We start from the raw sequence: 72,089 nt of genomic DNA on the forward strand, positions 1-72,089 counted from the left end.
AGTATTATTAAGGATATATGGAAGCAGCATTGTTAAGATGAATAAATAACCAATGAAATATGTAATGATTTTGTTAATCAAAGTGATCATCTACTTCTAAAAACAATTTTCAAATCCTAGTTGAATAGATTGTAGTAAGCAGAATGGTTAACTAACATAACACATATATGGAAATTCAAACAGCTAGATATAATTAAAATATTCAATCAAGATATTATGACTTACTAAATAGTATAAATGAATATAAAAGCCATAGATCAACTGAAAGTCTTTTACTTTTGTCTATCATATCAAGTAGTTCTTTCTTTGAAAATAAATTTCAGGAGAATTGTCAAACTTTCTCTTCATTTGTTTCTCATGTGACATACAAAATATCTGGAAAATGAATATTTGATTTATTAACTAGAGAGTATACATAAGAAAATAATGATTTATCATATAGTTTTGTATTTTAAAATACAACTATTCAACTTTGAAATAAGCATTGTATGGAATAAAGCATTCATCTATATTACTGAATGATAATCGGTTAGATGAATAGACTATGACAAGACTATTGTATTCTCATTGAAACAGTTAAGATATGAGGATATGTTTTAGATCATATACCTAAATATTAGAATTGATCAGTTTTTAAGTTTAGTTTTATTTGTCAATGGAATCATTCTGATAAAAAAAATATGTAAAGAAAACAATACTTGACTGTAACGGCAATTCTAAAAGGTATTCCACAAACTTGACTGCAACTCGAATTTTCTTATCATGGCAACATAAATAACAAATTGAAGCAGGGTCATAGTCTAGTTTATCATTGTTCTGCAATTAATATACTGTAATTGTTACAATATTTTGGATGAGATTAAAAACACTAGATTTATTCATAAAATCATCACTGATAAACAGTTATCACTGTCTGATGAAGTTTAGTGTATATTTTACTTTTGGTGCACAAATATACGTCCAGCGTAAAGATTGTAATTTACAAAATGTTTTTTTTTTCAAGTTGACAAGAAAGAATGCCTAATACACTTTGAGTTACCGATAAAAACTCGATGAAATTTTGGTTGTTATGATGGTTACCTTTTAGTTATTAAAAAAAAACACATTTCATGACTATAATACTTGGAAGTACACAGAATAGATTAGATGAGCAACTAAAGGCCTAGTTAATAATTGTTAAAACCTATTTTTTTATATTAAGTTTATTCGTGATGAATTTAAATGAAGCTTGATCAAATATGTCCAGAAATCAGCTGATGCTTGTTAGTCTACAATTTTGCTCTAAAAATCCAAAATCTGATTGTACAGTTGGTATTAATATCATATTTGTTAAGAGAAAATGTACTTTGACTGTAGATTTAATAACCGAAGAAACTGAAATAATTCATTTACTTCGTGATCTTGAATAAAGAAAGAATAATTAATTTGATGGGGTTATTTAAATTCATTTATTTCAAGGATTTATATATATATATATATATATATATATATATATATATATATATGCATCAGTTTAAACCCTGAACTGATCTTAGTTCGATCTTTATCGAAGGCCTGGAAGGATTGAACGGTCATTTTATCCTCGTATGAAACTCCTAACGAACTCTCACCTAGGAATCAAACCCAATGCTTACAGGTTCTTAATTGTGGCCTAGCTAAAATCAGTTCATGATTCAAATTATAAAACTCTACGATCTTCGCAAATGTCTCTAATATTAATATGTATATACTAATATTCTAAGCTTTCAATGAAAAGATGAAAAGGGAATTATCATTGATTAATTTCTGGTTTTTGTTTTTATTCTTGAATAATCACTTGTCAGCTTATGAGTAATCTGTAAATGACACCATTTTGGCTAAATGCTTTGTAATTGGATATCCACTTTAATCTGTCAATATCTATTCAATTATTTTTGCCAGTAGTTTTATCTGTTACAGTCAAATCGTTCAGGATTCGTTTTGGAGAAAATTATTAGTTTAACCATCACACTTATTCAGTTATCTCACTTTAACATTAAGTAATTGCTGATAGGATTTCATTGTACTTTCATCATTTATTAGGTCTTTTCATAATTAAGATGAGGACAAAGAGTGTATTGAATGTTACGATTACTTCTTGAAATAACTTTCCACTTTTGTCCATTAGTGTACTACAAGTTTCAAATAACACTTTTTTTCAACCAAATATTGTACTTCAAACCGAAAGATGATTGATATCATACTTCTTTTTTAAAAAAATGATAGTGTAGTGGCTGGTACTATGTTAAACCTGCATAAGTCATTCTAACATCTGGACAGATCAATCTATTCATTCTACTCAAGCTACATTTATATCTTGTCACTTATTCACTCGTCAACCGTAAATGCTTTTATGTAAGAGTATGTGTGTGCATTTCTTATCCTACTCATTACATGTCTGTACCTTATTTTTGTCTGAATACAAATGTCGGTTCACACTTGACTTAATCTAGTTGACTTGCATGACTTCTTCGATCTGCTTGATTTGTTCGATCGTTTGTTTGGATCAACGATTGTATGAAATATACGTATTCGTAATACATTTTCGATTTGACTAATTTAATTCCGTTATTCATCAACGCGATTTAAGTGGATGATTATATACGAGGATTGGCAATATGTATATTTCTATAACAAGCAGATATCGGCCATTAAAGTAGTTTTGAGGTGGGAATAGATCAATGATTGAAATTATTGACTGGATCACATAAAACGTTTAGAGGTATGAAAAACTCTACAGTCGTATGATAAAAAAATGTTTTTTTTCTAGAACAGTCTTTAGGCATTGTTTGAATATGGATACTTTCTCGAGTTTGGAGATTTATTCTGTTCTCTAACAAAATCAAGACAAATAACTTATATATCTCGCTATTTAGATAACAAATTAAAGATAGAAATTTTGTTTCAAACATTGGGATCCATTAAAATATTGTATTATTGAAGTATGTCAAACCATAGCCTTTGTTATAAATATGAAATGTACAGTGTTAAGATTCAAATCAGAAACCAATTACAAAGTTATAACGAGAATCATGACATTGATTAAGAAAAAAAGTTATGCAATATAATCATTCAACTATATTTGAGTGTTTCAACGAAGACCTCTAATCAATATAATATGTGAACAGTTTAAATATTCTTGAATGAAAAAGATCATTTATTAAATGGTTTAAAGTTTTCAACAGTTTTCAAAATGTATAAGAACTTTTGTTTGAATTTGATCGAATAGTTTCACAGTATTCAAGCGCCAAGTCGATACGAGACATTAAATAGGAAGAATGTATTTATAAAATCTCAATAAATAAATTTGAAGTAAATCTAATGTTTCAGCTGACAATCTTTGAAAAAGCTTGAAGCAGATTGCCAAGCAAAACGTTGAATTTACTTCAAATTCATTTGCTAATATTTTACAGAGATATTTTTCTTCCTTTAGTTTTTAAATTATTTCTGATTAGTTTCATACTAGTGAAATAAAATTTTTGTAGAATAATTTATAAGCTGTTTCAATATTATTTTGACAGTGGTTGTAACCAATGACTGGATGTCTCATTGGGTAAATTACAGTGTTGGTAATGAATCCACCTTTACTTTCTCATTTATTTCGATCATATAATTACTGAGTGTTTATTTTATTTCTGTCTAATGTTGCTTCCTGATTTTTCGTCGTATCTTTACAACATGGAGTAACTTTGATCGATACATTCTTGTGATAGACTCTATAGACTTATTAGCTTTTTCACAAGCGGATTATGTATCTCAGTAAACGTACTTAAGTCAGTTATTTAGCTATACAAATTAATTGCATTGTGTTTTTACTTCTTTATTTTGTAACCTAGTCCCAGTTATGCTCTTTCTCATTATGTCAATCAACTGTTATCACTCGATCTGATTTATTTAGACGTGATATACGTCGCGTACTTGTTACAGACTTTTTGGTAGCGTGCGTCATATAATCCCTGGACCAGTTATAGAAATTAACAATTCCACTTTGTATGAAAACAATACATTGTAAGTTCACTGCACATGCACACAATTATTTTTGATTGAGAACAAAGTGTATTTGAGAATGGACAGTTTGAAAATGTAAATCCACTCTTCCTAGTCTAGTTCAATTCATTTTGTATAAGGATAAGAAAACTTGTTTTATGTAGTGTAATTATATTTGCACAGCTCGACTACTTAATAATCTTTTAAACACAGTTATTTAAATACAACCTGGTTAACAGCTTGATTTCATCTATCTATATAAAGCAGGCCTAATAACTTTGAAAGAACTTGTTCGAATTCTGTAATGATTCTGTTTATTTTAACAGAAGTAATCTCTTAGTAATTGAATTATTCATCATCCTATCAGTATACGTCACATGTTCAACCTCCATTCTACCTACTTTAGTTAAAGCAGCTGCGTTGGTATTACTATATCGGTGGTTGAAATTCATGACCTTTTGACGGAAAATTAAAAGTATGGTTATAAATCTTTAAAAATAAGCTACTGGTTAGCCTGAATTTCTAAGTGTATCGTTATGTGATTAGGAGTGCATTTTGTATCTCCTGTATGAATTATTTAAATCGACTGTTAATAATACACTATTGTAATACGACTAGTTATAATTCATATAAACTAGTAATCACTTTGCAATAAAAACTCATTAACCGTTCAGCACTAATTAAATGTACAGTGTACATTCTTGGTCTTGGTATCCGGAACCTTGCGGTATAATAGTGGTGTAAACATGATCAATATGCGTATTGAGTTGATTCTACGTGTGATGCATCTTGATAACAGGAATATCGTTCAAATACTCGTCTCTCTTTATGAATAATATAGTCTAACAATCTGCAAAAGTCTCTCCAATTCTTTTTGCCTATGTTCTTCATTACTTCACTTTTTCGATGGAAGTGTAGTAAAAATGAGTTTGTTCACCTAACATCCAAATAGTGGTTCAAATGTGCTGGTCGACACCAACGGATTATTGAGTTTATGTTACGCAGCCTGAAAGTAATAACTCATCTTGTTCATTTTCAAAAGTGGTTGTACTATAAACAGAATAAAGATTTAGGTAAAATGTCATTGGATGTTGTAATTCAGTCGGTTATTAATGTAGTTGGTTCCATAAGGTCTAAAACCAAAATTTTCGTGTTGTGATTTCAATATACCTGAGATACCCGACAAATAGGGCTTCTTGTGTGACGGAGATAATTCGTTCTCATGTTTGTGTTAATATCAACGTTAAGTGATTTTCTAATGTAGGAAAACTATATTCAGTGAAATGAGTGTATTTCTACAATCGTGGGCTGATGAAGCGCAATAGGTATCTGTGAAACTAGTAACATTTCCACGCTAGTTATTAAAGATGTACATGTTTAAATTTGTAAAGCCTTAAAAAGGGTGTTTTAAACGGTCATTTTCTCGAAGATTCCTTGTTTTAGTTTTTGTGTACTTTGTCTACGTATCCAATTGTCTTTTCATTGCTACAATGTCCTTCTATTTTTCTATATTTTATGATTATAGAATTAAACACTGAATCGAAGCATTTTCGTACGTTACACCTCTCAACGTGTATCTGTGATACTAGTTTTTTAATTAATATATTATTGTACAATCCGTTAGACCGTTTACATACATTTTTTCTGTAATAATTGTTTTAAAATTTATTGAATTTCGTTAATATGCCATCATAACTTTTGTAATACCACAGGGAAGAGCTATGTTTGTCAATCGCTATAAATTTTCAGCCTATTCATGCTATCAGTAGAACTTTATGGTTTGACGTTATCGAAGTAGTTTTTAATTTCCTAAGTGATAGTGTAATTCCGTTCGGTGCGGAAATACATGACTGACACCTGTTTCAAAGATTAGTTGAAGATATGAAGTTCTTTGTGACAATATTTTCAGATTGAGGTATATCACCGTGTTATTCCAGTTATTGTTTACGGTAAAATGGCGTGGATGCTAACTGTTTTATGAACTTGTTTATCTACAGAGTATGATTAAACGGTTATTTGAGTCCCACTTAACCATGTGCAGCATCATGCTTGTCACTGTTATCATTTTCTATGAGAGAGCATTATTTTAACGTTAAACAGCATCCAACTTCAGGAATGATGTCGTTATACATTACCCTTGTAATGTATGACAACCCAAACACATCGAAACCACTCGTCGCCATGCATTATAAGACCAGAAGTCGACTACAAATAACTTGCGGTTAAGTATTTTCCACACAACCGGTGACACTAGGCATAAACGGCAGCAGAAGATTTGTGTATGTGCGTTTTAAATGATGAGCCAAACTGAACGAACATTACTCATTATTCCGAATAATCGTTGTGAGAGATAGGTTTAATAATATGATACGAAGTCCTGTTTACCGTTGGTCTGACTGCTAATTACAATCGTTAATATAGCTCAAAAACGAATAATATAGTATGAAAAAGATACAGGAGTTAGGTAGAGAAATAGTAATCGATAAGTGCATAATCGTAGAGATACAAGGGCATCAAAATGAGACATACATTTATGCTAAGGATCAGGATCTTAATGAAGACGGCTGTTCCGAAGGTGAAAATAACTCAACAGTCACATGCTGTCTGAGTTAGGTTGAATATGTGAGTGCTTATTAGTAGTAAACACCACAGCGGTCTGTCTTCGTCCAATTCTCCCGTTTATTAGCTTTGTTCGTGAGCACGGTTTAACTCATGAGAACTGTCTATGTCTTGGAGAGATCTTCGGGACTGCCATTCTTTTCAAGCAGTTTTACTTTCAAAATAATTTCATCCATCCTGTCTGATACACAGAACAATTATAGGACAGTATTTTCACTTGACACTTCCCGTCGCAAAAGACTGAAAAGTCCCGTATCAGAGAGGAATGCAAACTGAAAGAGGCAAAACGATTTATATTTATTGCAAAGGCTAGTACCACAAAGTTTGCACGAATTTGACACCTGCGTCTTTCAACCGGTTTAGTAAAGTCGGAATCTTACAATGTGTTTGACGTAACTGTAGTTGCTACTCCAACGAAATTTGTCGAATAGGCACAGGTCGTAAGCAAGAACCTACATAACGACATAAGAAAATCTTACCATCCTTAAATGTGGTCGAGATACTGAAGACTGATCATAGTGACAAGTCAGTTATTTTTCATAGGGTCTAAGAGAGTGAAAGCTCTGAATCGAAAACTCGTTTCGAGCATGATATTGGGTTGATAAAAGAACTACTAAGTCAACCTATGCTTCAAAATATATCCGGAGTCACCTAGCTAAAGGTGTATAGATTAGGTAGTCAAGTAAACTTAAAAACAACTCATACCAGGCTGCTTAAAGTAATCAAATCTCCTAATGAACGGAAATTATTTTAGAGAATGGACATAAATTAAAGGGTTCAGGAGTTTTCGTCTGTAAGGTCTTGCCTCTGGCGACTGTGTAAAAAGACAGGAAGCCGAAAAAAACTACAACTTAGGTTAGACGCTGGCCAAAAGGACAAAAGCTGTTGTTGATCACCAACGTAGATGATCTATGTCGAAATGATTGGAGGCCTACTCGAGTTAGACATGAATGGTGTGACAAACTAGCTAATGTCGAAGTCACACTTGTGGTCAGCATCTTACGTGGACTACCCCATTGACGTATCACGGTACCATAGATGCTTTGAAGACTGTACAACACAGAGGACGTTATCACAGAAATATATTAGTTAAGGTAGATACAAGCGAAAGTAAGACCACTGCCGCATGGGCCAGTCCATGGCGTATGATTAACTAATGCGCGTTGGTTGTACATGACCTTGGCAGGGCGACGATCTGTTCGACATTCAGTGATCCAACTGTCGGATGATTTGGCTAGGGCTCAGTGACATTTCACTGGCCCTACAATACTCCCCACCAGATTCAGCGGCCGTTTGAATCGGTACCAAACATGTTGGGAGCAGTCGCGCGCCGGAGAGTGCCAGACGAATATTATAAATCCTCCAGGTATGCTTATCTGTAAAACAAATGGAAAGGAGGCGGCAGAAACTGGTCGCGAAACAGCGAGTCATAATATGTTATTAGGACGTTGGTTAAACGTAAAGCGATTAACCATAGAAATAATGAAAAGAACAAAACGTTTTATTGTTCTATCAAGTCGCTTGAAATATATAGCCTTGACAAGTAATTCAGTTCCTCCGATGACAAACGTTAAGTCTGCCGCAAGAGTAATGATGCTATAGCGATAGTAGGATAAGTGTATTATCAATCGATATCCATATTTGTACTGTCATTAGTTTAAAGTTGTAAGTCGGACAGTGTCGTTGACAGCTATTAATTAGTGTCAAATTCTAGTTATATCTATATCTAACAGACTAACCGTAAGTACAGAAGTATAACAGTGAAGAGTGGTCGTGATTTCGTTGTGCGAAGCTATTGACCAACTTGTAGTCACAGTTTGAAAAGTCGATGACTGCTGTTACAGTCAGTAAGGGTTGAAGGCTACAAATCCACAGCAAAGGTGGCACGATGAAGTCTCTAAAAGATGATAAACGGTGAATGCTGCGTGTTTGTTCGGTTAGTGAACAGAAAATATCGAAAAGAACATAAGAAACCAAGAGTGTCACTCTGGACTCATGTCAATGATACCCGTGAAAAACGCTGTCAGTGTTGGGATAGAGGCGACAATATCGTTTTCAGTTTGCAGGAGATTCGCTCGACTGCATAAACTGATGATTCGCGCGAATGATATTGTCGTCAGACCACCAATTGAACTGGACAGGTTGTAAATCGTCGAGTAGTTGAACAGCCGATTGATGTACCGGAATCATCTGTTAAATAACAGCCACGAGGAAACAATACTTCATAAAATGAAGTACGACATCGAAATAGAACAACTACAATAGTTCAGATGTGTTACAATGTCAAGTCTAAATAACATCGTTCTTACGTATACTGACAGTTGCACTGAACGTTCGTTTAGGTATGATTAGCGTAACAGTTGGATGTGTGAATAAAAACATATACGAAAACTATGGTTGGGTTCGTGGAGAATTTTCGAGGACGTTTAGATATTTTCCGAACCCGTATCGCATGTAAATAAACCGAAAATAGAATTAAAATGACTGTCGTGTAATAAGGAAATGGAGCCATGATTACCCGTGTGAATTAATAGCAAATACAAAGGGTATAATAAACATTAATTAAAATGGTAACCACCAATGTAACTAAGGTTTAGAGGTCCATGTAACGTGGCCATTTCGTGGATGATACAAAGAGCTTATTACCTAGCATTAAGTGACATATTAAGTACGACAACATGTACTTGGGACATGGACTAAGCGTGCTCGTGTACATGCAATATGTTTTACCACAGTATGTCGACTAACGAGTCATAAATGTACATGATTTCGACTAAAACTTGACGGCAGTGACAGAATATATGACTAGTTTACGTGAAAGCAACTACGAAATGTTATCACGCATCATAAATATAGTACGAAATAATCTAATGAAATTATGAAACTCGCCTGGGTTACTCTTGCCTCTCAGTAATGAAGATATGAAGTAGGCAGTAGTTTGAATCTGGATTATGTACGAGGTACTGTTGATTAAATTTTTCGATTAACACAGCATTGTAGACTGACGAACAGTCTAAACGAGATCTAAGATCGCAGGAAATTTATAGTTCAAACTCACCGTAAATTTATAGCATTCGTATCCTCTGTGGCCATGGAACTCAGCAATTGGAAATTAGGCAGGCAGTGGTAAAAAAGCAGAACATTCTAGTGGATAGTGGTTAAGCAGAAAGATGAATTTATAGTCGATAGTTTATCTTGTCTTATTTATACCAGTGGATAAGGTACAAAGAGATATGCGTTCGTGTTGCCTTGTGGCTATACTCACGAGTGGTTGATATTTTAACAGACATATTACACAGGAGCATTTACATGCTGCTAATGCTTGTTAAAGAACCACGATAGCCGATTATAATCGTAGTTGATTGGTTAGTTCTGTCGATTGAACGAATTATCTAGGTTTAAATGCTAATCAACATTGACATGAAGCAACGAAAGTTCACAGTAACAGATTAACATAGGCGATGATAAAAATGAAGAAGAATAAGTATAGAATACAATAATAAAGATTATAGTGATAGGTTGCGTTATTCGAAGTCTTGCTCACCAGTGTAGATCACCAGCGTAGATGATCTATGTCGAAATGATTGGAGGCCTACTCGAGTTAGACATGAATGGTGTGACAAACTAGCTAATGTCGAAGTCACACCTTGTGGTCAGCATCTTACGTGGACTACCCCATTGACGTATCACGGTACCATAGATGCTTTGAAGACTGTACAACACAGAGGACGTTATCACAGAAATATATTAGTTAAGGTAGATACAAGCGAAAGTAAGACCACTGCCGCATGGGCCAGTCCATGGCGTATGATTAACTAATGCGCGTTGGTTGTACATACCTTGGCAGGAGCGACGATCTGTTCGACATTCAGTGATCCAACTGTCGGATGATTTGGCTAGGGCTCAGTGACATTTCACTGGCCCTACACTGTAAACTTTCGGGTTGCAAGTCTTCGACAGAGAATGATGCCGAAGCCACTCTGAGTGAAACACGAAGCCAATTAAATAGGCTTCGGGTCTGTTACCCATACCAGAAGCTTGCTCAATAAGCGATCGGAACTGGGTGTACAGACTGACTCTACAAGGCCAGACATAATCGCAGCAACAGGAACTTGGCAGACGCGTCCTATAGATAGAATGGAACCTGATTTTGAGGGTTTGCGTTAGTAGAAATAGACAGAATCCGGAAGCGTATAGGAGGGGCAGTAGTTCTATTAATTGGAATGATTTCCCATTTGCTATTATCGACAGTGCAGCCTGTAACAGCTTAGGTTGATTGGTTCAGAGGTGACCTCATACAACTAAGCATATGTCAAAACAGTATAGTTTAAGTATTCATTCCATTCCTTATTTTGTATAGACGTTATATTTCCTATTATCTTATGCTGAATGTTGAGAGTCTCTGTTTGTCTGAACAGGTAATCTCGCGATTCAGTGTGACTTCACGATAATCTAAACAAAAACCTATTCACTACTAGTCTGTTTTCTTCTATCAATAGCACGAGGGTTACTTACAGGCACGAAACTGGTGAGCCTGACGTGAAAGAGTAGTGTAATGGCATTAAGCTCTAATGACACAATCCACAAAGCTGAACACGAGACAATCGGGAAAATAGATATTCAACGTCTAACACAGAGAAAAACCCAACGATGAGGAGGGCGGGGACAAGGAGTTGAATTAATTCGGGTTGATCGGATGGCATGGCTCGGCCTTGCAAGTGTGGTCCCTGTTGAATGTTACCTTATGTCCTTTGTTCATATGAAATATATTGCTCTATTTCTAGCCTTCGCTTGTTCTCCATCATGTACTGGTGATTGTTACGATGCAGTGAGTTGGTGTAGACGATAATGTGACCTCCACATAAGAACTTATAGATTAGGCAGTTATATCATGACAAATCTACAATTTTAGGATTAAGTCCATCACTAGCGCAGTACTAATATCATAGTAAACCATCGTTCTACAAGCCCATGGGAGTCGAATCTGTGAATTAGCTAGTTGTCGTTTGAAATGCAAGGGACAAGAGCTGCTGAGTACTCTGGTCTATCGCAGTCCAGGCTGTGAGGTATATGGTTCTTGCTAAACAGTCTCAATACTTGGTTACAAAGTGATCGATGTCTAATCCTATGGTACTTTAATGCACCCACGGTAGACTGGGAAAATCTGCGAACTGAATTGTTAGATAATTCATTTGAGCAAGAATAAGTTGATGTGGTTATCACATGTGCCCTGGTGCAACATGTAAAAGAATCGACTAGGTACGACCCGGACACTGAATCATCCTTACTAGATCTTATATTGATTCATTATGGGGGTGAGGTTACGAACCTCGATTATATGCCACCCCTAGGTAAAAGTGATCATGCAGTTCCAATTCTTAACTTCCATATGATCGTCAAAAACGAACACGCGTCAGATGAATTCAGACCTAACATCTGGAAAGTAAAAACATACAAGATATAATACATTTATCATCGTCAGTAGATTGGACAATAGAGCCAGAATCCTCCATTGAAATGGTTTGGGATGTCTTTTGAAATTTGTACGGAAAAGTTATTTCACCCCACATCGCTTGGACCTTAACAAGGGCCGAGAATCTCCCCACATGGTTCAGTAGGGAGGTTCACATCCTTCTCCGTAAAAGAAGAAAAATGTGGGACAGATTTAGATTACTGGGGACTGATGAGACAAAATCCCAGTATCGAAAAGCTCGGGATACCTATGCCTCGACTCTCCGTATGTCTAGAAAGTTGTACGAAGAGGAAATCGTTAAGGAATCCATAGAATGTCTTAAACGCTTGTATTCCTATATAAACCAAAGGACAAAAAGAGGAAATATTCCTGCACCACGGGGAGGCAATACTGCCGCATCATTATTGGACGACGACTTTGGGAAGGGTCAGGTTTTCTCAAACTACTTTAGCAATGTATATACCATAGGACCCAGGGGCGTTCACCAAAAGTCTGGGAGAACGCCACAGTAAGTCTTGTCTTAAAAACAGTTACGAAACAAAAATCTGGGGATTACCGACTTACTTACTTACTTACTTACACCTGTTACTCCTCGTGAAGGAGCATAGGTCGCTCACCAGCATTCTCCATCCAACCCTGTCCTGGGCAATCCTTTCCAGCTCCTTCCAGTTGTAATTCATCCTTTTCATATCTGCTTCTATTATCCGACGTAATGTGTTCTTTGGCCTTCCTCTTTCGCTTCCCTTCAGGATTCCAAGTTAGAGCTTGCCTCGTGATGCAGTTTGACAATTTGCGTAATGTATGTCCTATCCATTTCCATCGTCTTTTCCTAATTTCCTCTTCAGCTGGAAGTTGGTTTGTTCTCTCCCACAGAAGGCTATTGCTGATGGTATCCGGCCAGTGGATGTTGAGTATCTTGCGTAGACAGCTATTTATAAATACTTGTACTTTTTTGATTGTAGTTGTTGTAGTTCTCCAAGTTTCAGCTCCATACAGTAGAATTGCCTTGACGTTCGTATTGAAGATTCTCACTTTGATATTGGTTGAAAGTTGTTTTGAGTTCCATATGTTCTTCAATTGTAGGAATGCGGCCCTTGCTTTGCCAATCCTCACCTTTACGTCTGCATCTGAACCTCCATGTCTATCGACGATGCTTCCCAGATATGTGAAGGATTCTACATCTTCCAGAGTTTCGCCACCAAGGGTGATTGGATTGCTGTTCTCCGCTTTGAATTTGAGGACCTTGGTTTTCCCTTTGTGTATGCTGAGGCCTACTGATGCAGAGACTGCTGCTACATTGGCTGTCTTTATCTGAATCTGTTCACGTGTACGTGATAGGAGGGCTAGGTCATCTGCGAAGTCCAGATCGTCTAATTGGTTCTGAGCTGTCCATTGTATTCCGTGTTTTCCTTCAGATGTCGAGGTCTTCATAATCCAGTCGACCACCAGAAGAAAGAGGAAGGGAGAGAGTAAACAGCCTTGTCTGACTCCGGTCCTTACTTGGAATGCATCTGTCAGCTGTCCTCCATGCACTACTTTGCACTGTAGTCCGTCGTATGAGTTCCGGATAATATTGACAATCTTCTCAGGAACTCCGTAGTGTCGAAGAAGTTTCCATAATGTCCTCCTATCTACACTGTCGAATGCCTTTTCATAATCAATGAAGTTGATGTATAGTGACAAGTTCCACTCAACTGAAGCACCATCATAAGGAATGGATCTCTATAGAAATACTGGACAGGATCAAAGAAAGGAAGAACAAGAAGACAGAAATTAACAACGGCCGAACACGAGCAGAGAAAGTCCAAGCACAAGCTGAATACACAGAAGCAAACAAGCAAGTGAAGAAAAGCATTAGAGCCGACAAGCAGAAATACGTGGAAGAACTAGCAACGACTGCAGAAAATGCTGCAAGGGAAGGAAATATGAAACAACTTTACGAAACAACGAAGAAACTAACAGGGAAATACAGTAAACCAGAGAGACCAGTCAAAGAAAAAGAAGGCAAGCCAATCACTGAAATTCAACAACAGCGAAACAGATGGGTAGAATACTTCGAGGAACTCCTGAATAGGCTGGCTCCAATGAATCCACCGGATATCGAAGCAGCGCACACAGACCTTTCTATAGATGTCAATCCACCAACGACGGAAGAAATCAGAATGGCCATCAGACAAATCAAGAGCAGGAAAGCAGCAGGACCCGACAATATACCAGCTGAAGCACTGAAGTCAGACATCGAAGTAACTACAAATATAATTCACCTTCTATTTAAAAAATATTTGGGAGGAGGAACAAGTGCCGATGGACTGGAAAGAAGGACACCTCATCAAGATTCCAAAGAAAGGAGACCTGAGCAAATGTGAAAACTACAGAGGCATCACACTACTGTCAGTACCAGGAAAAGTCTTTAACAGAGTTTTGCTGAATCGGATGAAAGACGCAGTAGACACCCAACTTCGAGATCAACAAGCTGGATTCCGTAAGGATCGGTCGTGTACAGACCAAATTGCGACACTACGGATCATCGTTGAACAATCAGTTAAGTGGAACTCGTCACTGTACGTCAACTTCATTGATTATGAAAAGGCATTCGACAGTGTAGATAGGAGAACGTTATGGAAACTTCTTCGACACTTTTTATTTATTTGGACACATGAATATTGGTACAAGAGAGCGCCAACATATATACGCCACACAAAACAATGAAAATTCGAGAGGAATACAAAGAATGAAAAAAAAGCTAAGGAGCGCAACAAAAAAAGAGAGAACAATAACAAAGAGATTGGTGTAAGGTAATGTGCTAGTAATCAGGGAACGCAAAGGTACAATCGGAAGAAATCTTTCAGGTAAGGGAGACAGAACCACTTTTTATGAAGAAAGTAAAAGAAGGTTACAGCAGGATCGCCACTGGCTTCTATTCTGAGCCATATCTGATAACGTCTCTAGCCACTGTGTAGCACCATCTCTCGGACCCCAACCAGGGAGTCGTGAAGGACCAACACAAGCCAGTCCTTTGCAGCTTTCTTTCATGCCACGACACCATGTCATGCACTGACCACCTCTCCGCTTCTTCCAACCAGTCTCAGCGTCGGCAAATAATGCACGACGTGCAATTCTCTGGGACGACATTCGGAGAACATGTCCAAGCCACCAAAGTCGGTGTTTCAAGATGGTGACACCAATTGAATTATCATCTCTGTGCCCGAATACACGATGCCGAACCTCTGCATTACTGACATGATGTTGCCACTGAATGTCAGCAATCCTTCGGAGACAGCGATGATCGAACACAGAGAGTCGTCTAACGTCCTCAACTCGGAGAGGCCAGGTTTCACAAGCATAGAGCAAAACTGCTCTCACCGACGCGTTGTAGATCCGATCTTTTACAGCCAGACTAACATCACGAAGGCGTCAAAGATGGCCCAGATTGGCATAAGCCGCTCTGGCTTTCACTATACGTGCATTGATATCATCACTCACACCCCCACCAGCACTTATGCAGCTACCCAGATACACGAACTTCTCAACTACGTCTATCTGCTCACCATCCAGGGTGAGTACAGGATTGGAATCCTGCCAGTCTTGTAGGAGTACTTTGCACTTCGAAGGTGCAAAGCACATACCATACCTACGGACACTGATTGCCAACTGATTAAGTGCGGATTGCATGCCTTGGGCATTATCGCACAGTAAGACAATATCGTCCGCATACTCAAGGTCAAGAAGTCTTTCTCCAGGCAACAGATCCACACCACCATTACTTACATTCATCAGAGCTGTTTCCAGAATGTCATCGATGGCAAAGTTGAAGAGGAATGGTGAGATTGGGCAACCCTGCCTAACCCCACTACTCGAATGGAACAATGGAGAGAGGTGGTTGTATGCCCTCACTCTGTTTAAAGTGTTTGTATATAGGGCTTTTAGGATGTTAATAAACTTCTCAGGCACACCCTTCTTCAATAGACCATCCCAGAGAATAGTCCTGTCCAACGAATTGAAGGCAGCCCTGATGTCAAGATACACTACGATTGTTGGCCTTTGATAAGTATGACAGTGTTCTAACGTTTGGTGGAGGGTGAAGATATGATCAATACATCCTCGACCAGAACGAAACCCAGCCTGCTCCTCGCGAGTCAATCTTTCTCGGGTTTTGAACAACCTACGAAGTATGACGGAAGCCAATAGCTTGGACGCAATCGGAAGTAGACTTATCCCCCGATAGTTGTTACAGGAACGACGTGAACCCTTTTTAAAGATAGGGACAACTATCGACTCATTCCATGACGTTGGCACACTCTCTAGTTCCCAAACCTTTGTAAACAGCGTCGTCAATTCCTTAGTCAAAAAGTCACCACCATCTTTAAAAAGAGCTGGAGGTAAGTCATCTGGGCCAGGTGATTTGTAACGCTTCAAGAGTTGGAGTTCCTTGCGGACTTCCTCCTCGTTTGGTGGATCAGTCGTCACCGGCCATGGAGGGCAGGACAGTCTGACCGATGTTGCCGGAGCAGCAGGCCAGTTGAACTGCCCTTCGAAAATTCTGCCCACCTTCCAAGACGTCGATGGATGTTAGTGATTGGCATCCCATCATCCTCGCAGATTGTTTCACTCACACCAGACTTCTTGCTGCCAGTGGCTCGGATGAGCTGGAAGAGCTTCCGGTAGTTACCAGATGCAGCTGCTGCTTCCAGCTCATTAGCACGCTTCGACCACCAGGCTTCTCGGTCCTTACGCAAGCTTTGCCCAATTTCCTTACATAACATCCTTCGTTTATGGTCAAACTCACGGTCACCCGGAGTAGGCCGACGGGCTTCAATGAGTTGTAAGGAACCAGAAGAAACCCAGTGCTTAAAAGCGGGACGTTTCGCAAACCCACAACTGACTGTTCCCGCCATTTTCATGGCGTCATGCAATTGCAACCAATGCTCATCTATACTTTTCGGTGGGATGGTAGCTAGCCTAGAGGCTAGCTCGGTTCGATACTTATTTGCAACAGAAGTTGCAATTAGCTTGCTAACATCAATCTTTTGGTGGTGGTCACTTCGTTGGTCACTGAAAAGTAAGGCAAGATTGGCGCAGACCAAGGCATGGTCAGAGTCCAGATAGGTACTCCAAAAGGAGCGGCAGTCTTTTACACAACCACGCCAGCGGTAGCTGATCGCGATGTGATCAATCTGAGTCCAGGCTTGAGATGCAGAGGGAGGACGCCAGGTGGCACATCAGCGATGACTGTGCCGAAAGTTAGTGCTAGCCAGAAACAGGTTGTGGTCTGTGCACAGTTGCAGTAGACGGTCCCCGTTATCTGACCTGCGACCAACAAGTCCCCATCGGCCACCTAAACGACTCTCTTCTGTGCCTAGACGCCCGACCTGAGCATTCAAGTCTCCGGCTAGTACCACAATATCTGTCGAACGCACTTTCTGGAGAAGAACAGATAACTGGTGGTAAAACTCATCCTTGATTGCATCCGGGCTGCAATCTGTCGGGGCATAGGCGGAGATGACGAAAAGACATCGTTTCTCACGCCGATTTCTTCTCACTTTGATGGAACTTTCTAATCTAACAGCACATAACCGACTGTTAATGGGGATCCAATCGACTAGTGCTGCCTCAGCTCTAGCGCTTAGTGCGACACCAACGCCTGCAAGACCAGACGAAGATGCCACAGGGTCCTCGGATAAGCGCATGTAAAACAAGCTTTTGAAGTGACAGATGTAGAGCGAATTTGTAGTACTTCGCTAGAGTCTTGAATACGGGTCTCGGATAGACAACAAACATCAATATTAAGACTTTCCAAAGACATAGCCAGCCCTATCTGTTGCCCGACCTGCATAAGTGTGCGAACGTTGAAGGCAGCCAGTTTGAATGGCGCACGTGGTTTCAGAAAAACTGCTTCAGTACTCATATTCGATGGTAACATACAACTTTCAACCGGACAGTGACTCGAGAACGTTTAGATACAGTCGGATTTCCACCAAAGACGAGCCGCTGTATAAGTATAAAAGAGGGTGAATAATGTGGGAAATAATAATAATAATAATAATAATAATAATAATAACGACAATAATAGTAATAATAATAGTATTAATAATGACAATAATAGTAATGATAATTATTTGAATCGACTGATTGTTTTTCGGAGCGATAAAAGTAGTTGCCAAAGACATAGAGTTCATCGTTTGTGTGTGGGCTGTGATACTGCCCGGGTGCCCAAACCGAAGCAGGTGGTTTTCTTAGGGGGCCACTCCCCGAGCCTTTGACCTAAAGGTCTAACCCACAAGGCAGTGGAGCATCGTAGGGAGATGCAATCCCATGGTAGCCAGTGACCAAAGATTGGTTCATACGCCATTTGTTCCCGCAGGATACTGGAGCCCATGTGCACCATTGGTTTGGGATCCGGTTAAAGCGCCGGACATTCGCTTTTCGTCCTCTCATTTTCGTAAACAACACCCCCGTCACGAGAAGGCAATGAGAAGGACTTCCCTGGCAGAGGCTGTATACGCGCGGCCGTGTGAGAGTATTTCGAGAGGGAGAGCGGACTCACCCCACTCTCGGCCGTACCAGGGCATTCGGGGACCGTACCAGGGCATTCGACACTACGGAGTTCCTGAGGAGATTGTCAATATTATCCGGAACTCATATGACGGACTACAGTGCAAGGTCGTGCATGGAGGACAGCTGACAGATGCATTCCAAGTAAGGACCGGAGTCAGGCAAAGCTGCCTACTCTCCTCCTTTTCTCTTTCTTCTGGAGGTTGACTGGATTATGAAGATCTCCACATTTGAGGGAGGGCACGGAATACAATAAGAAGCTTGTACGCAACTAGGCGATTTAAACCCCATAGATAACCTGGCTCTTCTATCCCACACAAACCAGTAAGTGCAGGTCAACATAATCACTGTAGCAGCAGCCTTCGCATCAGTAGGCCTCAGCATACACAAGGGGAAAACCAAGGTCCTCAAATTCAAGGCGGAAAACAGCAATCCAATCACTCTTGATGGCGAAACTCTGGAAGATGTAGAATCCTTCACATACCTGGGAAGCATAATCGATGAACAAGGAGGATCTGATGCAGACGTAAAGGCGAGGATTGATAAAACAAGGACAGCATTCCTACAGTTGAATAACATATAAAACTCAAAATAAAAAGCCAACGTTAAAGTCATAATCTTTAATACGAACGTCAAAAACAGTTCTACCGTACGGAGCTGAAACTTGGAGAACTACTACAACCATCATCGAAAAAGTACAAATATTTGCAAACAATTGTCTACGCAAGATAATCAATGTCTGTTGACCGGATGCCATCAACAACAGTCAACTGTTGGAGAGAAAAGACCAGCTTTGAACTGAAGAGAGAATTAGTAAAAGACGTTGGAAGTGGATAGGACATACATTGGGGAAATCATCAGACTGCATCAAGAGGCAAGCGACAACTTGGAATCCTGAAGGAAGGCGGAAAAGAGGAAGGCCAAAGAACACATTACGTCGGGAAATAAAAGCAGATATGGAAAGGATGAATAACAACTGGAAGGAGCTGGAAAGGATTGTCCAGGACACGGTTGGATGGCGAATGCTGGTGAATGGCCTATGTTCCTTCATGAGGAGTAACAGGAGTAATTAAGTTAATCAGAATACATAACGAACATACGCCTTCCCAGTAATGATCATAATTTGTACAGAAAATGCAAGTAACAAACTCATATTATCAAGTGAACGTATTCATGAGTTTGCTAACCATTGCTACTTACAATGTAGAATTTTAAGAGTTTCACCACAGAAATGAGACAATAATAAATTGCATTCTTATTTAAAAACTAAGATATTAGAAAATTTTAAACCCAACCACTTAAAGTCAGAAATTAAGTAAACACAACGCGACTTGACCGGTAGAGTTCGGCTGATGCCAAGGACTAGATAAATAGGATATTGGTAACTGCTCACTACCAAATTTCAGAATAATAGTAAATTACTTAGCAAGTATTTTGCCAGTGAAATTAAGTTTAAACATTAATTAAAATCAAATTAGATTTATCATTTCACGTTTTGGGATACCATATACTACATATAAGAAAGTAATGGTGGTAATCTTAACGTCTTCTGGACTCACCATTTCAGTGAACAAAAACGTTATTTATTCTGTAAATTATGTTTAACCGCAAACTTTGATTATTATTATTATTATTAAAAGAATACAACGCAGAGAACAAGAAGTACGAAAGGCAGCTGAATTAGCTTTACGACAGAAAGATGAACACATACGTCGACTAATTGAAGAAAAAGAAGCTAGGATTCAGCAAGTGAGTATTGTTTTCATTATAATAAATGTAGCCTTTAATTCTACACATTTACCTAACTCCTGGAAGGTATATTAGTACTTCACAATTGATTCGTTAGTTTACACTGGGATAACATTAAACTCTACCTGGTTAGGAGACTTACGAGTTCCTGGACAGTACGGGGATTAGCTAGTTAAATACATGTTTAAAATCTTCACACGATTCCGGATAGATCACATCAAATGATTCTTGCAAGTTGTCTATAACAGACATATCAACCTCGCTATTTTTTTACAGTTTGGTTAGACATACCGGCCATGTTACCTTTTTTCAACCCTTGAATTTCCAAGAATAAGTTTCCCAACAGTAACCCCAATAATAATAACCACCAAAAATAAACTAAGATGAAGGGTTGTTTAAAGAATTTTTGATAAAACCCGTTAGTTCTGATCATGCGTTTCACGTCCACCATACTTATACTCATTCGGAAATACTTTAGGAAAGTTAAACAGAACTAATTTTGTTAGACTGGCTCTTAAAATAGTTCAGCATAATGTACTCTGATTATATGCTTTTAATAAGCTATAAACTAGTGACCTAATATTCGTACATAAATTAACTGAGATGTTATACAAAGAACAATGGTCTGATACAACATACTTGTATAAGGAAATAAACACATGGTGCCTGTGCACTAATGATTGACTTTTCTCAAAATGTGTATCTGGGTTAGAAACGCGATTGTATTCCGCAGTCCATAGTTAGATAACATTATAAACCTGTTACCTATGTTTTCAGTTACTGAACCTCAGCAATATCTTAATAAGCAATCACCAATTTAAAATCAACTCTATTTGGTATTCCTTCTATATCAGCGTAAATTAGAATTCTTTTCCATCCGAAAATAGCATCTAAATTAGACAGCTCATTATCAATACCATTAAATACACTATATAATGATCTTGTTTTAAATTATAACGATGTGTTAAAAACACAACTGACAATCATAAAATTTGTATCACTTGCCACACTAATGATTGGTAAGAGTTCTCTTTATTTATTTTTTAGCACAAAATAATCAACAATAATAATATCACTAAATTACAAGTTACCATATAAATTGTTACAGTGAATAATAGTTGTTCATTGTTTATTTTTCGTAGTCAAGAAATTTGGCGTTAGCAGCTGAATGTCTACGTGAAGAAATGTTACGTGTTTATAATCTGGATAGTTTTGATAAAAAAGTTCAAAAAGTCACATTGATCAATGAAATGGGATTAAATGGAAAACAATAATGATATCATTGTTTTTTTCTGATTGATAACACACAAACATATTACGTATTTCAATTTTACAATAGGATTAATGTACAACAATTTTACTTTTATTTAATATACCTACCTATGTGTATACAACTGTCTATACGTAAACTTATACAGTGTGTTCAAATGTTCTGTGGTGTTTTTTTTCTTCAATGTATTTACACTGTTTTCATTTTCAGTTTGTCACAATCCTGGTGATATCAGCAAATATTCGTTAATGTTGATTGCAACAATAATTCTGAGAAACACTACTAACCTAATAATAATTTTATCTATTTCAATAAACTTAATACTTCTGTTTTATCAATACAATAGTTTTTTATTATTTCTAGGATGTTTTGAAAACTATTTACCGTATGATTATTGTGATGAAATTCCCATTTACCTTGTTGAAGAGTGAATTAGCTTTTTTTCACGTACTGATACTAGCTGAAGAACCTTCAAATAATCAGATAGCAGTTTCTTTGTAGTTTTCGGGAGGGGAGCCTCGTCAGTGCTAATTGTTATCTTCTTAAGATTTACCTTTGTATTTAAAAATATATTCATAAAGTAGTCTTAATGTGTTTTTCCGTACACTTTATTTCACAGAGATACGATTAAAAAGCTGTATCTATAGAGGATTTAAATAGTTAGGAACATTTTCCCTATCGTATAGCAACTGATAAATTGTCTAATTAAGTTAAATGAGTTGGATTAAATAAGGTATGAAAATTAACATAACTGATAAAATTATGAAGATTTAAACTAGACTGCTGATAGTTATAGATAATAAATGAGATTTACGGTAAATTTCTATAGGCAATCTCTGTCAAAACTATCGATAGCGTTAAACCTGATTTAAAAACAACTAGGAATCATTCTGTACATCCAAGGAAATATGTTTTATAGAATTTTAATTCATAATGACTACATCGCCTAGTGAAACTAACCAATGATCCTGATTTAGACGAGTAAGTTATCTGGAACTTGGCACTACATAAAAACACACTTTCTGTCCATCGATTGTGAGTCCTTTTTCCTGAACATCGTCTATGCAATCGGAAACATTTTTACCGACCACCTGTTTTGTTTTTTAGTAAAAATTAATTTGAAGATTTGTTATTGTACAATTTCGGAATTGCATTCACACAATTACCTTAGTCATTTTGGAAGCAATGGCATCCACCAAACGTTTAAATATGTCTTTACCAAACGTTGAGAATGAGTTTAGGCTTATAGTTTCTCGATGTTTATTAGATTCGAAAGTCCTTTCCATCATCGGTCAATAATAAAGGAATACTCACTGAAGATTAGTCCTCAAGAAATTTTCTTACTGATAAACTTATTTGACTTGAAAAGTCTTTTATTTACTAAAAAACCAACGGCAGGCACACAATCACGCCGCAAATGTACGATCAATATGATGCCGTGTAATCACTCAAAATGAAATTGAGATATGGTGAGAAGACTGTGATACACATGTGTTGTTTGTATCATTTGGATATATATTCACCTAATTACGAGTATCAAGAAACTAAATGTCAATAAGAGCATGGTGGATACTTCCATGAATCATCTTTACATTATTTAATATGGCGAGGAATCAACTTACGTGTATGGCTTGTGCTTAAACTACTGTTGAGGAACTAGCTGTTCATACGAGACGTGTTAAGAAAACAACTTATCCAAAATCAGCAATTAAGTACCTCTATACGATGACTGTACAACATCGATATCTGTATTCAGTTTGTCTGTATCAATTGAACATACAATCGGTATGACGGTCAAAGGAATCACAAATGACTAATCCATTTGGAATTCAACTCTATGTTAACATAATTCTGTAGCGAATATGCATTGAATGTTTAAGCAGTTGACCGGAAGTGTCTCCACCTAGCGAAAATTGTGAAACCCAAACTCGTCCCCCACGAGATCCGAACCCACTGCTGAGGAGTCCCATACTAGGACGAAACGGTTTCCCAGTGCTTCCAGGTTTTCCATGGTGGTCTAACTTCAATTGGCTCATGATTTCAGCTATTGAAACTTCTGAAATCTCCAAAAAACCTCTTCTCATTATATTATTTGGCTAACGACTGACGAAACTAACAAGTGCTTTAGGCCGAAATATGTGCGTATAAATAACATATTTTTTTACTAAATACTATCTTGTTCACATTGTCATTTAATTAGTCGTCAATCAATTTACAAAACATGATCTATTTATGTAAGAAAGTTTCCAAATTGAATGACAAATGTTTTTTACACTATAAATTTACATTAAAAGATGTCAGCTTAATTAAAGCCTAAATGTGTTCTTTTTAAAGTTGTACAATTAAAAAACATGAATTTTTTGCTCAATTGAAAAACATGATAAGTATTGCAAACTTTGTCTATAGGTTAAGATTTCTTAAAGAAAAGCATATATTATATTTGCACGAAATCTAAATTGTTACAAACTTGTGACATTTATTCCACTGATTCCTTCATGAACAATGCATATATTGGAAGATAGAAGCGATAATTTAAACAAAATGGCATAATAAAAGACAACTTTATACACAGAAGTTACATGAAAAAAAAAGAAATCAATAAGAAAGGAAAATAAATTAATTCGTTCTTACGTATAAGACAGAAAGATATACTGTGAAAGTAGTTTTAAAGCTTTTTAATTTCTTGGAATTTTTAACTGAGTGTTGCGGTATGGATTTTATATATATATATATATAGTTGACCGGAGAGTAAAATTATGCATTTAAGTTTTTCAAATTACATACCAGGAAACATGATAAGTGGTTCACCTTTTGATGATACACATTGGATAAATCCACCTTCCGCATTAGTGGCGGTGCATTCATTTATCTGATTTGAAGGATAATTACTGACAGGGCAACGTGTGTCAACTAATACGGACAAATTAGAAGTTTGACTTAATGCATGAATTATAGAGGCAGATGTGACCATCGAATTACTAGATACATGATTTAGATTATTTGTTTCAATATTTTCATTGGAAACGAAAGTCGGGACAGATGTGGCTAGTGATGAAACTGGAGTTATGTAGGTGAGAGAGGTTTGAAAGGAATCAGAATGATTTCCAAATACATCAATGCTAGAGTCTGGATTAGACTGGGGAGTAACTTCGGGTGTAGAAGATGAAGAAACTAAGGAAGTTAAATCATTTCCACCAATTAGATTTACAGTAGAAGCATCTTTGGGATTAGTTGACATATCAAGCAGATGTTCGCTAGAACTAACTGATTCTTTAGTAATACTTTCAGAATCATCATTAATACTTGATTTAGACAAAGTCAAACCTCGACGACGAAAGACAGAGAGATGACTGCCTCCAGTTACAAGTTGTTTATAAACGGCGCATGATTTTCTGAAATTGAAAAAAAGGATGCGTTATTAACAAAAATAAGAGCATCATGAAATTTTACTTAGACAATATGCAGATAGTTTCTCATTTTCATTTAGACTATGATGCCATCGGAAATTTGGTGCACCAGAGGCGTAAAACACAGACTTACATTTTCATAAATACGAAGTTTGCGTGCTCCAATGGTAATATCCCTCTCGCCGGGGAAATACAACTAATACCTTAACGTAGTGATGGAGCATGGCCAAAAATACCTCTTTCTTTAGTTCTTGCTTTAAACGCTAGGTCAATTGGGAAGCAGAAAGCAGAGGCATCATGGTCTGAGGGCGACCGTTCATTCAGGGATAGATGGTATTAGGGTTTTTCCCTTGGAAAACTCGCATCTCCACGGTTGCTAGCTTCCCACAACAGGAGGAAGAGGAGATCGGAAAAGGTTAATCACATGGATTCTTGTAGGCAGTAAGGTTTGAAAATTACTGACTCAACACACCAAAATCTACACCATAAAAATCCATATGTGGCCGGCTGCAAGCAGATATTCCTTGGACTTTGTGTTCGCGTTGGAAAGTCATAAAGACTCTCTCTAACCCATTTTCACCTTTAGGTTTCTTAAGTATTCTTTAGCTTTGTGGGCTACGAGGAAGTAACAGATTCCCTCATATCTTTAAGAAATATCCGAGGTAAATGTGTCAACAATTGAAACACTTGTTTAGTTTTTTCCTTTTTCTTCGACTTCTCCCACAAGTAACACCAGTTTCGACATTTCGATCACACAAACGTTATCACACGCTCATTGAAACACCGCTTCAAAGTACATAATTGGGTTTTAAATATGTAAACATATATAAAGTCGAATCGGTGAACTTGCGACAGAATTAAGAACTGAAACTGGTGTTAGTCATAATTAACGTCTTCCATTTTCAGTTAACTTCAAAATAGACATTATTTCAGAAATAACTATTTGTTGGCATGCGTCCATAAAAACCCCTTAGCTTTTACCGAATGGTGTAGCTTGTGGCATAGACGAGATGTTTATTTTTCAACGGATGGATAAGTATGCTATACAGCAACCCAACGCATGCCATCGCAATGCCGTGAAACGTAGTTTGGGATGGTAGACCAAATTGAAAGCTATTAGTATTAGACTATAGATGTCTTTAAAGCAGTTTTCTCAAGTCACTGCCTAGCTTGATAAACAATGCTACCCGGCATAAAATTAGGCTGAGAGCTAGAGAAGGGCAAACAAGCAGGTGGCATTAGTCCATGAAGATATTAACTGTTTGACTGAACCATGTAGATAGGTGTAGACCGTTTGGTTGGGGTCGACGCAGTTATCGCAACTAATGGTTAGATGCTTCAGGTGATATAGCTCAAAATTACAAGTGGGTCAGGTGCGTTGTATTTGCCTTCTTTTAGATCTTAAGTTTCTAAATTACCTTACAAAAGGATCCCCTCTTTCCTCCTTATTCCATTAATCCATATTTTCTTTTCGAACCGTATTATCTATGCCTAGTCTCTTTTATTACTTTAATATTGTTACTACTCTAGGATTTACCTTGACAATTTCATCTCGATGTACTAGTTGGATGTGACAAGTGAAGCCGATGAACACGCATTAGGTTATACGTTGGATATAACTGGTTTATTCTGCAATATGTGGTCTTTCAATATCACTGATACTACGATTATTTCGAACTTTTTGTTATGTATCTTGTTTGAGTAATCTCCCTGTATTGACGCAGGTTGGTAACTTGGGCTGACATTTGCTTCAGGCTCCATCTCGATTATAAGTGACTGAAAAATATCTATTGTTAAACGACCTAAATGATTATGACTGATGCAACAAATATTAATAGGTTGGTGGGATAAACTAATCAAAACCGTAAGATACAGAAAGCGAAAATTACGGGTGTGTCACTCATTTTACACCCACCGCTAAGTACAAGTGCAGATATTTGGTTTTGATTAAGACTTAGTGAAAGGGCTAATTATACTGTCCAGCCGACCAAACTGAAGTAGGTGGAACAGGGTCTGAAAGAGGAACACAGCGGTCTTGAATCAATCGACTTAACAACTAGGCCACTGATACACACTATATAGCTGACTGAGGTCACCGAATTCTCATGTGATCGTCGCTGTAATTATTTTTACAACATTAAGGTGCTTTTAGAAGTAATGCAAATGTACATAATTTTGTCGTTAAAATCTGAAACTTACCACGAATTCACATTATTAAGAAAACTTACAAGTAATAAACTCAGGATTTAGAAATTCAAGTACAATATGTTTAAAATAGAACTTACGTGCCCCACTAGTTTAACTTGTCTAATTGGGTTCCTTCGTCGATGGCTTAGTATGTCAGATTCTTAAGTAAGTCATAAAAATTCGGCACAACCTTTTGGACATTGTGAGCAAAAAATTAAGTCCGAAGCCAAACTTAGTATTTAAATAATGAACTAGAACGCAGATTGAATATGAGGAATTTACGCAATTTGTCATTCACAAAATATTATTTCTGTTAGCAACCGGACCGGTACTCATCACTAACCTTATCTCAGGAAGAAATATATATGATATTTATATAAAAATCACAATTATATACAAGCTATTAAAGACACGGAAGGGTGGGTATATTGCTTTCAGTTAGAAGAGTTGATTAATAAAAAACTTAACGGTAATATTGAAATTTGGCGATGCACAAACTGCAGGTGGAATTCATAAAATGACTACAGGATATACGCTATTTCTAAATGTTTTACGTATATCAATGATGTAACAAACGTTCGTTTCACCAAAACTTCTATGGAGAAAGCCATTCTGATAATAATGAGAAACAACAAACACCTTCATTTCAAAAGGCTTTAAGAATGGAACAAACAGCCAGTCCAACTACTCCTTAAAATAACTTATTCAGTTAAAACCTATAACATTGCACTTGGTCACACAAACACATTTTTTATTTGGACAATGAAATGGAAAATACTTTCACTACGAAGACACACTAAATTACATAGAATACTAACCTATGTGCATAGAAATTCGATCTCCATTTACAAACACGGCCACATGGGCAAGTTAATTGCAAAGATTTGGAACAGGAGAAAACATGTTCAGCAAAATACTTTCGTTTGTGATAAGCGTTGCCGCAGTGTGTACATTTATATGGCATTAAACTTCGGTTGACTTGGGATGCTTAAAGAGTAAAAATAATTAAATAGCAAAAAATCTAATGATTACAACTAAGATGAGATCCCCTGGAAAATCGACCACTTTCTGTTCCAACCTAGATAAACAAAAATGAACACGTATTCAACCAACATTAAATGAAAAAACTTACTGAATGAGAACTCATTTCGCCATCATCTTGATTAAGATCGACAAATGCATTTCGTTTGTCACCCATAAACAACGATTTTGCATCATGGAAATTGTAATTTAATCCTAATTGATTGAAGTAATTAATTGAAATAAGAAAAAACAAATAATACTAAGAACCTGATGAATAATCGTAAGTTAAATGCTTGGTCAAATTTGGACTGGCATTTTTGATACCATGAAAAGCGAAATAATGTAAGGTTAAATTTTTAACTTCTTTAGCTTTGAATGAACAAAGCAAGCATTCGTACATTGCTTCCCCAGTAAAGATAGGATTTCCTGAATGATTCTGATATATACACTGAATAGACACCTATAATTATATACAAGAATGTTAGTTCATTTAAAATCAACAAACTCACCTCCTTTTCTATATGATTGATTAAAGAATGTTCCGTAAGAACGGGACAAGATGTTGATATTAATTGACAATGACGACACTGATACAAACTAAACAAACAGTTTGCACTTGAGTGGGCAGTCTTGAAGTGATTGATGAGATTTGATAAAAGAAGTGTATTGAATGAGCAATATGAACAGTGCAATACAAGTATACAATTCTGGCTTATCATTGGGCATTGCATTGCAACACCGAATCAAAAAAAGGACCTGAAAAGTAAATAAATTTATAATACATTGGTAGTACAGAGGAAATTATTTTTAAATGAAATTTAACAACACCGAAAAAGCTTGTGGATACAGCCAAACACAGTTGAAATCATTGTCACTCAGCTGGTCAAACAAACGTCGCCAGTGATATGAACTTCTCTGATGATCGTACATTTAACCGGACTGTAACCTCTACCATATAATTTTCCCGTTTCCCTGTTCTTGGTTGCACTGCCTCCCTTATTTGTTTCTTCACAATATAATTTCTCTAGCTGTATGGCACATATTACTTCTGATGTCCAACTGTGACAGATTTCATAGGAATTATTTAGATAAGTAAAACCATCACTTTATGAGTCAGTTTTCTATAACAGCCTGATATAATTGGCTTCTTTGTCCAAGAAAACGGGCTACAAAGCTTAGGGATCTATCTCTAAATCTGAATGCGAACTAACTCGTCTTATTTATTAGTATGGGATTGAGGAGAGTAATATTTTTTTGACTGAAATCATGAATCGATTTATGTCAGACCACTGAAAACCTGTAAGTACTGAACGGCCGTTTCGTCCTAGTATGGGACTCCTCAGCAGTGCGCATCCACGATCCTGCTCGCGAGACCTATAGACCAGTGAACCGGCATCCAGCAGTGTTAATGTCTAACTTCAATCAATCTACGAAATTACGCAACCATCTTCCATCGTCTGAGATAGATACCTGCCTCCACCTGACGTGTTAACTTAACAATTTCCAAAACTCCATACGGACAACCAACAGGTGCGCACTAGAGACTAGCTTCGTGAGGGGATTCTCGGAGTTTTAGGGGGATGTGACGTGGGGCTGTCAGGTAGAGACAGGTATCTACCTCAGACAATGGTTGAGCAATTTCGTGGATTTATTGAAGTTAGACATTAACACTGTTGGATGCCGGCTCACTGGTCTATAGGTCTCGCGCGCGAAACTCAAGGTCTTGGGTTCGTGGATGCGCGCTGCTGAGGAGTCCCATACTAGGACGAAACGGCCGTCCAGTACTTCCAGATTGATTGATCAACTGTGAATACAGTCCTACAGGAGGTCGGTCGCGGCCCGGATAACCCAGTGGTAACGTCTGACTGTGAAGCTGGGTGACACAGGGTCGAATCCGTCCGGGAGCACCAGTTCCCCAAGATTACAGGTACACCTTGCTGACGAGTGCCAAGTAGCACGAAACCTGAGTCCACGATTTCCTGTCGACTACTTCCAACCACCATCTTATCTCTATCGAAGTTCGGATAAAAGTAGTACACCCGATTGAGTGGTACTTTATGGGTCGCGAATAGATAAGTAACAAATAATCAATATCAACCTACACATTTGATTGGCCTTAGGATCCATTGTCAGACAATGTAAGAACTAGCACGAATGTGTGCTGATTTAAATTTTCATAACCTTACACTAGCAGAACGAAAACTCAACAAGAGAATTAAAAGGAAGATTTATCAACTAAAGCAGACTAGCAGTCGAGTCTAAGGGAATATTTACTACCTTATGAAAACAAATAATAATAAGTTTAGAAGCAAAAATCTTAGTAAAGTGATGTATTTACCAGCCACTGTTGAACACAGGCCAGTAACTAAATGAATACGGTTGTGACGAATTCGAACAACCGTAAACGTATTCATGGTCTGTGATTTATTATTTATTTGAACACATAAATATTGGTACAAAGGCGCACCGAACACATATGTGCCACACAAGTCAATTGATTTGTGTGGGCTGTGATACTGACCGGGTGCCCAGACCGAAGTAGGTTGGTTCCTTAGGAGGCCACGCCCAGAGCTTTCAACCTAAAGATCTGACCCACAAGGTAGTGGAGCAACGTCAGGAGATGCAGTCCCATGTTAGCCAATGACCAATAGTTAGTCCACACGCCATTTGTTCCCTTGGGATACTGGAGCCCATGTGCACCATTGGTCTGAAATCAGGGTCATCCAATTCCCCTAGGCGGATCTTCCATATCCACCTACTCGGTTACAGCACCAGACATCCGTATTTCGTCTTCTCAATTTTGTAAACAACCCCCCCCCGTCACGAGAAGGCAGTGAGTAGGACTTTCCTGGCAGTGGCTGTATACGCGTGACCAAGTGAGAGCGTTTCGAGAGGGAGAACTAACTCTTCCCACCCTCAGCCGTACCAAGGCATTGGGGGGGGTCAACATGTTCTACATCTACTATAAAAACATGCATATGTTTGCGTAATAGGCTTAGAGCCACACTTGCTATGAGGGTCGGCAATGGTACTTAGTTACCCAAACCGAAGTAGGTAGGACAGGGTTCAAGAATCCTGAAATATATCTACCCCAGTGCAAATACGAAAGGAGTTAAGTTAGTATCAGAGTTATAAAAACTAGCAGAAAAGGCAATGTTGTGATTTTCACACAGTAAGAAGATAAAAAGATGGTTATTATTAAACTAAGCGTATGCATTTCAGGAACTCGAAATGCATCCGTGGCTATTTATTACTCGTAAAGGTCGCCATAGTGTAAGCCTCGAAGGCGACTATATGTGAAAGATTTCTAAGAACGGGAACGTTCCTTATGTTTAAACAACCGACAAATGATTTTGAGGTTATGAACATAGCAAGTGAAAAAGGGGACATCAAGAGGAATATGAAGGAATTTAGTTCCAAGTCCATTAAGCTTCAAGGCTGTTGATGAGTGGTAAGAACAAAACAGAACAAATGCCACTATTTACCAAAGAGCAAAATAAAATCGATGGAAAGTAAAACAATAAAAGTATTGGTACCGAAACAAAATAATACTTAAAAAATTAAGGAATGAAAGGTATAGAATGGTGCTATACCTAACCATATGAGACATAAAGTGAACAAATCTGATCCAATATATATTATTGAAGGATAAAAATTCCTGATTACCAATGTTAGATAGATAGACTCTATCCAATGTACCCAGTTCGAATGACAAAACAAAATAGCTAATGTCACAGCAATCATGTTTAGACTAATGTTTATGGTAACTGGATATGAGGGTAGGAAACCATTTCCAATTTGTGGTTTTACCATAGGCAGTTCTGCAGATCCCTATGATCAAGAAAGCATAACCTACGTATGTTCTCTAATTCTGAATTCACGAAATACTACAGCCTAGAATGCTAAGTGGTACATGTACTTTTCAAAGAGAAGTTATGCATATTTGGAGTCACAAGTAGAGTGAATTAACGAAAATTGAACAAGCAAGTCATCAGACCACTAGGGTTAATGCATCTTCTAAGGTAGGTATGTAGATAGACGTCTGTAGACGCAAAACTCACGGGTTTCAGCACGATATATGATGTAGTCAAAAGGCCAAAAGAAAGGCAACACAGTTTTACAATAAATCAGTAAGGTTGAAAACGAAATAAAAGCCTTAATAAATGGCAAGTGATGGAGTGAAGATGATTGATGTCCAGAAATGTTAGAAATACGAGGGGAATGATCTCTTCCTCGTAGCCCACAAAGCTAAAGAATACTTAAGAAACCTAAAGGTGAAAATGGGTTAGAGAGAGTCTTTATGACTTTCCAACGCGAACACAAAGTCCAAGGAATATCTGCTTGCAGCCGGCCACATGGATTTTTATGGTGTAGATTTTGTTGTGTTGAGTCAGTAATTTTCAAACCTTACTGCCTACAAGAATCCATGTGATTAACCTTTTCCGATCTCCTCTTCCTCCTGTTGTGGGAAGCTAGCAACCGTGGAGATGCGAGTTTTCCAAGGGAAAAACCCTAATACCATCTATCCCTGAATGAACGGTCGCCCTCAGACCATGATGCCTCTGCTTTCTGCTTCCCAATTGACCTAGCGTTTAAAGCAAGAACTAAAGAAAGAGGTATTTTTGGCCATGCTCCATCACTACGTTAAGGTATTAGTTGTATTTCCCCGGCGAGAGGGATATTACCATTGGAGCACGCAAACTTCGTATTTATGAAAATGTAAGTCTGTGTTTTACGCCTCCGGCGCACCAAATCAATGACCGTGATAACTTTGTCAACTCATGGTTTAGAGAATAGGAGACTGATCGCACTGAGTGAATTATAACTATCACACACCTCTGTGTGTAAGTAATAGATTTATGTATTGCACTAAGTCATGAGCTGGGATGTTTTTTCTAGAGCACAATGTCGGCAGTTATTGTTATGCCATCACAATAGAATATTGTGATACCGCATGTCTCTCAACATCAGGTTGAAGTAGCGCATAGTCACTACCCTAAGGTCTTGATAGTCAGATAATGTTCCTAGTTACGCAGTGTGACTCTTGCCTTATTTCTTTCAGACATAAAAGGAAATCATATGAATTGGTAATGAGGTGAGTAATTGAATGGGAACATCTTATTTAGCTTTTACCAGCACCGACATGACTGAAGTAAATGTCGTTTACGAAAACTCACAGAGGCCTAGTAACAATAGCTTCATTAACATGATTTCTGACTTATATACTCTAACGGCAAGGAAGTTTCCGCAGATCTTCGTGTGAGCTCTCTCGCACTGCATCCTGAAGTACTGTCTTTGTAGGCCAAGATGACTGATTAAAATCACGATAGAGTTCCTTCTAAAGTAACTGCTAGCAAGATAGTTATCTAAAGCATTACTGCAATCTATATGAGGTTAGGCGTGTTTCCAGATATAAGACGAGAACTGAGTGACTAAACTAAGCAGTTCATAAACATTCTAACGACTGTAACACAGCCGGCAACGTTATGAAAAGCATGCTATGGAACAATCACTGCTTAACAAAATGGTTCTAAAGGTGTACCGTATGATGGGTGTATCTAACCTGTGCGAAAAAGCGACAACACTTGTACTCGCTGGGGTATCATACGAAGAAATGAGAAATGTAAGTGCCCGCTTATATTCAAACGACTATACAAACTCTATTGAACATAAATAGCGAAACGTATGCCGTGAACTGTCAGAGATATTTCTCAAGCTTGTAATGGATAAATAAATACTCTGACTCTTAAACAATATGAAGTAACAAAATAGTAATGCTAATAACTAAGTAAAAACCTTCAAAGTAATATCTCGCCCTGTCGTTGAACCTGTAGTAGTTATCGACCCTCTGTTGGCGAAATCACTAGAACGTCTCATCACAACCTTCTCAAGGAGCCGACAATCAGGTTTTTTGACGGAATCACTGACCTGTTCGTTCCCAGGAATCTGTGTCCGATTGATAAGTGTGTGAATGTTGGTTATGAGAGGATATGATTGTTGCCATAGTCTCTATAAAAAATGGGGAACAAAACAAGTTAGAGGACGATGGAAGTGAACAAGAAGCAACACGAGATGAAATCCTCTTGTGTACATTACACCACAGGTCTTTTCGAACGTTATGTCGTAAGATTTATCATGGGTGCCGTAACTTAAACTCCCGGTATGGAACTCCAAAACATACCTGCTAAAGCCTCAATACTGTTTGTAAAAGACAATGTATGCTCACTTTCGTGTCCCGTTCGGATTCAATATCCTCCGAAGTGTTACTTATTAATGATTCTTATAGCGATAAATGGACGTCCAAAATAAATAGTTCTGTGAGTCTTCGACACTGATGCTGACCTCATTAGTTTCAATGGACACACCTAACTGAGGCGCTCGGTCACGCGTCAAAGTTACATCACGAGTGTGTACGTCATGCTACGCATCCCTTGTAACTGCTGGCCAGCTTGGATCAAATGCTTCTAAACATAACGATATATCCTCATTTTTTATTTTTATTTTTGCATAGTGTGATATTGTTTTGATGTTTTAGGATATTTTCCGCCTATTTGTGCGTCTTGTTTTAACTGACCGAAAAAGGTTGTGTCAACTTTTCCACAACATCATGTTGTAACATGGCCCAGCAACAGGAATGTTGCTACGAATGTAAGAGGTCATTGGTCAACGAACAGCTATTCGTGCCGAAGATTTTCCAACGGATGCGGGCAGTTCTTGTCTTATCTCAAAATAACTCTATAGACGAAGTGACGGCATCTTCAGAATGGATTCTGGAGATTACCAGAACCCTAGACTTCGAGGTTTATTCTGCCAACAAAAGACTCCAAACAACACAGAATGACGTTGCATACCTCCATTATACTCTTACTCGTTATCTTAATATATACCATGATCATAGATGCTTCCAAACTCATCGAAGGAGCTCGCCACAGAAAGGATCTGTCACTGGACCGTGAGATAATTCTGATTGTTGCAGACACCACAATACATATGGTGAGTCATCCAAAAATTTCAGAAATCACTTCAATTTCTCAAGCTCTAAACTGTCTTGCGTGGAAAACACTCCGGAAAACGTCCCCACCGAGCTGCGTTAACGGCAACCGTAGCTGACAAACATAGCCGTCCGTTGCAAGTTACTGGTGTGTTGATGAAAGTGTACTATCTCTTCGACACTGGCTCATAAGTAAGCGTTCTTCATGCAAATTCTAATGAATGTCTGCTTGAACTCGTCTTCAACTTACAGGCGGCAAATGGATAACCGATTACCACATATGGTAAGCAATATGTTTATTTTAACGTAGGTTCACGCAAACTTGTTTCTATGCCAATCACTGATATAGACCTGCTAAAACACCATAATCTACTCATCGACATGTGCAAACAGGGGTTGGTGGATGGCAATACTCAATTGTCCGTTCGTGTAGATTATCCTCAGTCACAGTAAGGCACATAATCGACCCATCCTATCAACTCATACTAGATAATTACCTCAAAACGCACCAAACGCGACCGAAATTACCGTGTGTAATCGGCAGCATTGCACACCACATTACAAATAATGGACCACCAGCATTTTCGAAAGTGCGCCGACTAGCTCCGAAAAGGTAAGTTTGGCCGAAAGCGAAATCGATAACATGATAGGCTTGTGATTTATGTGACCACTTCTGAAGAACTGTATGCTGACTCGAGAGGTCGTCGATGTGAGTCTCGACGTACAAAGCCGTGTGTAGTATATCGTAAGACAGCTTGAACGAAAACATTCGTTGATTAGATGACTAGTTGTCGCAAGAGACGAGTATTGTGGGACACTGGAACATGATCTGGTACGGATGCTTGACTTGGTGCATTCAGCTAAAGAAACGTCAAGTAGAACAGATAAAGGTTTGGTAGCTCTTTTTATCTGACTCCATTTGTATTGTGTGGATGATTGTCGTCGAAATACACATATCGAATATCCTCGTACATGATTATCAACTTAACTCGTGTTAGTGAATAACAGATTTAAATAAGTCAATCACGAGTATAGAGTTTGAATATGTATATTAATTGCACTCAGTGATTTGAACATGCTATCAGGGAGACGAAATAAAGAAGGAAGAGAGAAGCAGGTTGGAGAAGGCATGTGTACTAACTCGATTTAACCAAGAGTTATTCAGTATTTATATCCAGATAGAAATAAGCTACAGATATGTGACGAGTAGGATAAGATGTTCACACACACACGCTCCGCTAGAAACAGCCAGAATAAATGAGCGAATAAGTGATAAGGTCAAGATGTGATTTAAAAAGAATGAATAGATTGGCTTGTCCGGAGGCTAGAATAAGCTATGTGAGTTTAACATAGCACATGACGTTACACTATCCCCCACGAGTTCCATGTCAGTATCGAAGACTTTAAAAACTGCTCTTCACTTACCACTAAACTGTAAATGCAAAATAGTGTTCACTTTGTATATTTGATTCAAAGGTCTTGAATATTTAGTTGACGGCAGTGGATTTAGATCGAAATAATCTCTTACATTCTGTAATCTCTATTTACAAATACAGACCCTAGAAACCTAACAACTTCATTAATTATTATTTTCGTTCCATTGCCAATTTATTTCGTTGCGCTAACTGTTTACTTCAAGTTTTGATGTTCAACTCATTCAAATGAGGTGTAATGGATCAAACTATCTCCTTCTACTCCTAATCTTAGGCTTTCATTATTATTGATGATTGTCTGTTGTTACTGATTCTCTAAAGTGGCTAACATATTAAACAAGTATGAGGTTACTTAGTATTTAAGACTGGGATCGATTGCTCACTTTGATATATTTCTGCTGAGCGGATCACCTTAAGTTTTACAAAAAGACGTTTAGTGTTCAATTTTAGAAAAAAGAAGGAGTACTAATAATTTACGTATCTGGAGCTGCAATACTTGTCGTATCCAACTATGTGCACGAAACTTATGGAAAAGTCAAAATCACACAGAATGTTTGTATTATGTACCGCTGTGTGTCTAAATAATCAAAACTTACAAGTGTCTTTATCATCCTCAATTTCATGTAATAGGTAGTGTTCAGATATTTATAGTACATAACGCCGAGCTCACAGATGAAATACAGATATTGGTTGCTTCAGACAGTCAACTAAAGAGCCATTCATTCTCAATACGAGACTAGAAGGAAGTAGCTTACTGTTTAATAGAAATCGTAGACACAGATGGTAACTACAAGTGTAATATCAATGTTTGAAATATAAGTAAATGTAGTTTATCGAATCCTCAATTGTTCGCTCTTGAGAAAACCTGTAAATTGTTGTGATTCAGATATTATTCACAAACAATTAATAGCAGACAACTCTATGGAATTCAAGAATTTAATTGATACCATCGATATAGAAGAAGACGAAATAATGGCAAGTTTTGATGTATCTTCCTTATTCACTAATGTACCTATCAGTCGAGCTATGGATATTATCAGTGATTGTTTAGATTCTGATTCAGATTTGAATTTACGATGCCCATTAGATCCATCAGAGGTTATAAAATGCTTAGAATTATGTTTAAGATCTACCTTATTCATATTTCGAGGTCAACTTTACAGACGGAAAGAGGGTATAGCAATGGGCTCACCAGTTTCTCCGACTGTAGCGAATTTATTCATGCATTCCCTAGAAACTAGTGCAATCGCAAAATGTTTATGTCCACCAAAGTAATGGTTAAGGTATGTAGACGATATTTTTATTATCAATAAACGGGATGGTATGGAAGAATTATTTAACAATGTAAACAGCATTTCTGAAAACATTAAACTAAGGAATTAGAATCAGTTGACCACAAACTAGCATTTCTAGATTGTTTGGTTGAACGTCGACACAATAATAAGAAGTTTAAAATAAATGTTTACAGAAAATCAACACATTCCGAGAGATACTTGGATTTTAATTCAGCCCATTCACAGAGCACGAAAATTAATGTGGTAAAAAATCTAATGAACAGAAGTACTAAGATTGTTACAGACAAGGAAGACCAACGAAGCGAATTAAATAAAGTATTTTCTACTCTTAGGGATAACAACTACCCAAAAAGGTTTTTAAAGAAGATTATTAAAAATGAAAGAAAAACTAAACTAGATAATATACGAAAAGAATGGAAGTACACTGTAGTCATACCTTACCATAGTGAAACATCAGAAGAAATCAAACGGATTCTAAACAAACATGATATAAGAGTATATTCGAGAGCGAATAACACATTAAGATCGACATTAGTGAAAGTTAATGTTATATCCGGTGAAGATTAAATTACAGGTAACTTCCGAGGACTATTCATGGACTAATATTCTATGAATATTCTTATTGTATAACTATTCAACAATTACATTATGTATATTTATATTCCTTTTATGATAAGCTTTATTTTGACCTATAATTTATTATTGTACGATTTACGCTTCTTAAATTATGTTCAGTTTATTAACTAATGCCTCCCACATTCACAGCCACTTTTTGGGCTTATTTGTGTACAAATATTATTTCCTATTTTATGGTACGTTGCGGTCTGTATGATTGATATATAAACCAAGTATGCCTGAAATAAACGATCTGCTCTGATTCGGAAGCTGGTATTGTGTTCTGGACTCAAGTGGAAGGGCTCGTAGGACATAGGACCAATAAGGACGCTAAACTGCCCACACCGGTTGAACGTCATTGGTTGGCCTAGTGTGAAGATTCGTATAAGTCGTATTCGGATTGGTAGATAAGTCGTGTGATCGAAAAGTCAGACATCCAAGGTCATAACAATTGGCGACGGGGATGGGATAAAAGTTTTGAACCCTCAACTTCAAGGTCATAACAATTGGCGACGGGGAATTTGGCAACAAAGAAATAATAATAATACAAGTGGTGACTCAGATTTTGGAAATAAATTAGCTGTAATAAGTTGCCGGTGATTTTTGGATTAATATTATTATTAGCAGTAAAATTTTTATTTTAAAAAAAAAAAAAGTCAGATTCTTCAGAACAATTGCAGTTATTATTACAGCAGCAGCATCAAATGTTAGCTTCGCAACAACAACTATTGGAGGCACTTTTGGGTAAACTATCTATTCAACAAGGTAATCCAGATTATAGAAGTATAGAATCATATCTCAATCCAATTCCAGAATTTATATTTGATGCAGACAGCGGTCACACTTTTGAAGCATGGTTCGGCAGAGTAGAAGATATTTTTCGAGTAGAATTTGCTACTATGGATGATGCAAAGAAAGTCCGGCTGCTATTACAGAAACTTGGTCCTAATGAGCATCAAAAGTATAAAAACCATATTCTGCCTAAACATCCGCGAGAAGTTAATTTCGATGAAACTGTTAACATCCTAAATAAAATGTTTTGTGAACAGGCGTCTTTATTCCGTATCCGGTATAACTGTCTACAGCTGACTAAAGAGGCTGATGAAGATTATAATACGTACGCCGGAAGAGTAAATTTACAAGCAGAACGATTTAAATTAAATGTATTAACCAGTGATCAATTTAAATGCTTATTATTCATTTCTGGTCTGAACTCTCCTGTTGATGCTGACTTTCGCATGAAGTTGTTATCCCGTATGGAACATGATGATGAAATGACGTTACAAACTATCACCACTGAATGTCAACGATTAATAAACCTAAAACAAGATACAGCTATGCTGGAAACCAAAAGTGTTGTGCCCTCAAATTCTGTTCATGCTGTCAAGACAGGTCAAAGACAAAATAGTACCAAAAGTCATAAATATCACTCAAAAGCTCCTAAACCTGCAACTAAATGTTGGTATTGTGGTGCATGGCATTTCTCAAGATTTTGCCGGTTTAGAAATCATAGATGCACTATATGCAATAAAGTTGGCCACAAAGAATTAGTCTGCCGAACTAGAGAAAGTTTAAGACCAAAACGAACCAGACGTCCGCACCAGTACGAAAATAAGTATATAAACAGCGTATATTCTACACGGGCTCTAAGCGTAGCGAATAAAAGAAGATATGTGGAATTAATTGTTAATGGTGTTTATATTCGATTGCAATTGGACACAGCGTCAGATATCACACTAATCTCGAGACGAACTTGGTATTTAATTGGGTGTCCGAAAGTATTACCAACAGAGCACACTGCACGGAATGCGTCCGGAGATATATTGAAACTTGTGGGAATGATAAAATGCTCTGTTAAATTCCGAGGTAATTACTTTACAGGAAATTGCTACTTAACGAACAGACATGAGTTAGACCTTATTGGTATAGACTGGATAGATAAACTAAATTTATGGGATGTACCATTAAATGAAATATGCACAATGAAAGGCGCAAATAATCCTAGAGATCCACCCGCAGTTCATGTAACCAAGAAAGTCGTAACGATAGAAGATCTTTTGCAGAAACATAAAAACTTGTTCCAGAATAAATTGGGATGCTGCACAATTGAGAAGGCAAAATTATACCTACGACAGGATGTAAAACCTGTTTTCCGTCCAAAGCGTCAAGTTCCATATGCAGCTATTGACAAAGTCGACAAAGAATTAGACCGACTAGAGGAACTCGGTGTTATACAACCTGTTAATTATTCGGCATGGGCAGCACCAATTGTAGTAGTTCAGAAAGCGAGCGGAGCTATTCGCCTTTGTGCAGACTTTTCAACAGGATTAAATGACGCTTTACAAAATCATTCATATCCATTACCTTTGCCAGAAGGAAAACGTAATATTGGTAACGTGTCCAGCTCAGAGCAAGAAAATATTGTGCTAAATGCACATGAAGTTGTGACAATACCAGATGATCAGGAGCCAGATCCTGTAGATGATGCTCAGAGTCCAGAATCAAATGAAACACTACTGGTACTGTCTAGCTGCGAAAATAAACGTCAGCTCGAACAAAATTGTGGTCCACGTGCTATTAGTCGAGAAAGCTATGGTGACTCGTATTCAGAAAATAACTGGAGCAACACGATGAACCAAATTGTACCAGATGTTACTCAAAATCACCGGAAGACAGAATTTTATATTGAGTCAACTTATCCCATTTCTAATGACAGTGTGCCAGACATTGATTCTCAGAATAATGCATATGATTTTGATGAAACTTCTTATAACAATGAGGGAAATATGTCAGCTGAGTCGAATGATGGCCAAAAATCTAATTTAATTCTGTTAGACGTTGACTTTCTTAATGACTCGTTATCTGCTAATGAGATTCATAATGAACTTGAAAATAATGACCTCAAATCAAAAGTCGTTCATTATCGTCTAGTCACTTTTAGTGGATTCTCCAGTCAATACGAGAAACATGGTTTAAACAAAGTCCTATTAGTTGTAATTTGGAGACATAAGGACCCAACATTATTTCGCGGAGGAGGAAAATTGAAAGTTACACATAATTTTTCTTAAAAATCAGAATCTAAACTTGGAATCTTAAAAAAAAAAAAGGGAGGTGTTATATCCGGTGAAGATTAAATTACAGGTAACTTCCGAGGACTATTCATGGACTAATATTCTATGAATATTCTTATTGTATAACTATTCAACAATTACATTATGTATATTTATATTCCTTTTATGATAAGCTTTATTTTGACCTATAATTTATTATTGTACGATTTACGCTTCTTAAATTATGTTCAGTTTATTAACTAATGCCTCCCACATTCACAGCCACTTTTTGGGCTTATTTGTGTACAAATATTATTTCCTATTTTATGGTACGTTGCGGTCTGTATGATTGATATATAAACCAAGTATGCCTGAAATAAACGATCTGCTCTGATTCGGAAGCTGGTATTGTGTTCTGGACTCAAGTGGAAGGGCTCGTAGGACATAGGACCAATAAGGACGCTAAACTGCCCACACCGGTTGAACGTCATTGGTTGGCCTAGTGTGAAGATTCGTATAAGTCGTATTCGGATTGGTAGATAAGTCGTGTGATCGAAAAGTCAGACATCCAAGGTCATAACAGTTAAGGACAAGTTAGCAAAGGAAGAACAACAGAATATTGTGTACGAGATTAACTGTCATGACTGTAATGCTACCTATGTTGGAGAAACATCCAGGCAATTGAATGTAAGATTGAAGGAACACAAACAATGCTTGAAAAATGTTCCAAAATCCTCGGTCGATTTAAAGGAACTTGAAAATAAGTCAGCGATAGAATTACATGCGTTAGAAACAGGACACAAGATTAATTTTGAAGGGAACAAAATACTTCAGAAAGGTTTTAACAACCATAAAGAAAGATTGACAGCAGAAGCGCTGCATATATGGGCGAACAAGACCAGCCTGAACCGAAAAGATGGTATTCAACTGGCAACTACCTGGCAAATTTCGTTTGACAAGTAAATTTGGAACCCATCTCTTGTTTAAACCTGTTTTTTATATCACATGCATCGTTATTATTTTTGAAAGAATTCAATGAGTTTTTAAACAATACAATTTATGTTCTGACATGTACATCGATGTTTCACTATCAATTTTTCATCCTTGAACTTGAACCTTATTTATTCCTTCATATCAATCTCTCACACATACATACACACCTACACACTCACACACATACGATTTGTTACTCAGTTAAGTATTTCCATGTAGTTGATTTCTTCACATGATTTCTAGTTTACTGACTCATTTTATCCTATTTTACAAAAAATCAACATCCAAATATGATTGGTTTAACACAGTATAATCCTGATTGCTAAAAAGCTATATATTTCTTTGATAATTTTGATTTTGATTATTACCCTGAAGAAGTCCAGACAAGTTAGCTGGACGAAACGTTGGAATTAGTTAAATTTCAATCGCTGAGAATATTTCAAATATAATTTTCACATATAATGACTTCTCTATACTCGGCGCTCAATTACTGTCAAATTATTCGTTCTAATCTTGACGAACACTCGTATAGACAATGATGTTTTTTCTGAAACTCCAAATATTTTTGCATAGAAGAATTAAGGAAAACGTAGGGAGTTGTGAAAAATGTTTCATCAACTGGGGTTGGTGAGTGTGAATATGCAGTCCAAACCACAGTTTTATGAAAGTAATAGAATAGACGGCTGGTTTGAATTGCTTTCTACGTAACATTCTGACTGATACGTTAATATGATAATCAAATGAAGAAACACAACATTAACTCGGTTTACCACTGAAAAATGATCACGTTATCTAATTATTGAAAATATAAACATACTATTTGAAGATAAATTAACAAACAGTGTTGATTTGTGACATGTAATAAAGTCTAAATTCTTAACTGTTTCAGACGAATTTGAGCCTATCCGTTTTACAATGAAAGTAATTAACATGAACCAACTGTGAATTAATGATTGTCTGCTACTGATATCGACAGATATAATTAGTATGTGCCGTCAATCGAAAGTGAAATGCCTGGTGGCAGAAGGTTAAGAAGATCGAAGAAAAAAGGATGGGAACAGAGAATGGTTGGTGTGGAAACGAAGGAACAATCGAGTTTGAGACGATTTATTGAAATTTTACAAATGAAGAATTTATTATGTGTTTTTCAGATTTTACTACGGTATTCAGTAATTTTGTATACAAATACATGCGATTGTCCCCACTTGTGTTCTCGTTCACTACAATAGTAGTTCCTCTGAAAATGAAAATAGAATCGGAGCATGTGATGAACCTATTTCTAGTTTACTGTCCAGCATGAATCTCAATTTCACTACTAGCATTGTTAATCTAACGAACGTGAAAAGTGATTTGCTTAGTGAACGACGCTCCATCAACTTTGGGTCTGACAGCCTAAAAGTATTAACGAGTGTCATGTAAAAGGTATATCTGAGATACTAGTGCCTTAACATGTACTTTTAAAATGAGCTACATTAAATAAGCAGTTAAAAATACATGATAAAACGTACACTCCATTTCTAAAAGTATACAATGAATAAATGGATGAAGTAATCCAGTTCACAAGTTGTAAATTAAAACGCTGAATAAGTGAATAAATCACTTCATTATAGAACTAGGAAATATGTATAATTATCATGTATTTATTACTTTTAACGATAATTCATTGATTAGATTACCAAAATCCCATACATAAACAATCCCACTTGTACTTCCAGTAGCAACAAGTTTAGAACTAAAATAAAGATGAAATAAATGTTTGTTTAAAAAAACATTGAAAATGTGACTTACTCTTTTTCATTAAGTTTCGCAGATACAATTGTACTTTGAATATCATTATCAATTTGAGATGTCAATGTATACAGTAGTTCAGGTTGAAGACTATACAGTTTCTCTTCATTAAAACAATTGTACATTAGATTAATTTCTTCATCACCAGTTAAATCATAAATAAGTATATGATGATATTCGGTTATACAGATAAAAATATTTGATAAATATGAGGAAAATTCAACAACAAGTATTGAACCATAATTTGGATCTAAACTTATTAATGGGGATTTTTGTAATACATTGAAAAGCTAAAATTAAACATATAAAATGAAAGAATTCAACATTTTAAAATCCCCTAATAATAATGACTTGCTTTATTAAATTTCAATTATTTAATAAACTATAAAGGGAAAGACTTCATTTTTCATAATGATATATTGTTTTTAATGTATATAAAACAAAGTTAAAAACTGGGACATTAATATTATTACGTGAGTATATACTTTGAATCATTTCTTAAGTCATATTTTGACTGAGATAATGGGATGATTGCTTTATCTTTACAATTTCAGTTACATGTTACTTAAAAACTGTAAAGCCCGGTCATAGGGATCGAACAAGTGGGATTCATTTTTTATTCTGATTTTAAACATATCAGTCAAACAGTAACTGTTTTAATGGAACTTAATTTATTTCAAAATCAACTAGTTTAGCTCAGTTATAACCGAATTTTTGATTGAATGATCAATTAATGGTAACGAAAGTAATATATATAGTTGAGATCATGAGTCAATTAATGCTAGACCACCATGGAAAACCTGGAGGCACTGGACGGCCGTTTCGTCCTACTGTGGGACTCCTCAGCAATGTGCATTCACGATCCCACCTCGCGGGATTCGAACCCAGAACTTATCGGTATCGCGCACAAGCGCTTAACCATTAAACCACTGAGCCGGCATCCAGCGGTGTTAATATCTAACTTCAAGTAATCCACGAAATTGAGCGACACGTCCACCACTGTCATCAGTGAGTTCCTGTCTCACAACAGACCCGGTTGAACTCCACTGGTCACTGTTTCTTACCAAAACTCCGGGATATACCTCTTGAAGTCAGTCATTAGTGAGCATATATCGATTATTATTAGGAGGGGCTTTGGGGAGATTGAGGTAATTTCAATATTTGCTCTAGCTTCAATTGACTCATGATCTCAACTAATGAAAGTAATACAATCTCTCCAAAACCCCTTCTGATATATATATATATATATATATATATATATATATATATATACTGCTAATCGATAGAATCCAGTCTTTTCTACGGGACTGGTCACTTGTAGATATATCATTCCTACAGGTCAGTCAAAGACTGAATAACTCAGTGGTCTCAGAAAGTGAAGCTGAATGATACAGATCCAAATATCACAGAAAGTATTAGTTCCTTCAAAATTCCAGGTGTATCTTGATGACAAGTGGCTATTGGCATGTAACTTTTGTCCCCGTTTTTTTTTCTCGACTACCTGGAGCTATCTAACAAACAAATTAACGTTTGCTTAATTCGGAAGCAGGTTTCATACAAATTAGGTTGTTAGTTTTATTTATCTGTAACAAATGAAATGGAATTAAGGAATAGTAAAACGAACCAGAACTTTTTAATTGGATAAAATAAAAAAATGAGATATGTGGTTAACCAATTCCTAGTACTTATCATATAAAACAGACTTGACGATTGAGTTCTATTCATTTTTCAAACAAGATAAAAGGATGTTTTACAATCTAAAGGGATACAATGTTGCCGACTTTGATGTCAATCAATGTTTATGCATAAACAGTATACTTGAAACCATGTTTTTAGAATAGAAAGTTAGCTTCAAACTGAGTTGTTCAATATTAAGGTATAAAAATTAACTGCAAATCGTTGTAATGTTGAATCTCAGAAATTAAAACTTTCTGAAAATGTAGTGATAGGCTTCTACCTCATAAATACTAATAATTAAACAAAAACTTTAATTAATAATCAGATTAACTCGAACAAGCATGAATATCTCGAGTTGCAAATAACACTAATTTTACCATGCCATTTTGCAAAACATGGTATTGTATGTTGAATTATTATTTACATTTTGGTGATTTAAAAGTTTCTACATTAACCATATTTTTCAACTGGTTATCTTTTTTATTCATACCTGAATACAATGATTGAACCCACAAGCTATAATAAGGTTGGGATAGAATTTACTCCAATCTACTGAATAAATCGGACCATCTTGACGAGTAAGTGAAAATCTAACCGGTGACTGTATGTATTCTTCCAAGGATTCTTCTGAAATGAAAGTTGAATTCAATTAATATATATCGTGAGCGTATTTTAATTATTTGAAATTTTTATTCCTTAGCTTATTATATCATATAAAATGATTAAATTGTTGTATTTGTGAGAGCATGATCATGTGACTAACTATGAAATACTGTTATTTTCAACAAGACGTTGATTTAGACCAGTCCTAAAAGGGAAAGAAATATGGTTCAAACATTCTCGTATATTTGCTTAAGTCGTTCATAAAACTTAGAATGTTGTGGGGGCAAATTACTATACCCAGAAATATACCTCTATCAAAGAGTTAACTCAAATAACGAAACTAAACAGTCTTAATGCATACCGTTCGACATAGACAATTTTGATGACAACTCATCAAAACATCCGACCAAAATTCAGTTAGTCACAAAATACATAGAACCTGGTATACAGGTACATCGGTTCAAGTTACCACTGTAAAATACTTGGTAGTTGTAAACAAAAGCGTTTCATGTACCTAATGAAAGACATTCAATAAAGAAGCTTTGGAAATAATTCGAGTTTTGGACTGTTTTTTTTCCGTTGTCTAGTTTAATGTTAATCAGCGTGAAAAATATTTTTTTTCTAACCGGAACATTAAATAACATCTTCAGACATGTACGAAATAAATAAACTCTTCAAGTTCAAAAGTATATTGTAAATGAATTCTGTAAATGTTGTTAAGTGTAATAATGTGATACTCACTATATGTTTCATTCCAGTTAACAGAATTTATTTGACATATTAATAGTCCTCCTGTTTCTGTTCCAACAACAAATTTTTCTGGATCATTTTTAGCTAATGAAATACAAGTTATATTAACTGCTCTGTCACTATTTATTGTTTCGGATAGATCTGACCGAAAGAGACTGCATTTCTTTAATGAATTAAAATGGTTGGATATTGGTAAAGGACTCTGATCTTTATGTCTTATTTGAAAACTATAGTAAGAAATTAAATTGTAAACATATTCATATTATTATTAAATCGAGTAAATTGATAAATTAATATCAAATAACCAGTGGAAGCGACCACTTACCTCAGTATTTCATGTCTTATTGAGTTATAGAACTAGGGAAAAAATAATTTGTGATTGTAAAGAATTATTAACTACCATATTATTATGACTTTTATATTACTAAATGATCACAAAACTTATACTTATCAAGACAACTTCTTACAAGTGTTGATAAGAAAATATGGTGAGACTACAATTTATGGACGACATTTGAGCGACGCTAAAGTGACCTCGAGAGTGTTCACTTAATAACTAGGACCAAATGAGGGTTATAAACCAGTATGAGGAATTAGAGTTATGATTTACAGTTGATGGTTAGGGTTAAAAATTAGATTTATGGTTTTCATAACGAACTGGTATCAGCTATAATGCCAAAACTCTATTTAGCCTAATGGACGGGTGGATTTCGCACCAAAATCCGAGACCTGTTATCCTATACCTGAGTAGTTTGTCCATAAATTTTAGTCACGCCATACATTCTTTTCAAAACTATTAGACGTTAAGTTTACATAAAATTTTTATGTTTATATTATACATTTAATTTACAAATTTTGACATCAATGAAAAAATAAAACCCACGAACTGAGATAATCATAAATAAAGTTCTAAATTGGTTGATTCCATAAACATTTTATATTAGTTATCAAAGACACTATATATTCCGTATGAACTATAAATTAGTGATCAAAAAGATAAACAAAGGATATCTGTAGATTGATATGTTATCCGAAAAAAAATATATTGAAGTGCCATCGATTTGATACAGTGTAATTGAAATTACTTGCTTAGGTGGTATATGAGGTTTTTGCTAAGTTTTATAATAATGATAACCATGTACATACCCGCAAATAGCTTGGAAACGGATTTATCAACCTCCTATCAAAACACAGCGATTTACAAAGTCAATTGAATAGGTGGTGCGACTTAATGATATCATTGGGTAGCGATAACGTTTTATCACAATACTCTTGAATATAAAAACGAATATCATAAGATTGCAAATCAGTAGTCTTCAAGCTGCGATACCAGTAGGTCTCAGATTTGTTATGGTATACAGTCACATGTGAACATTATTTCAGGAGTTTAAACCAGGCTTATAATGGTTCTTCAACTGATGTTAGTCTTTGTTAAAAAATCCTTTGCAAAAATTGCACGTCATAACAATTGGTCAAAAATGCAAAGAAATATAAAGATATATTCAATCAAAACTAACTACTTACATCTTAACACAGTTCACATTTCCTAAGTGACACAGATCAATTCGCCAACAAACAATTCTTCCATCACTTCCTGAACTTAATAACCTATAAGTTGTTGTATACCGACTGATTTTTTCGGAAGTTAGATTTTGTAAGTTAGACTCTAGACTATTTCGTATCCAACTGATTTGATTGATACAATCCTTATGACCACTGTGCATACTTCCGATACTGGTTAATAGATGATCATTTTCGTTGGTACGATTCCAGACGACTAAATCTCCTAGACAACGGTAGATAAACAACGCAAAAAACAAGAAGTGATTTGACAATGTATTTAAATAATAGGTGATGTTAGAGTTATTTTGTATCTTTAATAAATGCCTGAGGTATTGTAACAACAAACGAGCGTAGTAGAGTTTATCCATGGAGTACTGATGCTAACCTAAAATCGATTAATCTAGCTGTGCAATTCATTGACTGAAGATGCGTAAAACAGACCCCAGTCACCTTCTACCTGAAATGTAATAGTTGTTAGAGTTTGAATGAAGTAGAGGACGACTAAAGACAGCTAAACTAAGACATGACATCTGCCCATGGGTTTATGGGCTTTTGCACTGAGTAGTATTTAGAAATTTAGATTACCTAGATGGGATCATTGATTTAATTATGATCTTCAGTTACAGTCTTTAAGTAAGCCAAACACATTCATTTTCCCATCCATCCTGAATTTAAAAATTATTTGATACTTCTCACTCTGTGGTGTCATTCATTCTCTCAAAAGCTCATTACCTGCATTTATTTATCATTAATTATACAGTTATAAAATGATATTTACATTAATATAATACAATTTATTCAAGAATTATATGATAACATTATGACTGTAAAGAAATAACAATATTTTTGTAATAGATATTGTTTTAATTATTAGTTGATGGAGTCTTTAAAGTATGACTGTCAATTTGTTTATTGAGATTTTACAAGACTTTTATTTCACCGAAGGAAACAATTTGTCCATGTATTTTAGCTTGATAGCTTTTAGAGTTTTATATATAGTTCGGTTTATCTCTTAATGAGGGAGTTTGGATACACCAACTAGTTGCTGAGTATTACGTATTTCTTAGTGATTCATTAACTGTAGTTATTCAGAGGAAACTTAATGGTTCAGGCAGTTGTGAAATGCACAGAAGTCTCTACCTAACGAGCTTTCGTGTCTAGTAGCAACAGATCACTGATGCCTCCAGGTAAGAATCATGGGTTATCAAACAAACAGAAATAAAAGTTACTCATAGATTATGTTTAGTCATTAAGGATATGCTACGTTTTCAAGTGAACGACTGATGGGAATTTGTTTGGACCATGAAAACCTGTGCAGAATTCCCGCACCTGACTACTCGTAAGGAGTAAAAAGTATGCTTACAATCTGGTTTGCCTCTAGCTTCCGAGTATTCTCGTAAGGTTTGTGTTGAAATAGAGGGCATCAAAGGATGTTTTGGATAGTTTGTGCCTAAAGGATAAGGATTTGGTTACTTAAGGCGTTCATCGTAAGGTTTGAATTTGAGTCCTCTAAATGATTTCATTGCCTGCCTTTTGGTTACTCTCCAGATTGCTCTTATTCTTTTGAAGTAAAGAAGGAAACACTATTTATATGAAATTAGGTCAAATAGAACTGTAGGAAATTGAGTTGAAAATCCCATTGCTAAAATGGGCTTGGAAAATACTATTTCGGGGGTCAGTTGTAGTTAGAATATGATTTTTAACCACAGGAAACCAAGATATCTAGATCTTTTCTAGCTAGTTGCACTTTCAGAGAGGATTAACTAGGTTTTATGTGGAATTCGTCGAAAAATTACTCTTTGGTTTTCATAAAACGTCATATTAATTAAGTGATTTTTAAAGGTTATATATCAGTGTAATTTGAAATTACTTGATCACTCTATTTTACGATTAGTGATAAGGTTCTTATAGGTAAAAGACAAAATATTAACCAGTTTCATGAGAGCATGCTTATTTTCATGCGATTAAATGTGAGTTACCCTGTCATTTTAAAATCACTTATTTCACAACACTCAGTTCCCTTAATAAATATAAACAAAGCAAAGCCAACAAAACTTTAAGAGCAAAAATGAAGTTATTCTTAAAGCTCCGATTATCTGTTCTTCATAACCGCATGTTTTTTCACACATGAAAATAAGCATCAATTCTGACTATGTTCAGTAAGACGTCCTATATCCTGTTCCACTTACTTTGATATTTAGCTCCTTTTCAAATACCCATCTCAAATCAACTGACTAAAGTGCGCCAAACCTTTAACATTTAATTGTAATAGGTCCTGAATTTTTAGACTATCTGCAGACTTTTAGTAGAATGAATTCAGTTTTTCTTGTATAACCTGTTGTTTTCGCTTTCATTATATCTAAAGACAAGTTAAGAAAATAATTAAAGTGTGACTAACCTAATTCAGGACCAGAATCATCTGATGCGTGTTGGAAAGCCTATCAATTCTATCAACCCATTTAATCATGAAGCAATAGCTATGATGTGATAAGATATAAATTTACTTAGTTTAAAAGTCAAACGACTCAATCAGCGCAGAAGTTTAAAAGATACGGTAGTAGTGTTTAATTTTTTGAGTTGAATGGTTTAACTATGAAGTCTTTATTTTCTTTATAGGCAGTATCATATGCATAAAATTAAAATGAAGTAAGTCCCGAAAATTATTTCCTAACTGAAAAACAGCTTATGGAATTCGACTGAGTATCAACAGGGTAGGCTTCTGGCCACTTGTAAAGACATTCTAATAGCTCACTTCTTCTGCACTTCTTAATGAGGTCGATGAACATACCAATAGAACTTTGCCATTAAACTTCGCTCTTTATAATATTCAATAACATATAATTCTTTCCGATGAGCAAAAAGGCGTCTTCTCAATCTCAACATGATATTTCTAGATACCCTTCACTTACTAATTATAGAGGATATATATATATATATATATATATATATATATATATGCATTTAAACTAACCTGTAAATGTCCCTCCAGCTAACAAAGATGGAACTGTTGGGTGAAATTTAATACACATTAGACAAGTATCTGTTACATATTTTTGCTGAGGAGTATTGATTACCAATGTTTCATTTGACACATTCCAAAGTGCAGCCATGCCATTATGTGTACACCAATCAGTATGACACAATGATCCATATCTGTGATACGTTATGTTAAAGTGGTGAAGTAAAGCATTCGTATGGTAAACGACTGGCTTAGTTTTAAAGCAAGATTACATTTTAGTTGTAAAAAAACAGATCCAACGTTCGAACCACTAAATAACTAAGTGACACCTAATTTAACCTTTTCCATAATTATAACTAGATGTTTTTGTTTATTATCAGAAGGGGCTTTGTAGGGATTTTAATAATTTCAATTGTTGAGATCATGAGTCAATTAAAGCTAGACCACCATGGAAAAGCTGGAAGCACTGGACAGCCGTTTCATCCTATTGTGGGACTCCTCAGCAGTTTTTGGTTCAATCTACCTCATATTTTTTTATTAATTATTCCTTTGTCAAAAGCTCACCCTACCATTTGGAACAAATTGTCAGCTAATGAATTAGGTTTAAGATAAAGAAAAAAGGATACGATATCGCTAATAGTGTCCCATTAGAATTCCAAGATAATCCTGTAACAGATAACTAACAAATAGTTATTCATTAATTTATTGTATTCACACTACTTTGGATTCTTTTGCTTCATTTAGAATGAGTGTATGTTTCACCGATGCATTATTTCTATAAAATAGTCTTCTTGACTGTGATTGTCTAAACACTTTGGAGTGGATATTTTTTTGTATCTCTTTTGTAACGATTGGCTCAGTACGTTTAAGAAAACATAATATTCTTGTTTCTTCAGTCAACTTATCGTTGTTAGTAAGTATGTCATCATGCAGTGTTTCATCTTGAAGACAAAAGCTTGTTTGAAGCTGAAAGTTAGAGAGAAATCATCAAAATCACTATCAAGAAAAGCAACTACTTCTTGAGTTTTATACCGTCTCGATTGCGTACCACGATGAAACACTTGATAAGATTCCGTTTGCATTTGTAACTCGACAAATGATCTATAAGATTATTAATTGTGTAAATTTATTGAGAAAAAACTTAGAACAATAGGTAATTATGCATCGTTACAAAATGAATGTAATGCATGCTAAAGTAGATACAAAATGGATATATTTTCGAGCTATATGAGTAGGCTTGAAACTAATTCAGAAATATAATTGCAAGCATTTTGTTCAGATGAATTACTGATGAATATTATTTTAGAAATGAAGTGTAAGGTATATGTAGATCATTAGTATTTGATGGTCGATGGTTTTAATATATTTCCCGCTCAGACTGGAGTCAAGAATGAAGTCAGGAATTATAAATATTCGGAGCAGGAAAACATATCTGGTGGGCAGTTGGCTTACAAAACATACATGCAACGAACCACTGAAAATTGATTTGACCAATGCATAAGTGTAAAACCTAACCAGTATGAGGTTTCGAGAATGTCAAGATCTGTGATTACAACTAAATAAAATGTATTCTTTTTGTCATTATCTACGAAAAAATTTGTTTTTGTTGTTACGCTTTTTCTCATATTCATCTTGGTTATATGACTTTTTCTCCATTAGTTTACACTTTATGTACCATAACAAAATATCGCCTTTTATTCAGGTTTATGCATTGATGACTCATTCCATTGTGATGATTTGAAAAACAATCACCCCAGGAATTGAGAATATAAAAGTGTTCTGGTTTTATTTTATTCAGGGTTCTAGTTCCCTAACATTAAGAGTCCTTAGGCTCGACATATTGATTTTAAAGATGAAATTAGTAAAACAGTAGAACTTGTGTTTATCTAAAACTCATACTTTCAGTTTGATTTTGAAATTTGAAGACTTGCAAGATAACTGTCATTGCATTCTTAATTATAAGTTACCTTTGCAAAGAAGGAAGTAAATCACTGATAACCATGAGACCGTAACGCTTCTGAAAAAACATACTGGTGATACTTAAGATTTCTTTAGCTTTATAACTTGAGGAGAATAGTGGCTAGTAAACAAGCTTCTGAAACCAGCTTAAAGTTTAATACCGACCGTCGATTTTTAGAGTAAACCTAGTTTTCGAATTCACTTATTTAGTAACTTTGTAGTTTATTAGGAGTAGTCAAAGCGAGTTTTATATGTAATTTGTTCTGATTACGTATGCGTCCCAGCAATTTGTTTTGAAATAAATTCTTCTTTATAATAAATCCATATTTCAAGTTAAAAATAATCTTTCTCTGAAATCATTTTCTTGATTATAATTGACTTAGTGGCCTGAAATTTGAAGTAGTGTCAGCATCCCATGTTAAGTCCTCATAATGAAGATGATCGAGTGAGTGTGTCTACGGATACACCACACTGATTTAGATGTATTCGCAACAAATGAAGCATTTAATTCAAGTGGTAAAGTTTGACAAAATTAATAAGCAACCTTGATATCAGACAAAATTGACCTTTGAGTATTGTGCACTACATGTTAGCTACGGATTATTGTTGAAAACGATAATACCAAAACTAAGTAATTTATTTTGCTTACAGCTTTAGTAGCCGTTTCTTCATTATTTACTAGTATAGTTCTCATAAGTGGTTATCACTCCATCAGTTTGAAACATATCCGACAAAGTTTATCCACCTATAGGTAAACGAAGTGTAAGAGATCATTTTTATTATGTTTTGACTTAAAATTGCCAAAAGATCATTTTAAAATCGGATACGGATAGCTTTTCACCTCATTTTCATTTAGCTCTTATACTGCACGCTAGTTCTAACGGTTTTGATTATAAGATTTCTAGGACCTAGTCGTTAATAAGCAATTGATTAGAAGTGAAGTATAATTTACACTATTATGATAAGTATGATCTCGCTTACTTGGTTTCTGAACATTGTGAATAACATTGAACCCCATGAACAATTTCATCAGTGAATTCTTGTATCATTATGAAAACTTGAAGTGAATAATGTATAAATAATTGACGTTATGAGTATCAAAATTAACAAACAATTATACAATGATAGAATATTCTTCGATGTGTCCATAAATGTTTAGGCTAATAAAGCCATGTAAAATATCACGGTTAAAAGTAAATAAAAATTTATATTCATATTTCCAGACACTGTTTTAGAGTTGATATAAGTGTCCTCTATCTTGCTGTAATCAAACAAACGTAATAATCGTTTTCAAGTGCTAAATACCGATTGTTTGATTATGGCGATGCAAGCCACTTAATGGAATAACCTATTAATGAAAGTGGTTGTGAAAAAACATTTACTCACGCTTAAAATGATCTTTTAATATTAAAAATTTATTATATTACACTTCATACGTTAAAATCCGAAGTATATGCGAGTAAAACTTGCTTTTAAACACGGATATGAGCTGACTATATTATTTTCGTCATCAACCATTTGCAGTAATATTAAATAATGTGTTGATTGCTTGAAATCACACTTTTAGACAGTAACTATGTAACTTACAGTAAAAGTCGAAAAATTGTATAAGACATTGGAAATTCTTCGTAATTATAAGAAAAAACGGAATATAGGATTCACTATAAATCTACATAAATTTTAGCTGCTAGTTTTTTCAGGAAATAACTTCTTCCCAATACAAAGTTTTACCTATCACGAAAGAAACAAGGGTCAAAAAGTAACAGTATTTTTAGGTCCAACTAAAAAACGTCTGTCTGTTTATCATTCGAATGATATAATAAAGGCTACACATAAGAAAACAGACCATTTGCCAGTTTAGTCGTTGCTTTTGAATGAACTACAGCTTATCCACTTTATATTTAAAACATAAGCTCGCTTTCCTATTCATACATTTGGGATATGGTTCCACATTTGTTGGGTGACTATTTTGAAAATATCTTCACCCAAGTTCCAAAATGCTTTGCATGTTCTCTACAAGATTTAAAAGCCTCTGAGACAACCGGCTCCAGTTATTTGTAGTTTTATGGTCGTTTCTTGCTGTGACTCTCAACTTGTTATAACCTATATCTTCAGGTGAAGTCACAGCTGGTGATTGACATCACTACATATTTGCAAAAATTTACCCCTAATTCATATGGTCCAAATGGTTGTGGACGGAATTGAAGAAGCTTTTGCTTAACGGGCTTCCGTGTCTTGGAACAGAAGATCACTAATACCTTCAGGCTGGAACCATTTTCTGTTGGATTTGGATGACCACCGATTCTTTCATTTAACCTGAGCAGGTAAATATGCGTTTACTTCTATCTTACCAACTTCAGCGCGCACGTTTTACCAGTTTGACGTCTTTCTTAAACAATAAGACAAATAAATTTGCCGTAGTTGGTAGGTTTTTATATGAAGTAAGACAGAAGATGCTCTGGAATCGTCCCAATAGAACAAAATACTATTCAGTCTGACGAGTTGCTTTTTGCGAATGAAAAGACAATGTTTTAAATAAACCAATAATTCCTCATTAACAGAAGTTTAACTAAAGATTAATTTTTGTCTACGGAACCATCTACAAACGTTTCTAGTCTAATCCAAAAACCGATGTGAGATCTGATCAAAGACTCAGCTTACATCCTCGAAAATGACATTTACAGGAAGAATTCGTTCCAAGGATATATCCGAATCTTTTCTTATGATGAGATTAATCTAATTGATCAGGCATTATTAGGAATCTATCAAAAACCATGTTGCTTTCCCCCAAAGTCAAATTCGGGGTTTCCACAAAATTCACCCAAAATGGATAAACGTTTTCCTGATATTAGGAGATTGGGTTGAATCTGTAGGATCAAATTTGAAAAAAGGTAAGCAAATGAATAAGCAAGCAAATAACATGAACCTACATTTGATAATGCGAACAGTCTATGATAGTTGAAACTATGAGTCAATTTGTCATTTTTTGAAATATGGACTAACAGAAATTGTAGTTGTAGTTATGGCAACATATTTTGTTCAATATTAAAACTGTGCACTAAGGGACGAAATAATATATCAGAACTTGATTTTGTGTTCTAAGAGAACGTTGCTGCATTTAAATAATGTGAATCTTTTCTTAAGGACCCCTTGACCTCTTGGACCACTTACTATTATCTTCTGGTTCTGATCTGCACCGGCGTTGGGATTTTGGTTTTTAGGAAGATAGGTATTTGAAATGAGTTGGCCAGTTCCGTCATAACTGGTCGTTGTGGATCTACCGCTCGTATAGTTTGTACTGTTAGCGAGACCTAAATTTTCTTTTTCTCTTCTGTGGGTTGCAGATCAAGGTTAATCCACAACAGGGAGTGTTTTATTGTGTATTTTTGCCGTCCTCTAATTGGCCTTGGTTGCCTTTCACAACATTTTACGTGACTAGGGCGCCCGATAATCGAGCTTTACAATCCTGAAAGGTCTCAATTATGTCCTCTCTGTTTCTAAAGTTTATAGCTGCCAGACGCGGAAATGTAATGGTCGTGAAGTTCAACGGACGATGTCGCCTAGACATATTATGGTAGTGAAGGGAAGGCCTATGTTAAGTGATAGCTGAGGCTAATGTTGCATATCATGTATGTGAATATCAACCTGACTGTTAAGTACTAGCTCAAGTACCCTGTGACCTACCACGCTGGTTGGCTCTTGAGCGTTCGCTGACCACATGGCGTGGCCAGTTACACACTATAGTTTGTCTTCCCTAGCTCGAGTTTGAGTGGATAGCTCAACCGATGGTCTTTGGGATCTCAGTCAAATTTCGTCTGTGCCATGTACTGAATCTCAGGTTTACCTCGATCGGAAGTACCTTACGCAATCTCTCAGGATTGTACAGTATTAGTCCCAACGCTCCATACTTTCTAATATGATACTCTTTAACATTGAAACACTAAAAAACCAAGTAGCTTCGTCTAACGTCTTTGTCTAAATTTTTACCGTTTCGGGAGTTATGCTTCAACCATTACACTTCCCAACACCCATCCAGCGCTGCTTATCATTATCAAATATATGGGTATTAACAACAACTGGTGTTTTCATCTGTGTATGACCTTGGATTGTAGCTACTATGGTTGCCTGTGTTGGTTGGGCCTGTGTTTGTCGATTCGTATATACTTGTGATGATTAGTACGCTCGCTTCCAGTGGGGTTTCATGCTTCGTTTCCCTTAATTGTTACGGTGAATTTTTTTCTACTCCGTGAGCAGGTGTACGAGAAAAGGTGGACTTGGCATAATCCCATAGAACTGGTAAGGTGCTGTTCTATCACTGCGACAGTGAACACGGCCACTACAGAAATTATATTCAGACGCTGAGTCTACGCTTCCAACAAGGCAAGAGCATGCTATGTCACCACCGACTTTATGTTGTTTATTCCTATTATTCGGCGCCACGGTAGCTTAAGTTAACTTTTTCTCTTCTTAATTTTTGCTTACTGGTCCTATTGACAGTAGGTACTCGGATAGAAGAGTGGTCCGGATTACGGAGTTGGATATCCAATTTTGATGTTTGAGCTGAGAAAAACATAAAGTTTGTTTAAAAAGAGACCTAAATAAAGGTTAAAATATAGGACAGGGAGAAGAAACAAACTGATCATTATACTATCCAACGAAATACTATGTAGGGATTTTCAGGTTCTTTTTTCCGTCACCCCGGCTACAAGATTCTTCCGGCTACCTAGAGACACCTCAGAATACGTTCAGTCACTGAACGTATTAATACTCTATATCAACTGGAAGCAAAAGACTTAAAACAGTACACGTGTGCACTCATAAACGTAACATACAATTTGCAGTTATTTGACTCTTTCTGGAAGACAAAAGCTTTCGAAGCTTCCCACATATTTCCCTTTGCCCTAAGACTAACGAACTAAGTTCGGTTCAGACAGCCTACAATTAAGGACCTGTCTTGGTGACGGGCGGCACATGATGGTTATGTAGATCATATATCTTTCGAGCAATGCTGGAGTGATGGAAAAGAGAAAAAACAGTTTCTTGTGGCACACAAGCTTCATTTATCAAAAAGTGGAATATAATCCTCTAAGCACAGTATAAAGTTATTCAACCACACGTACTCGTGTGTTAATAATGGTGACGAAGAACAAAATTAATGTTTAGAATGTAACCTTGAAATAGGCATCAAACACATTCTGAGTTATTTTCCAAGGCAAGTGCTGTATTATAATGCAGGACAAGAATAGCATTCGTGGTATTGGTAAGCAATCCATATGTATTAGAACTCGGAATTTAATGTGGCGATCATTTTTTCATTGTTTTCTGAGAAGGAAAAGCAGATTCCATCGGGCTAAAGCGCAAAAGTTCCTTGGCAATGGAATTATTTCTATCTTTTTCCGTATTCCTGGTAGGAGATTTGCTTAAAACAACTAATTTGATATATTCATTGATGAATGAAGCGGAAAATCAGCACATTTCGTAAGAGGAAGATTTGGAATGTTGGTAAGCAGTAAAAATTGTGACAAATCAAGCAACTTCAAACAATTTAAAACACCAACTATGTGGTGTGTGCTACTGATGTCGACAGATGTGATTAGTATGTGTTGCCAATCGAAAGTGAAATGCCTGTGGGCAGAATGTTAAGAAGATCGAAGAAAAGAGAATGAGAACAGAGAATAGTTGGTGTGTAAAAGAAGGAACAATCAAGTTTGAGACGATTAATTGAGATTTTACAAATGAAGTGTTGATTATATTTTTCTCTGATTTTACTACGACATTCTGTAATTTTGTACACAAATACACTCGATTGTCCTCACTGGTGTTCTTGTTTACTACAACTTCAGTAATACGTGAGAAACAACTTTTTTCCAAACATGTAGAAGTAGAAGACATGATATCATATCTTTAACGTATACGAGACCTATTTTAGTCTCAATGATTCAGTTGAGTGTTACCAGTAATCAATTTCTTACCAAATTCTTCAAATGTTTCCCCATATTTAAATAATATTTACAAGTTACGAGTTATTGAGCATATATTTAATTTAGAGGTGATAAATAGACTAGGTTTTGATTATCCAGAGATGTAAGAAAGTTATAAACGTATGAAATCTGATAATAAATATTGGTCAGAAAGAGAATCGCTAAAGCAGTAGTAACGAATTCGGTAATAGTTCAGGTAAATTACGCTCTGGAATCACGTAGGTGTCTGTAACACAAGTGTAACTGTATTTTTTCAAATGTTTCGGATGATATCTTAACGTTAAACAGTCGATAAAATCTTTTGAACACTTGAAACCTGTTCAGACTGACACCACGTTAGATATAAAAACGGGGATATACAATCAACACACTTTTTCCTATTAAAAGAAAGTCCAGATAAATGTTACTAGATTTTCATGATCATTCATGTCAATGACGTACTAGTACTGTCTCCTGTAAACACGAAGTTTCAGGATCCAAACTGCAGCAACAGAAACAACTACTATTTGTACTGAGTAGTTTTATACTGGAATGAAACAGTAGTGAATTGTCATCTATTGCTTCACGTAATGTTGGTTTATGATAATAATTACTTTCGAGTTACAGTTGATACTACTCACTTATAACCCATTAATTAGTGATTCTATTCACATGATGACTATCAGACGATTGACTTGTAGTATGAAATAGGTTACTTTCCTATTTTTTTCTCCTTCTCATTCTACAGATAACATTTATAAAATTCTTATTTTCACTATCTATCTTTGTGTGTCAGTATAAAATTTAGAACTTTATAACAAATTATATTTATATTATTAAAATCATTGTAGTGCCATGTGATTTGGTTACATAGTACAGGATGTTTTGTGCGCCGTATATATTATTTGTTAATACTCTAGGTGATGTCACTTAGTGACAAATATCACCTTTTAATAAGCTAACAGTTTTATGTTGTCAGCAAGAATAATTTTAATAGAGCAAATCAATATTTATGAATAATTCAAAGTCGTAGCCATGTTACTGAAACCGATTTAAGTAGTTATACCGAAGAAAGCCAACTTAACATTCATTTTGGTTCCAGCGGTGATTTCAGTTTTCTGAATAAGATAACATTCCCTATAAAACCAATCCCATGTAACTTTTTTTTAAATGTAAGAATACACTTTTATACGTGTTATAACGTTTGGTTTTCCTTGTCTACACGATTGGGAAGTTACTTCACCTTATCTACATTAGATACCGTTCCAGTGTCTATTCTACAAAACTTCAACACAACTTAGATCAAGAATATGTGACTAAACTGACTAGAACGTCAGTATATTTCTACTCCAAAAACCAACAACAAAGACAATAACAATAAAAATAAGAAAATATATAAATCAGCTAATACCTGTTAGACAACCAATCATTATTTTCCTTGCCCACACGTTGATAAGATACTCATTAATATTTTTTGTTTTCCTTTTGACTCCTATCAGTCATATGTGCTGAAGAAGAAGAAGTAGTAGTAGAAAATGTATAATAAACAGCAAACAAAAAGCCACATTTTCAAGATTATATTGATAAATATAGTATTACTGCTAAATAAATAAATGAAATAACATTACCAAAGAAAGAATAAATCACATGAGTGAATCATAGAATTGTAATTAGTGTACATTGTTTTAAGTGTTTTCTTATTGACCAAGATGTTACACTAAGTAAACTGAATGTAATTCTAGTTTATTGAAGCTATTATACAATCATTTATTTATCTGGATATCACTTTTCCAAATTTATAATCTTAATGGTTAAATTCTATTATTTCATAGTTAGAATATAAACAACATTAGTGATAAAAGTCCTAAAAATAACTATCAGCTGATATATCAAAGTAATCCATTGTTAAAATATCTCTCTAATGTTTGTATTTAGCTTACTAACAGTAAAGGTGCTATATATATTAAAGATTATTATTATATTTAATTCATAACAGTGGACTGTTAATTTTTAATATTTTTAATTATACTTAAACGTGTGAAACATGAACGTTTCATTAGCATTCAGAAATAAACGTTCTTTCTAAATTGTGTGTGAATAAATTAATTTGTAGTTTATTTTTAATTGTCAATGCTCATGTAAAACTAGGTTACTCATCAATAGTTTTAATACTAAATTCATCAAAATCAACATAGCAACAATAAAAGACTGTTGAAACATATTAAACTATCATTAAGTGTATTAAATCAGTCTGATGTGAGTACGAAGTTTTTTTGCAAATAATTAAATTCAATAGTTGAAATCATTAGTCAATTGAAGTTAGACCATCATGGAAAACCTTGAAGCACTGGACGGCTGTTTCGTCCTAGTATGGGGCTCCTCAGCAGTGCGCTCGAGCAGCGCTCGCGAGAGACTGATAGGTCCTGGGTTCGAATCTCACGGGGGGTGGGATCGTGGATGCGTACTGCTGAGATATCCCATACTAAGACGAAACGGCCATCCAGTGATTCCAGGTTTCCCATGGTGGTCTAGCTTCAATTGACTCATGCATTCAATTATTAAAGTTATATAAATTCTATGTTGAACATTATAATTTATAAGTACAAAAATGGTTGATAAAAATAATTTAAGATCAGTTATTTTTGAAAAAAAGACATTATTGAACATAATCGGTCATAAGAATGATATATACAAATCAGCCTCAAGTAGAGTTAAACAAAAGGAAGTGAAATTACTGCAGTTGTTAAGTGTATTTGATATTTTTGTTATTCCGGAATTTTTCTAAAATAGATTATTTTCAATATTTTAGTTGTCAACCAAATTACCTAATACATATGATTAAATTACAACTTATTAGGTTAATTACTTTATTAATAAGTAACTAATTAGTTTTAATTGTTAACTAGTGGTTTATCATAAGTTCTATAAGGAATAAGCTTGATGTTTACAGATTAGAACTTTGAAAACGATTAGATCTTATTTGATTTATCTTGAATTATAAACCAACATTTACAAACAACAATTTTTTAAAAAACAAATACTTGAAGTCAATGTGATGTAATGGTGAATAGTATAAATATTCTTTATTTGAGATAAAGCAACAAATTTTAAAGTTGCACAACATTAATAATTATAACGATTATATAAAGATGAATCAATAGTTGCGTTATAATGATCTTGTGAATTTAAGGCCTTTTAAAAGCCAGAGATCAATCAAGTTGTACAAATCAAAAGTCTATCCTAAAAAAGACGACGGAAGCTATATAAGTTTAATGACTTTAGAAACTATATTAGTTTTTCTAGGCATATTAAAAGTTTTTCTACTTTACTATTGTAGAAATGACACTATATAATCTAATTTATTGGAACATGAATGTGTTCAAGCTAAATAGGTTCTTTTCAGAGTCTATATTGTCACAGAGTTTTACACAAAATTCATCGTCACTTACGAAATCTTCACGAAAAAGTTAACTTAAAAGGTAGTGAGACAACAATATTAGGAAATCATCTTTGAAAATCTTCATCTTTTCTAGCATTCCTTTTTCATCAATTAGCTTATCATTAAGTAAATCATTTGTGAAGTGATTTATCTGAGAGTTTATAATAAATAAAATAAACTAAAATGACAGGTGATTGATTTACGTATAACATACAATCAACACGAAATTTTTAGCATTTGACACGTTAACTGCTACTACTTTTAGTCTGTGTTGACAAAATATTCATTGACATGAATTCATTTTTGTATCGGTTGTATGAATCTTTTGATTGATGTTTAGGACTGCAATTAATCAGTCTCTTATTGGTATATGTGCATACTGTGAGGGTTGCTTCATAAATCATAAGTATTATAAGTAGAGGTGGATGGTGGCTAGCAGGACGCGCGTTTAGTCCTATTCGGGACTCGTTAGCTGGATGTGCCTGCATCCCAGATTTGATTCATGAAATTGAATTAAAACTTCACCTCACTGCACAAGCTAGTGGCTACCTGGACTCAGTAGATAAGGAATAACGTGATGATGTTTGGAGAGAACGGTACCGGGTTCGAGTCACGAAGTGAACGTCAACTCGGATGCAAGTACATCCAGATGACTAGTCCTAATGGGACGAAACATGCGTCATGAATTTATGCCAGCCACCATCCATCTCTGCTTATTGACATGACTATTTCAAAATAGTGTAGTAAATTTCTAGGACAGAAGTGAATTTTTTATACAGTAGCAATAATGTAGATAATGTAGTTCATCGAGTGAATTGAATCATACTCAAATGCATAATTAGTATTTTGGTTCTTCTCAAACATAGGAAACAACATTTAGTATCTGGTATTTTCTTGATATGAGGACTGATAGGAAAGTCTATAGATTCTTCCTCAAATCACTCAAAGGCTTCGTAAATTCTGAAAATTGTTACTATGACTTGATATTTTGTTGATCGAATTACAACATTTCAGCTGACTTATAGCCTAATTGATAAATTTTAGTTTTGCGAATCAACGATTTCTGGTTCAAAATACAATATAAAAACATTGAGAAAAGTTTCACGACAGGGGACAAGTTAGTTGTAAATCATTTTGTTATAGTTTAGAATATCTAAAATTTCACAAATGATTACTAAGTCAATGGCTGGTACTATGACAGCTGAATCGATGGTAACATACTATTAAGTAGTTATTCATCATAAAAACGTAGGATTTAAGTACTTTTGTGCTGACTAATAATTATATAGCCACATTCTTTTATCTGTCAGTCCGGGCTTTAGTAGGAAAGTCTCAAGAGAACAATAACATCCAGTATTTTAAATGATGTTAAATTGTCTTAATCTTCTTAAATAAGATTCTAAATTTACAGAGAATATATACATTAGAAAAAATTAATTAATTATAAATTCAACTAGTTTTGAATGATTTGCAATTTCGTATTCTTTGTACTACTTATAAGTAATTAATATTGTCAGTCCAAATATATGACTGTGTTATAAGTAGGATATTCAGTGAATTGCTAAAGCCTGTGTAAAGAAAAGTAATCTGAATCAAATGCATCGAAATATGTCTAACAAAAGGAGATATAAGTATAGAATGTATTTTTGTCGAACTAACAACTAATCAACTTAGAATACATTTTAAACGGAGAGGAAAACCACAAGACAATAACAACATACCACGGATCAACCCATAGGTTTGATGTCTATCTATCGAGCTATTTTATAAGTAGGTTGAAACACTCAACTTAGCAAAGATTTAAGTCATATATCAACATCTAGATTATATGCATAAACGAAAAGAAGAGATATAACATACCATAAATCTAAGGTCGGCAAGTGATTACTATGACATTCACCAATTTCAACAACTCATATATTGATAATCATGAGGAGTAACAGGCGTAAGTAAGTAAGTCGTTGATAATTGATGTAGTAGGCACCAATAATCAATAACTTATTGACTTTACATTTGTTACTGCTTTTGGCAAGCAGAATCATGACAGGGGTTTTGGTTAATAATGAACAAGCGTTTTACTACCAATAAAAAAAACGATTAATTTTGTCTTATGTAATTATTACATCCAATAAAGTCTACTTTTTTGATAAAGTATTCGCAACATTCAAGAAATATTTGAAATAGATTTTATTCAAAAATGTAATTAAGAAGAATATTGACTTATGATAAACTGTAATGTCCAATTCTTTATATTGTAATAATTAGCGACATTAAGTAAATGACATCACGTTTGAATGGAATACACACAGTAATTAATAATTTAGATTGAAGTTGAATTTAATCTTTTACGTAGAGCCAATATTTTTACTATTCAATAGAAATATATTCAAAGTTTTTTATAGTTAAAACTAGTTGGTTTTAGGAATAACCTTTGAAATGATTAACATACTGTTTATAAAAGAAATATATTGATAGTAGATTTACTTCTTGCATGAACTTTTTAATAAGATGAAGCCTACATAAACTTTGGGGAGTTTTATTCTTTAAATGCTGACAACCACACTATGAATATACTTTAATTAAGTATATACAGATCATAGAATTTAGGAGAAATTAAATTGAATGTAAGTGCTATCTTACATCATCTATTAATTAATAAGTTAATCATTTCACAGTTGGCTTCTAAGATCTATTTCATAGTGTTGTTTATTCTAATGACTTCAGATCACTTTAGAATGTAAAAGTATATTTGCGCTAATCAATCTTTTACACAAATGTCTGAATACAATTTAGAAATTATGATCATGTAAGATACAACAACTACGAGTAACATTGTGATATTCGTTCGTACTATTCAAATATAAACACAAGCGGCTAGATTTAAGCACACTTAACAATAAGTAAATGATTCAAAATTAACTAATAGTAACTCTTTTCAAACTAATAACTTGGTAGATGATGATATTACATTTGAAGGCATTTAGGTCATTTTAATAGTTGAGATCATGAGACAATTGAAGCTAGACCACCATGGAAAACTTGGAAGCACTGGACGGTTGTTTCATCCTATTGTGGAACTTCTCAGCGGTGATATCGACTATTAAAATTACTATAATATCCACAAAACCCTTTCTGATACATTTAGATAATTTGAAGATTATTGACTCATGAATTATCAGTCTTTAGATTTTTTCGGAAGTTTAAATTTGTGAACAGATGAATATTCAACTGGGTCTTTTTTAGCCCTTACTATTACATGAGATGGAAACCATAAATAGTTTGTACTCTTATTAAATTAGCGTTTTGTTTATCAACATTTTCAACATTATAGTGGAAATTTTCATTTTGACATTTTGTTGAAAGAACAAATAAAGCCAAGAAATTTCAACTAATTCAAAACAAATTTCCTCATACTATTTATTCTTTTTCTTGATTAAAATTAAGTTAGAAGTTGACAAAAACAGTTTCTATTGTAATATCATCTATTTAAATTGTGAACAAAATCAAAACTTCTTCTCAACTTCATATTTCTAATTTATTTGTCAATCCGTTTCCATGAGATGTCTTTCTTTTCTACATCATGATGACAAGCTGTATATGTTTTGGAATGTATGTACAATGACCAAAAACACTAAGTCTTTTCTAAACAATGAAATCATAAAATAATGAATTATATCTGTTTAGGCATAACAATGTGATGATATAAACTAATGTTTGTTTACATAAATCGAGTTATTCTATCGAATGTTAACTTTTCTACAGTTCTGTAGTGTTTCTGGATTTCCTTCTTCTAGTTGAAATTCATATGACTCATTTGGTCATTTATATGTTTATTGACTTTGTAAAACTGGACAAAAGTATACTGTATTTTGTTTTACTAGTAATTGTAATGTATTATTGTAAAGGGAAAAAATATTTTGTTTCAGTCATATGTCATGGGGAAAAAATCATTTACCGCAGTGAAAGTAAAAATGAATTGAAAGTCGACTACATACAATTGACATACTTCATGGTTGAAAAAATTTTTTAATGTGAAAGGAATTATTTTATCCAGTATTGAAGAACAAACACCAACAGTCTTCTAAATTGTTTACAGGTATATGAAGATTTTTGAAATTTATATCTCTGAATATGAATAAATTTTTATTTAAACAGTTATTGAAAACTAGAAAGTACTGAACAGCTATGTCGTCTAAGTATAGAGCTATTCTTCGATGTGCATCCATGACCCTACAAGAAATTATATCCAGAGCTTTCACTCATAAATTTTAAGAACTTTATTTTAAAATTTTATTTTACTTTACAATCTTAGGTGAATATCCTCTGTGTGATGAAATTAGTTGCCAGAATTTTATAAATTCAAACTGTTTGTTAATTTGAAAATATAATTGTAGAAATTTAGAAGAATATATTTAACCCATCAAACAATGAAACCTTTTATAAATGAATTATTTTCAAGGTTTTGTGGATATTATAGTAATCATCATATGCTCACTAGTGACTGTCTCCATGAGGTATTTCCTGGAGTTCTAGTGAGAAATCATGACAAGTATAGTTCAACTGGGTCTGTTGTGAAATAGTAACTCATTGAAGACGATAGTGGACGGTGGCGCAATTACATGGATTGGTTGAAGTTAGAAATTAACACCGTTCGATGCCGGTCGGCTTGATGATCTAAAGGTTAAGCATTCACGTACGAGACAGATAGGTCCTGTGTTCGAATGTAGCATGGATGCGCACTGCTGAGGAGTCCCACACTAGGACGAAACGGCCATCTAGGGCTTCCAGTTTTGCATGGTAGTCTAGCTTCAAATGATTCGTGAATCCAACCACTAAATTATTTTCAATTAACCGAAATAATTTCTAACTTGAAACTATTTGAATTTATATTTATTGATTTGATAAAAAGTTTGATAAAAAGTATATCAAGATTAAAAAAAAGAAAAGGGAACATTGTATTATTTTTTTTGCCTAACATAACAAAATTTGTTTTTGGACAACTTAATTTATTAAATCTACTTACTGAAATTTCAGCTTATTACAAATTTTAAATGGAAATAAGAGTTTAAAGAATTTTCCAGTAATCATTCCTTACCTTACATGATGTCAATATAATTTTTTTTAGCCAAACTATCGATTATAATAATGAGAAATTGAATGTAATTTATTGAGAGCTTAACACAAAATTATGAATGTACGTCAACCGGATACCATCAACAACAGCATACTGTGGAAAAGAACAAACCAGCTTCCATCTAAAGAGAAAATTAGGAAAAGACTTTGCAAGTGAATAGGACATACATTGTGGAAATTATCAGGCTGCATCACGAGATAAACACTAAATTGGAATCCTGAAGAAAAACGGAAAAGAGAAAGACCAAAGAATACACTGAGTCGAAAATTGGAAACAGACATGAAAAGGATAAATAGCAACTTGAAAGGATTGCCCAGGACAGAGTTGCATGGAGAATGCTGGTGGTTATCCTATGTTCCTCGACGAGGGATACAGGCGTAATTAAGTTGATGTCGATTGGAAAACTTTAAAAAAGTTACTTTTAACTTCTCTAAAACCACACATCAGTACACACCCATAAACTTTAATCAGGTATTGAACCAAGGACTTTCAGGACACAATTTCAGGTTTTTACCTGTAAATACCAAAAGCGAAATCCGAACGTTTACATTTCTATTTCTTTGTTATTAGTGGAAACTGAATCTTTCTGTCAACGCTTAACTCTATTGGTGAAGATCTCTCTCATTAAAAGAATTTAAATTCATCCTAAATTTACTCCGTTCAACCCATCTCATGGTTGTAAACAAGTACTTCTGAGAAAACTTTTCCAGACTTTGATAATTTTCAATTGTTCTCTTATCAATGGTTTTAAGCCATTTTAACTTGTCTTTAATGGCAATAATTCGTAACTAATATGTCTAATTGCCGAGAATTGATTGCTTTTCAATGAATTTCGAAATGTCATCTATTTTTTATGGTAAAGTAAAATGTTTAGTGTACAATAAAGTGTGATTAAATTTGAGAAAAATTGCATATGGTTGCTTATTTTAGAACTCGATAAACAGATTCATCAATCCATCTTAAGAAGTAATTTTAACTACATAACCAAAAAGCATTTTTAGAAATCCCAGTTTAACTATTTTACTATACTATTGGACGTTTAAAAATTCTCAGAACAAAAGTTATTGCAATCAGTTGATTTGCAGATCATCCCTACTTTATTAATTTTGACTTAGTTTGTTAAATATCCAAATATATAATGCTGATCATTATTAGAAGTGTAAAGTTTGTGGGAAATGTTATGATTTCAATAGTGGAATTCATGAGTTGATTTAAGCTAGACCATCATGAAAAATCTGGAAGCACTAAATGGTTGTTTCGTCCTGCTGAAGAATTCCATATTGGTACAAAACGGTTGTCCAGTACTTCCAGGTTCTCAATTGTGGTCTAGTTTACATGAACTCATGAATTCAATCATTAAAATATAATGCTGAATTTGATAAATAAACAAAATGTTTACTGAAAGATAATCTTATGTTTCATGATACACGATATCCATTTCATCAGGAAATTAAGTGTTACATATTTTTTTCCTAAAATCCATTAAAAATAATAGTAAGCGAACATTTAGCTATTATTAACTTGTTTATCATAATTCTATTAGGGTGTATGAATTTTCAACGACATTATTACCAACTATTATGAATAATTGTTATATTTACAATAGTATGACTTGTTATTAAGACTATCTAAATTTGTTACAAAACATAAAACTGTATATAGTTCCGTTTCAGTCTAAATTAAAGTATCATTTGTACAAATATTAGTGAAAGTATAAAAGTACTATGGTTAATTGACTGATGGTTTTATTTTATATCTTATATACAGTGAATATGAATAAAATTATGACAGATTTACAAAATACATTATTATTATTATTACTACCCTTTATCATTGTCTCATTTCAATTTTACATTTTCACATAAATATAAACAAATTTCTTATTGAAAACTTACAATCAATTGATTAGGGCTAGTTTTCCATTTATGACGCCAAATGATGTGTATGGTTTGGTTAAACTGAATATCAATAATAAGTATTCTGAAAAACAAAAATCAATTATCTGAAGTTTACCATTTTATAATGAATAATAATGTTAATGGTATAGAGTTTAAAAGTGTAATTATATTTTCTTTGATATGAAGTAGGTAAGTACAGTATTAGTTATTGTAATATAAATTTAATTCTGTAGTTGTTTTAGAGCAGAGTATGGATATGATATAATAAAGAAGAGAATTGTATATCTTTCTTAAAACTACACATAGTTAGCATAATAATCTAAAATGTGGAAGATTCATCAGTTGCTAAAACTATTTAAAAGCATTTGAATGATGAATTTCTATTCATTATGAATAATTTAATATTTCATCATCGATGAAATTGACTGAAATAGGTAGAACAATTCACTGGAACTCTTCAGAAAAAAACTAATTAAACAAACAGCCATTATAACATTCGTATGGTCTAAATAGTTAACTATATATAATTACACAAACTATAAGGCAGATATGAGACTTGATTGATTTCTTCAATGGCTTTCTTTTATCCCACAGATGATAAGAATCAAGTCTTTGAATTTGATTATGAAAGCTATACCTACAAGTCAAACCTTACACTTATGAGATAAACTTATTTTATCGCTACTATAATGTATTATTCAATATTTGTAAATCTATGGCTCAGAAAGTATGTATAGTCTCTGGTTTTTTAACTTGTACGAAATAGGAAATTCTAACACAGTTGTAGCAGTTAATAATGTATGTACATCATATTTTATCTTAAAATTCTTCTCTTTTTCCTATTCAAAAGTTTTACCAGTTAGTAACCGATAATGTTTAAATTAAAACAACTGATTACAAATTAGAATGTAACTACTGAGTTTAATAATATAACAATATGATGTAACCTTTTCAATGTCATAACTCTATAGTGGATCAGGTAATAACTGAAAACTCGGTTATCATCCACTTTAGTATATTTGTAACATAAAAAAAAACTCAGTCATAGGGACACATTGTTATATAAAAAAAGAAAGAGTTCTTTTTTCAGTCAAAACACACCTTAACATAACACAGACTTTATATTTATAACAATTAAAGCTTTAGTTTTTCCAAAAAAAAGAGTCTAATTATTTAAACCTAAAACTTTACTTAACTACACTATACACTTTTCAAGCTTAAAAAATGTCTACGAATGAAAAAGGTAAATGGACGTGAGTTTTTTTTAGTTTTTTTGTTGTTGGTAAAACAAAAACTTAGCTCCTACTTATGGAATGTTTTTATCATTAACCTATTAGTGAAAATGTCTAGACACATACAATTTAATTTTTTTAAAAAAACTGAATTGGAAACAAAACAATAATTTAGTTTTTCCATTAACTTAGTATCTAATCTTAATTATTATTCATAATATTGATCTTATTGATAATATAAATATATCACCTTACCTCATGTGGATTAATTACACTCCAAAAGAAATATGTAGTAGGTAGAATTCTTTTTTCTTTTTTTCTTTTTCTTAACTAATCTCTCGAAATAATAATAAGACATAATTGAAAACCTATTGTATATAGAAAATGATTTGGAAACGACTAGATAGTACTCATGTTGTGGTGCTTGCTATTTATATTAATATAAGTAGTATATGAAGCGAGTCA

General features: G+C 34.8%; 2 protein-coding genes across 4 annotated transcripts; both read right to left on the minus strand.

Annotated features, from left to right (window-relative positions):
• Nucleotides 1-21,520: 21,520 nt before the first annotated feature.
• On the minus strand, nucleotides 21,521-33,940 carry MS3_00007641 (uncharacterized protein; the record flags this gene model as incomplete). 3 transcript variants are annotated; one of them, XM_012937277.3, is made up of 8 exons in its annotated part: nucleotides 33,849-33,940; nucleotides 28,795-29,041; nucleotides 28,553-28,745; nucleotides 28,395-28,498; nucleotides 28,295-28,340; nucleotides 28,081-28,249; nucleotides 24,453-25,060; nucleotides 21,521-21,600 (listed from the first exon to the last, which is right to left on the minus strand). In XM_012937277.3, exons 2-8 carry the CDS (start codon nucleotides 29,014-29,016, stop codon nucleotides 21,521-21,523), a joined length of 1,422 nt encoding a protein of 473 aa, XP_012792731.3. In that variant the 5' UTR covers nucleotides 29,017-29,041; nucleotides 33,849-33,940. The 3 variants fall into 3 exon arrangements, with proteins under 3 accessions (XP_012792731.3, XP_051066498.1, XP_051066499.1); XM_051215955.1 differs by lacking the exon at nucleotides 21,521-21,600 and having other exon boundaries at nucleotides 23,832-25,060; nucleotides 28,081-28,340; nucleotides 28,391-28,498; XM_051215954.1 differs by lacking the exon at nucleotides 21,521-21,600 and having other exon boundaries at nucleotides 22,508-28,249; nucleotides 28,295-28,498.
• Nucleotides 33,941-38,192: 4,252 nt separating this feature from the next.
• On the minus strand, nucleotides 38,193-56,985 carry WDR34 (WD repeat-containing protein 34). Its single transcript, XM_051215956.1, has 13 exons — nucleotides 56,892-56,985; nucleotides 56,623-56,828; nucleotides 54,943-55,018; nucleotides 53,019-53,103; nucleotides 52,723-52,968; nucleotides 52,629-52,681; nucleotides 52,015-52,196; nucleotides 49,005-49,266; nucleotides 47,472-47,707; nucleotides 46,618-46,754; nucleotides 44,451-44,740; nucleotides 44,192-44,394; nucleotides 38,193-38,478 (listed from the first exon to the last, which is right to left on the minus strand). The coding sequence occupies exons 3-12, from the start codon at nucleotides 55,008-55,010 to the stop codon at nucleotides 44,295-44,297; spliced, it is 1,659 nt and encodes a 552-aa protein (XP_051066500.1). The 5' UTR covers nucleotides 55,011-55,018; nucleotides 56,623-56,828; nucleotides 56,892-56,985; the 3' UTR covers nucleotides 38,193-38,478; nucleotides 44,192-44,294.
• Between the last annotated feature and the right edge of the window lie 15,104 nt (nucleotides 56,986-72,089).

Source organism: Schistosoma haematobium, chromosome 4, assembly GCF_000699445.3.
Source record: "Schistosoma haematobium chromosome 4, whole genome shotgun sequence".
Lineage (NCBI taxonomy): Eukaryota > Metazoa > Platyhelminthes > Trematoda > Strigeidida > Schistosomatidae > Schistosoma > Schistosoma haematobium.

Bases quoted from the DNA above. Each gene is read 5' to 3' on its own strand.
- WDR34 (XM_051215956.1), bottom strand. From the start codon at position 55,010: ATGATACAAGAATTCACTGATGAAATTGTTCATGGGGTTCAATGTTAT. The intron at 49,267-52,014 runs GTTAGTTTAAAT...ACCGTTGTCTAG, and splicing joins AGCTGGAGGGACATTTACAG to GAGATTTAGTCGTCTGGAAT. The intron at 47,708-49,004 runs GTAAGTAGTTAG...TTCTTACTATAG, and splicing joins AATGTGAACTGTGTTAAGAT to TTTTCAAATAAGACATAAAG.